The sequence below is a fragment of the Theropithecus gelada genome, chromosome 19 (genome assembly GCF_003255815.1).
Source record: "Theropithecus gelada isolate Dixy chromosome 19, Tgel_1.0, whole genome shotgun sequence".
In the NCBI taxonomy this organism is placed as follows: Eukaryota; Metazoa; Chordata; class Mammalia; order Primates; family Cercopithecidae; genus Theropithecus; species Theropithecus gelada.
Window position 1 is genome coordinate 33,526,808 of NC_037687.1, and position 71,868 is coordinate 33,598,675.

Below are 71,868 nucleotides of genomic sequence, written 5' to 3' on the forward strand. Positions count from 1 at the left end.
AGCCAAGTATCTTCTGTAGAACAACAGATATGAAGGTAAATAAATTTAATTCCTGGAAAGGGGATGTTTTTCTATGTAGTCTTTAGCGTGTGGGAGATGGGTGGGTAAGATTTTTATTATTATAGCTAGGAATTGAGGAAGGCTTATGGTTTGTTGTTGCTGTATTATCGTAAGTTCACCAAAGGTTTCAGATATGAATAGTGATTCCTTATCTTTAGGGTCAGAACTGATTTTCCCAAGGATCTACATGTCAGGGTGACCTTAAGGTTTAGGTCCCATTGGATTATGCTTCAGAAACCCCATCTATACTATTTTCATTCATTCAAATATTTATTGAGTGCTTACCATTGAACTATGTGTCATTGTCCTAAATGTTGGAGCTTGTAACTCCCCAAATACTCTATTACTATTTGCTATTATTTTATGCATCTGTAATTTTCTCTTTGCCTTCAGTAGCTTTCCAACTTTTGTGTGCCTAGTAAATTCATGTTCTTCCTTTAATACTATCTGCAAAAACAATCCCTGTCCCCATACCTCCATCACCATGAAGTTTATCATCCTCTTCTCTGTACTACCTATGCACCTTATACAGAATTCCGTATTACCTGAATTCCCTGGTAAACTGTAAGTGTCTGTTGCAAGGACAGTGTCTTATTCGTTTACATATCCCCAGGATTTAGCAGTGATTGGTCCAGGGTATCTACATGCACAACAAATATGCAGCTAAAATGTTTGCTAATGAAAACTGGAAATCTATAGGTGTCTATTAAAAGCAAAATACTGTAATAATGGGCTCTCCTACAACAGTCTAGGAATAAAGCAAAACATTTTTCTTGCCAGTTTTTTCAGGACTTTAAAAAAAAACACAAAGTTTATTTCCTTCTTATTTTGGATATATTTTTAAAATTCATGTAATGCAAAATAATTTAAATAATAAATGATTCAGCCTATTGGGATATAACTGAGTTCCAAGCATTTGCAGGACACATAAACCCAAAGTTATCTTACCTTTATGGCACTTTCACTAATGCCTTTAAAAGTTTAAGAAAAGGAGAGGATAGACAAAACTAGATGAAATGAGGATTTTTGACTAGGCCAGAAATAAATCAGTGAAGATATGCAATTCTCACAAGTAATTCCAAGTTAACTTTATCATGTATTGCCATTCTAATGCTCTCTTGAAATCCCCAGGAGGAACAAGAAATGCAATAGGCAATGAGATAAGCCTGAGGAAATTAGGTTACCGTGGGCAGGGCATCCTCTTGCTTCTCCCCAGTCTTCAGGTGTGTCACAATTCATTCAGGACTGACGTGTATTTGTATGGCAGATTGGCAGAGGAATTAACAAGCTAGAGGGTGTGTGTAGAAAAGAGGGGGAAAAAAGGACATGCCTCTGCATGAGTAACCTCTGTGCTGTTTGCTCACCCATTTGCTCCAAGGGTTGGATTTTTATACTTGCTTTACAAATATGAAAGAACAAGTTTAACTGGGAAGTTAGTTGTACTATCCTGTATGCATGCTCACCCCTCACAATTTGGATTGTTGTTTTATCAATTGTGGTCAAAGTTAGGATGACCTAACCCATGTACATTCCACAAAGTCATCTTAAACTTTAGGTATTCTCAAAAATAGCTTTTACAGAAGGAAAACTTACACAGAAGAGCCCAACTGTATATGATCCAATTGCAAAAAAGTTCTCTGATTTTATTTCTTATATATTTGGCACAAACAGCAGAGACTGAAAGTTACTACACATGTTGAACTGCTGACAGGAAAAGAACCCAGTATATAAATCTAGGGTTTCCACTCCATATATAAGTTTGGGCTGCCATTACAAAACATCATAGACTGGGTGGCTTAAACAACAATTTACTGCTCACAGTTCTGAAGCCTGGAAGTCTGAGAACAGGTGGCCAGCATGGTTAGGTTCTGGTGAGGGCTCTCTTCCTGTTTTGTAGACAGCTGGCTTCTTGCTGCATCCTCACATGGTGCAGAGAGGAAGCAGGCTTTCTGATGTCTTTTTTGTTTTTGAGACATAGTCTCGCTCTGTCACCCAGGCTGGAGTGCAGTGGCGTGATCTTGGCTCACTGCAACTTCTGCCTCCTGGGTTCAAGCGATTCTTCTCCCTCCACCTCCCGAGTAGCTGGGACTACAGGCAAATGCCACCATGCCCGGCTGATTTTTGTATTTTTAGTAGAGATGGGGTTTCACCATATTGGCCAGGCTGGTCTCGAAATCCTGACCTCGTGATCCGCCCACCTTGGCCTCCCAAAGTGCTGGGATTACAGGCATGAGCCACTGCGCCCAGCCCAATGTCTCTTCTTATAAAGGCACTAATCCCATCATGAGGGCTCCACCCTCGTGACCTCATCTAATTCTAACTGCCTCTCAAATGCCTCATTTCCAAGTAACATCACATTGATGGTGAAGATTTTAACATAATGAATTTTGAGGGGGGGGGAAACACAAACATTCAGTCCATAACAACTCATATTTCATCACTTACTGCATACCAGTATTGTTACATGAAAATACCAACGTTTATTCATATAAATATAGATGATTTATTTCCAAATAAAACAATACTGATTTCTCCTGGCTTTGAAATCCTCATTCTTCACTGTATCTTGGTTCTTTTACTGATAGCTTGTCTCAGCCATGTTAGATGTTCACACCATGAAGATCATATATTCTCATATCCATGGAGATGGTACAATAAGGTTTCTACTGTTACACACCATTATGAGTGAATGATGCCTTTATCTACCTAAAGACTCACTTTTCTTTATTCTCACCCACAAGTTTGTCAGTTGAAAGTGGCACCCTGTTTTGCCAAGAAGTTCCTGATATTTGATAGTTCTAGATCTGAGAAACAGACTCAAATTCTTTCTTCTGTGACCTTAAACCAGGCTCAGAGCCCCATAATGGACTTCAGAATTATACTTTGTTGTATGTGACCAATGAATTATCTTTAAAACTATGCTGGAAGTAAAATATCAATCTTTTTTTTTGACACAGAATCTTGCTGTGTTGCCCAGTCTGGAGTGCAGTAGCACAATCTCTGCTCACTGCAACCTCCACCTACTGGGTTCAAGTGATTCTCCTACCTCAGCCTCTCCAGTAGCTGAGATTACAGGTGCTCACCACCACGCCCAGCTAATTTTGTATTTTTCAGTAGAGATGGGGTTTCACCATGTTGGCCAGACTGGTCTCAAACTCTTGACCTCATGATCCGCCCGTCTCAGGCTCCCAAAGTGCTGGGGTTCCAGGTGTGAGCCACTGTGCCCAGCCAGTCATTCTTATCAAATAAAAAATGATCTTCATTTCCAATGGCTGACCAAACTTCTGAGTTTCCTTCAGTTAATTTCAAATCCTGAGGTCAAAATCACCAATGACTTTTGCTCTTTGGCTTTCAAAGTGGGACATATCATCAAATGGTCCCATATACACAAAATTTACATTATAGACAAATAAATATTTGCCATATCTTTGATAGCCTCATTCGTTGATTTTATAGATTTAAAACCACCTTAGGCTTTTTCTTCAGAATGTGTATTCTGATGTCGAATCAGGGATGAGCTCCGACTATATGCCTTCCCACATTTACTACATTCATAGGGTTTCTCTGAAGAATGACTTCTCTGATGTCGAATAAGGTCGGAGCCACTGCTAAAGGCCTTTCCACATTCATTACATTCATAGGGTTTCTCTCCAGTATGACTTCTTTCATGTAGAATAAGAGATGTGCGCTGACTAAAGGCCTTACCACATGTTTTGCATGTATATGGCTTCTCTCCAGTGTGAATTCTTTCATGTTGGGCAAGGTGTGCGCTCTGGCTGAAGGCCTTCCCACACTGATCACATTCGTAGGGTCTATCTTCAGTATGAATTCTCTTATGTCGCGTGAGAGAGATTCGGTGGCTGAAGGCTTTTCCACATTCCTCGCACTGGTAGGGTTTTTCTCCAGTATGAATTCTTTGATGTTCAATAAGAAATGATTGGCGGCCGAAAACTTTACTACATTTATTGCATTTGAAAGGTTTCTCTTCAGAATGAATGTTCTGATGTATTTTAAGGTTTGCAGTTCCAGAAAACATCTTCCCACATTCCTTACACTCAAATAGTTTCTTTTTCTTTGTATGAACTTTCTGATGTTGAATAAGGGATGAATGCCGATTGCAGACCTTCTCACATTTATTGCATCTGTATAGATTTTCTCCATTATGAATTCTTAGATGCAGAATAAGGGTTGAAAGCCGCCTGAAGAGCTTGTCACATTTATCACATTTGTATGGTTTCTCTGAAGTGTGAATTCTCTGGTGAAGCATCAGGGGTGAAATCCTATTAAAGAATTTCCCACATTTTCTGCATTTATAAGGATTCTCTAAATGGTGATTTCTTTGCTGTAGACTCTGACTTAAGGCCTTCACATTTTCAGGGGTTTTCTCTCCAGCATGAATTCTTTTATTTATAACAAGGGCTGATTTCTTTTTGAAGCCTCTCCCACATTTATTATATTTATGTGTTTTCTTTCCATTGTGAATTCTTTTATGAAGTAAAAGGGATGACATCTGACTGAAGGCTTTCCCACACTTTTTGCACTGGCAGACATTCCCAACGTGAATTTTCTGATGTATATTGAAAGACTGACATTGACTCAAGGCCTTCTCACAGTCAAGAATTTCCTTTCCATCATGAATTCTCCTATGTAGAATAAGGGTTGTTCTTTGATTGAAGCTTTCCCCACATTTATCACATTCATGGCTTTTCTTTCCACTGTGAATTCTCTGATGAAGTACGAGGGATGAGATCTGTCTGAAAGCTTTTCTACAATTACTGCATTCAAAAGGCTTCTCTCCAGTATGAATGTTCTGATGAAGTTTAAGAGAGAAGCTTCGACTAAAGGTTTTACCACAGTCATTACATTTTAAAGGTTTCTTCCCGGAATGCCCTTTCTTAGCCTTTATTAGGACTGAATTTTTGTTGCAGCCACTCTTTCGTGTAGGAGCTTTTGGTTGTGCAGAAACTAGTTTCTGGCAGATGCTTTGCCCAGATTTGCTGCATTGATTTGGAGGTAACTTCTTGGTCTCACACTTAGGCCCCGAGTCTGAAAGACATAAATGAATTAAATGTTTCTCCTTTCCTGTGCTGAAAAAAATGAAGATTCTACAATATAAATGCAATTATCATTATTAATCATAACAATTTTGATTACCAAAACAGTAACTTTTTAGTGTTTTATTATGGTTTTAATGACCATACTAAAGGCTTTACAGAGATATTTAATAACCAGAATTCAGAAGAGTCTATAATTGGAAAATGAGTAAGTTAAGATTTTATTTATAGGATAACTTTTATGCCATATACTGCACATTGAACTCCACAGGTTGTTCACTGGATAAACATATGTTTATTGGAGAATGTGTCCAGAAAAGGCAAATCTACAGAAACAGAAGATAAGTGGTTGCCTGGGACTCAAGGTAGGAATGAGGATTAACTGTAAATGGGCATGAGGAATCTTACAGGGGTGATAAAAATGTTCTAAAACTGGATTATGTTGATGGTTACACACTCTGTAAGTTTATCCAAAATCATTTAATTATATTCTAGATATAGTGACTTTTATGATGTTTACCTTAATAAAGTTGTAGATTTAAAAAAATGTATTCTTAAGATCAAATTGAAAAAGAACTAGTAACAATTAGAACTGAGTACAGTCACGTGTTGCTTAACAATGGGGATATGTTGTAAGACATGCATTGTTAGGCAATTTCATCAATGTGCAAACATCTTATAGTAGATTTATATAAACCTAGATAGTATAGCCTATACACCAATGTTATATTGTATAGCCTGTTCCTAGGCTACAAACCTGTACGTGATGTTACTGTATTGAATCCTGTAGGCAATTTTAACACTATGATAAGTATTTGTGTATCTAAATATACATACATGTAGAAAAGGTACAGTACAGATACAGTTTTATGATCTTATAGAACCGTGGCCGTTTATGTAGTCTGTTGTTGACTGAAACATCATTATGCAGCATTTGACTGTATGTAGATATTTACAAAGGTGAGGACTTTAACAAGAAGCAGGAAAAACTCAGAAAAATAGGTAAGAGATTAGGCTAAAAGAAGAAATCTATTATTTAGTAAAATAGACCAATATGGCTGGCACAGGGTGTTAAAGTCCAAGATGATATAAAATAACTACTTGTGTAGCAAACTGACTATAAACCTGAGTGAATGTGGAATGATAAACATAGGTTTAGAACTATGCTATCCAATGTAGTAGCCATTAGTCACCTGTAGCTACTGAGGAACTGAAATGTGGCTGGTTTTGAGGTATATTACAAGTATAAAACATATGCCAGATTGCGAAGATTTACTACAAAAAAGTGTAAAGTATCTCATATTGTGAAAAGACTGGTTATATGATATAATATGTTGGATCTATTAGGTTAAATAAATATATTACTAAAATTAATTTTACCTGTTTGTGTTAGGAAGTTCTTATACTGCTATAAATAAATACTTGAGTGGGTAACTTATAAACAAAATAGGTTCAATTGGCTCATGTTCTGCAGGCTGTACAAGCATGGTGCTGGCACCTCCTTGGCTTCTGGGGAGGCCTCAGTGAGCTCTTACTCATGGTGAAAGTCCAAGTAGGAGAAGGCACATCACATGGTGAAACAAGGATAAAGACAGAGTGTGGAGGTGGTGCCACATATTACAACAATCAGATTTTGTAAGAACTCACTCCCTATTGCTGAGACATCACCAAGGGAATGGTGCTAAACCATTCATGAGAAATCCACCCCCATGATCCAGTCACCTCCCACCAGACCCCACCTCCAACACAGGAGATTAAATTTCAACATGAGATTTGGTGGGGACACAGATCCAAACCATATCACTGTTTTTAAATTTTTATTTGAATGTGGATACTAAAGATTTTGTCAGTACATATGTGGCTCACATTATATTTCTATTTCCTAGCTGTGCTTTAAACACAGACATTACTGAATTAACTGAGGTGTATTTCATTTAACTACATAAGCTTGTGACTCACTTGTTAACTCTATTACCATAAGCATATTATCTTGAAAATATAATCACCTACCTCACAAGATTTTCATGAGAATTGGAAATAATGTGCAAAATTTCTGGCACACGCTGTGACCTCTAATCTGCCATTCCAGTATTCAAAAAGCTGAGAACCAAAGTCTTTCCTTTTTTCTTTTCCTTTTTGAATGTTTGGACGTTTGGAGTGAAACCCCGTCTGAAATGCAGTAAGACTGTTCATAGCCTCCATTTATTGCTCTTGGGAAGTCTAGTCTTCGTAGCTATCTCAGTGTGTTTGATTTTGGGGTGCTGCTCCAGCCTCTGCTGGGTATGTTATGCCACATATAGTATATGACCTGTTTTCCTTTCTAAAATCTGCACAATTCTGAATTGTGAAACACATATTGCTCCAAGGGTTCTAGAGAAAGCTTTGTCGACCTGCAGTTGCTTAATAACTGGTAGTAGCTACCATTATAATTATTAATAGTAGAAGTTCCAGAAAACAACCAGACAAAATAAGGAATTAACACAGGAAGACAATGGAAATGTTTACAGTGAAGTTAGCAGCATCAGCAAAACAAGAAACCCAGGATTCCTCCTGTAGTCCTTCCCACCCCACATCCCATTAAGTCACATCAGTTAAGCTGCTTCTCCCTCTCACATTCTCCTAAAACTCTTAGCTTCCCTTCCTTTTCCTTGGTACCTTCCTTTGTTCCTTCTTGTGTGGAATACTAACATATCCTCTTAGCCCATCTCCCCATCTTCAATGTGGAAATCCTTAAACCACACCATACACCAAAATTAATCCCAGGTAAATTAGTTCAATATGAAGTACAAAATCACTACAAACTAAAATAATAGGAAATATACCCCAAATTCTAGAAACCAGATGAATTTCTAACTAAGGAAATAAAAAAAAGAAAAATTACATTGTGAATGCCAACACTTCCAATCACACAAAAATGAAAAAAACTTTCATATAACCAAACAGAAAAATAAGAGGTAAATAAAATAAGTCTTAGGAAAGAATGTGGAAATATTTGAAGTAAAATGTAATGTCATATGGTTAATGCATTTTCTATATGAAAGCTTACTATACAAGCAGAAAATAAAAAACAAAGTCACTGTTAGATAAAAGAAGAAGGATCATGAAAAAACAATTCACGAGAATAATTACAAACAGAAAACAAATGCTAGCAAATCTACAAGAAAGATTTATGGCCTATCCAGTACGGGTAAACTCATGTGGATATCCAGTCTATTCACAAGGGCTCAAGAAACAAACTGGTACTTCGGAGACTGAGGCAGGAGGACTGCTTGAGCCCAGGAGTTTAAGGCTGCAGTGAGCCATGACTTCTCCACTACACTCCAGCCTGGGTAACAGAAGACCCTGTCCCTATCTCCTTAAAACAAACAAACAAACGTGGCGACTCACACCTTTAATCCCAGCACTTTGGGAGGCAAAGGTGGGTGGATCACGAGGTTAGGAGTTCGAGACTAGCCTGACCAACATGATGAAACCCCATTTCTACTAAAAACACAAAAATTAGCTGGGTGTGGTGGTATGTGCCTGTCATCCCAGCTACTCAGGAAGCTGGGGCAGGAGAATTGCATGAACCCAGGAGGCGGAGGTTGCAGTGAGCTGAGATCGCGCCACTGTACTGCAGCCTGGGCGACAGAGCAAGACTCCATCTCAAAAAACAAAACAAGAAAAAAGGAGAAAGTGGAGGAGCCAGATGGCCAGAGCCCTCCAGCGATTGTCCCCTCTGCAGTAACACCAAACTGAACAACTATCCACATAAGAAAACACCTTCATAGGAACCAAAAATTAGGTGAGCAATCAAAGTATCAGGTTTTAATATTGTATTCAAAGAAAGAGGCACTGAGGAGGGTAGAAAAGACAGTCATCATTTGCCTGCACCACCCCTCCCCCAATGCCTGGCAGTGCAGCATGGCAACAAGAGAGAATCTATGTGTTTGGAGGAGGAAGAATAGAGTGATGGTGGGACTTTGCATTGGAACTCAGCGCTGCCCTGTCACAGCAGAAAGCAACGTGGGGCAGAATTTGGCCAGCACCCCCAGAAGAAGCATTTAAATCAACTCTAGCCTGAGAATTGTCCACCACAGTGGTGGAAACTTGAGTTCCAGCAAGTACCCCCACTACAGACTAAAACACTCTGGTGTCCTAAGTAAATCTGAAAGGCAGTCTAGGCCACAAGGACTGCAATTCCTGGGCACGTCCTAGTGCTGTGCTTGGCTCAGAACCAGTGGACTTAGGGTACATGCTACCCAGTGACACACCAGCTGGAGTGGCCACAAGAGTGTTTGTATCAACTCTCTCCCACCTCCTGGCAGCACAGCTGGCAGCTCCAGCAGGAGAGGGAAGAGTAAAGAGGACATTGTCTTGCAACTTGGATATGAGCTCAACCACAGTAATAAAGTACCAAGCAGTGTCCTGAAGGCCTCATTCTAGGCCATAGCTCCTGGACAAGATTTGTAGACCTACCCTGGGCCAGAAAGGAACTCGCTGCCCTGAAGGGAAAAACAGGCCTGGAAGAATTTACCACCTGATGAATTAAGACCTCTTGGGCTTCAAATAAACATCTGTGGTAGCCAGGCAGTGGTAACCACAGCCCTTGGGCAAGAATGAGTACTATGCTGGCTTCAGGTCAGACCCAGCACAGTCCAGTGGTGGTGGCCATGGGAGTGTTTCTATCACCCCTTCCCCAACTCTAGGCAGCTCAGCACAGACAGAGAGACTCCATTCATTCAGGGAAAGTAAGGGAGAAGAATGACTTCCTGGTAATCTAGGGAATTCTCCTGGATCTTACCAAAAACCACCAAGGCAGTACCTCTGTGAGTCTACAAGAGTCCCAGAGTTACTGGCTATGGGGTGATCCCTAATGCAAACATGGCTGCAGTGAACAAAGACACACCCTAGCCCCTTTGAATACATGGCAAGTCTTCTCTGGAAGGACCAGTACAAACAAGCCCAGACTACAAAGATAAGAATAAATACCTAACTCATCAATGACCAGGTACTGACAAACATCCATAAGCATCAAGACCATCCAGGAAAACATGACCTCACCGAATGAACTAAATAAGGCAACAGTGACCAGTTCTGGAGTGACAGAGATAATGTGACCGTTCAGTCAGAAAATTCAAAATAGCTATCTTGGCCAGGGGTGGTGGAGCATGCCTGTAATCCCAGCACTTTGGGAGGCCGAGGCAGGTGGATCACCTGAGTTCAGGAGTTCAAGACCAGCCTGACCAACATGGTGAAACCGTCTCTACTAAAAATAATAAAAAAAAAAATTAGCTGGGCAGAGTGGGACACACCTGTAATCCGAGCTGCTTGGGAGGCTGAGGCACGAGAATCACTTGAACCCAGGAGGCGGAGGTTGCAGTGAGCCGAGATCATGCCATCATTGTAGTCCAGCCTTGGGGACAGAGGGAAACTCTGTCTCAAAAAAAAAAAAAAAAAAAAAAAAAAAAAAAAAAAAATATTTTGAGGAAGCTCAACAAAATCCAAGATAACACAGAGCAGGAATTCAGAATCCTATCAGATAAATTTTAAAAAGACATTTAAATAATTAAAAAGAATCAAGCAGAAATTCTGGAGCTGAAAAATTCAACTGACAAATAATGCATCAGAGTCTCAACAGCAGAATTGATCAAGCAGAAGAAATAATAAGTGAGACTGAAGACAGGCTATTTGAAAATATAGTTGGAGGAGTCAAAAGGAAGAATACTAAAGCATGCCTACAGGATCTAGTAAAGAGTCTCAAAAGGGCATATCTAAGAGTTAGTGGCTTTAAAGAGAAGGTAGAGAGACTGAGGTAGAAAGTGTATTCAGAGATAGTAACAGAGAACTTTCCAAACCGGGAGAAAGATGTCAAAATTCAAGTACAAGGATATTACAGAACACCAAGCAGCTTTAATCCAGAGAAGGCTATCTAAGACAATTTAATAAACTCCCAAATGTCAGGGATAAAGACATGATCCTAAAAGCAGCAAGAGAAAATAAACAAATAACATATAAAGGAACTCTAATACGTCTGGCAGCAGACTGCTCAGTGGAAACCTTATAGGCCAGGAGAAATAATTATGGTATATTTAAAGTGCTAAAGAAAACAAAAACCTTTATCCTGGAATAGTACGTCCAGTGAAAATGCCCTTCAAACATGAAGGAGAAATAAAGACTTCCCTAGACAAACAAAAACTGAGAGATTTTGTCAACACCAGACCTATCCTACAATAAATCCTATAGGGAGTTCCTCAATCTGAAAGAAAAGGATGTTAATGGCCAATAAAAAACCACCTGAACATACAACACTCACTAGCAATAGTAAGTGCGCAGATAAATACAAAATATTATAATACGGTAATTGTGATGTGTAAACTACTCATATCTTAAGTAGGAATACTAAAAGATGGACTGATCAAAAATGGCAACTACAACTTAAGACACACACAGTACTAAAATATAAACAACAAAAAGTTAAAAAGCAGGGGAGATGAATTTAAAGTATAGACTTTTTATTAGTTTCTCTTTGCATGTTTGTTGGTTTGTTTTTGCACAAACTGTCATCAGTTTAAATTAATGGGTTATAAGATGTTATTTACAAGCCTCATGGTGACATCAAATAAAAAAATACATTAAGAGATACACAAAAAAATATAATTCAAGAAATTAAAACATACCATCAGAGGAAATCACTTTCACAAAAAGGAAGACAAGAAGGAAAAAGAAAAGGCCACAAAACAACCAAAACAAATAACAAAATGTCAGTAGTAGGTCCTTACTTATAAATATTAAATGTACATGGACTAAATCTCCAATCAAAAGCCACAGACTGGCTGGATGAATTTTCAAAAAGACCCAATGAACTGTTCCCCACAAGAAACATGCGTTCCCTATAAAGACACACATAGACTAAAAATAAAGGGAGGGAAAAAAATATCCCATGCAAATGAAAACCAAAATAGATCAGGAGCAGCTATACTTAGATAAAATAGAGCTTAAGACAAAAAGTATGGAAAGATACAAAGAAAGTTATATAATGCTAAAAGGATCAATTCAGCAAAAGGATATAACAGTTATAAATATATACACACCCAACAATGGAGCACCCAGATATATAAAGCAAACATATTCAGAGCTAAAGAGAAAGACAGACCACAAGACAATAATTGTTGGAGACTTAACCACTTCGTTTTCAGCATTGCACAAATCATCCAGACAGAAAATCAACAAAGAAACGTCAGACCTAATGGACCTAGTAGATATTTAGACAATTTCATCCAATGACTACAGGTTACACATTCTCCTCAGCACATGGATCATTCTCAAGTATAGACTATGAAATATTAGGACACAAGACAAGTCTTAAAAATCCAAAAAAAGCTGGGTGCATTGGCTCACACTTGTAATCCCAGCACTTTGGGAGGCTGAGGCAGGTGGATTGCTTGAGCTCAATGCCTGGGCACCATGATGAAATCCCATCTTAAAAAAAAACACAAAAATTAGCCAGGCGTGGTGGCACATGCCTGTAGTCCCAGCTACTCAGTAGGCCAAGATGGGAGTATTGCTTGAGCCTAGAAGGTTGAGGCTGCAGTAAGTCGTGATCACACCACCGTACTTCAGCCTGGGTGACAGAGCAAGACCCTGTCTCAAAAAAAAAAAAAAAAAAGTCTTTCAAATTGAATCGTATCAAGTATCTTCTCTGATCACAATAGAACAAAACTAGAAATCAATAATGAGAAGAACTTTGGAAAGTTACAAACACATTGAAATTTAAAAATATAATACTGAATGACCAGTGGATCAATGAAGAAATTTCTTTTTTTTTTTTTTTTGAGACAGAGTTTCGCTGTTCTTGCCCAGGCTAGAGTGCAATGGCGCAATCTCGGCTCACTGCAACCTCCACCTCCCGGGTTCAAGCAATTCTCCTGCCTCAGCCTCCTGAGTAGCTGGGATTACAGGCATCCACCACTATGCCCAGATAGCTTTTTTGTATTTTTAGGAGAGACAGCGTTTCACCATGGTGGCCAGGCTGGTCTCGAACTCCCAACCTTGGGTGATCTGCCCACTTCTGCCTCCCAAAGTGCTGGGATTATAGGCATGAGCCACCACCCCCGGCCTGAAGAAATTTCTTAATTAAAATTTAAAAATTCCCTGAAACAAATGATAATGAAAACACAACATACGAAAACATGCTGTAACCTATGGGATACAGTAAAAGCAGTATGAAGAGAGTTTGTAACAATAAACACATACACCAAAAATGTAGAAAAACTTCAGATAACCTAATGATGCATCTTAATGAACTAGAAACGCAAGAGCAAACCAAATCGCAAGTTAGCAGTAAAAAGAAATAGTAAGGATCAGAGCAGAAAGAAATGAAATTTAAAAAACCACAAAAGAGGTCGGGCATGGTCGCTCACACCTGTAATCCCAGCACTTTAGGAGGCCAAGGTGGGCAGATCACCTGAGGTCAGGAGTTCAAGACCAGCCTGACCAACATGGTGAAACCCCGTCTCTACTAAAAATACAAAAATTAGCTGGGTGTGGTGGCAGACGCCTGTAATCCCAGCTACTTGGTAGGCTGAGGCAGGAGAATTGCATGAACACAGGTAGTGGAGGTTGCAGTGAGCCGAGATCGTGCCAGTGCACTCCAGCCTGGGTGACAGAGTGAGACTCTGTCTCAAAACAACAACAACAATAACAACAACAACAAAACCCACAAAAGATCAACAAAATGAAATTTCTTCAAAAAGATAAAACAGAATTGACAAAGTTTTAATCAGATTAAGAAAAAAAGACATAAGACCAGAGATGCAAAAGGAATGATTACAGCTAATACTCAAAGGATCAACAGAGACTACTATGAGCAACCTAGGCCAATATATTAGAAAACCTAGAATAGATACATTCCTAGACACATACAACCTACCAAGACTGAATCATGAAGACATCCAAAACCTGAACAGAGAAATAACAAACAATGAGATTGAAGCTGTAATAAAGTTTCCCAGCAAAGAAAAGCCCAGGACTTGATAGCTTCACTGCTGAGTTTTACCAAATACTTAAAAAAAAAAAAAAAACCCTAATACCAATCCTACTCAAACTATTCCAAAAAATAGAGGAGGAGAGAATACTTCCAAACTCATTCTACAAGGCCAGTATTACCCTGATACCAAAACCAAGGACACATCAAAAAAAGAGCTACAGACCAATATCTTTCATTAATATTAACTCAAGAATCCTCAACAAAATACTAGCAAACTGAATTAAACACATTAAAGAGATCATTCATCATGAACAAGAGCGATTCATCCCAGGAATGCATGGATGCTTTGACATACGCAAATCAATGACATATATAAACAGAATGAAGGACAAAAAACATATGATCACTTCAGTTGATGTTGAAAAGCATTTGATAAAATTTAACATCCCTTCATGACATGATCCCTCAAAAAACTGGGTATAAAGGAACATTCCTCAACACAATAAAAGCTGTATATGACAGACCCATGGCTAGTATCATACTGAATGGGAAAAAACCCTGAAAGCCTTTCCTGTAAGATCAGGAACATAAAAAGAATGCCCACTTTCACAACTATTATTCTACATTCAACATAGCACTGGAAGTCCTAGCCAGAGCACTCAGAGAAGAGAAAGAAATAAAAGGCATCCAAGTTGGAAAAGAAGACGTCAAATTATTCTTCTTTGCAGATGATATGATCTTTTGGTTGGAAAATTGTAAAAAATCCACCCTAGAAACTATTACAACTGATAAATTTAGTAAAGTTGCAGGATACAAAATCAACATATAAAAATCCAGCAGCATTTCTATATGCCAACAGTGAACAATCTGAAAAAGAAATCAAGTAATCCCATTTACAATAGCTACAAATAAAATAAAATGCCTAGGAATAAACTTAACAAAAGCAGTGAAAGAACTCTACAATGAAAACTACAAAACCTTGATGCAAGAAATTGATGAGGACACAAAAACATAAAAAGATAGTCCATGCTATGGATTTGAAGAATAATTATTAGTAAAATGCCCACACTACCCAAATTAATCTATGGATTCAATGCAATCCCTATCAAAATACCAGAGACATTCCTCACAGAAATAGAAAAAATAATCCTAAAATTTATATGGAACCACAAAAGACCCAGAATAGCCAAAGCCATCCTGAGCAAAAAGAATAAAACTGTAGGAATCATATTGCCTAAGTTCAAATTATACTACAGAGCTATAGTAACCAAAACAGCATGGTACTGAGATAAAAACAGACACACAGACCAATGGAACAGAACAGAGAACCCAGAAATAAATCCATACATCTACAGTGAATTCATTTTCAACAAAGATGTTACAAATATATATTGGGGAAGGGACAGTCTCTTCAATAAATAGTGCTGGAAAAACTGAATATCCACATGCAAAAGACACTAGACCCCTATCTCTTGCCATATGCAAAAATCAAATCAAAATGGATTAAAGACAAATCTAAGACCTAAAACAATCAAACTACTAAAACAAAACACTGGCAAAAGTCTCCAGGACATTGGTCTGGGCAAAGATTTCTTGAGTAATACCCCACAAACACAGGCAATGAAACTAAAAATGGACTAACAGAATCATATCAAGTTAAAAAGCTTGGGCACAGCAAAGGAAACAATCAACAAAGTGAAGAGACAATCTACAGAATGGGAGAAAATATAAACTACCTATCTGACAAGGGATTAATAACCATAGAATACACAAGGAGCTCAAACAACTCTATAGAAAAAAATGCAATAATCCAATTAAAAAATAGGCAAAAGATCTGATAGACATTTCTCAAAAGAAGACATACATACACACGGCAAAGAGGCATATGAGAAAGTGCTCAACATCACTGATCATCGAAAAATGCAAATCAAAACTACACGGTATCATCTCACCCTAGTTAAAATGACTTTTATCCCAAAGCAGGCAAAACAAATGCTGGTGAGGATATGGAGAAAGGGGAACCCTTGTACACTGTGGGAATGTAAATTAGTACAGCCACTACTGAGAACAGTATGGAGAGGTTCTTTTATGAAGTAAAAGGGGTGACAGCTGACTGAAGGCTTTCCCACACTTTTTGCACTTTTTAGAACTAATATATGCTGAAATCTTAGTATCTAAGGTAATGGTATTAGGAGGTAGGGCCTTTGGGAGGTGTTTAAATCACTAAGGTGGAACCCTCATGAATGAGATTAATATCATCTATAATCACCTATAATCTCTCTCCCAGAGAGCTCCCTCACTCCTTCCTCCATGTGCAGACACAGCAAGAAGGTGCCACCTATGAACCAGGAAGTGGTCCTCACCAGACACCGAATCTGCTCAGGCATTGATCTTGGACTTCTCAGCCTCCAGAACTGTGAGAAGTAGATTTCTGTTGTTTGTAAGTCACCTAGTGTATGGCATTCTGTTATAGCAGCCCCAGTAGACTGAGACATATGCCGTGGTTCTCTGTCACTCACCAGGAGCCCGGCGTCTTCTTACTGGCTCTACCATCCAGGGCGCTTTCCCTTTCTCCAATAAGGTGATCACATTTGGTCTCCGAAAGGAAAGACCTGTACATGGCACAAACATGGGAAATGATCATAAATATGGGCACCACAGAAGTCACAGCCACGTTCTGCATCAACAGGAATGCAGGTGTAGTAACATGAAGGGAGCACGCAGGATGTGAAGGGCAGCTGGAGAATGGGGAGTGTGAAATTGTGATTTCTAATAAGAAACATGTATTTGCTTTTCACCCGTTTCCTGGCACACAGCTCCTTAAACCCTTGGAATCTCCTGCATATGTGCCTTTTGTATGCTAATGAGAAGACTGTGGTTGGGGGCTCCTGGACAGCCTTCAGATGGGGGCCGGTTGCCAACCATGTGATTAGAGGGTTGGAACTTTCAGTCCCACCTCCTGGCCTCTGGGGAGGGGTCAGGGGCTGGAAGTTGAGCCGATCACTAATGGCCAATGATTTAATCAACCTTGCCTACCTGAAGCCTCCTTAAAAGCCCCCAGTGGACTGGGTTTGGAGAGCCTCAGGGTTGTTGACCACGTGGAAGGTGGTGCAGTAGAAGGTGCATGCTCTGTGCCCCTCCCCTATAACCTGTCCTCTGCATCTCTTGCATCTGGCTGTTCAACTGCATCCTCTGTAATATCTTTTACACTAAACTGGTAAGCATAAATAAAGCGCCTCCCTGAGTTCTGAAAGCTACTCTAGCAAATGACTGAACTTGAGGAGAGGGTCATGGGAATCCCTGAATTTAGAGCTGGTCAGTCGGAAGGCCTCTGAAGTAGGGGACAGTCTTGTGGGACTGGGCCCTTACCCTGTGGGATCTGACACTATCTCCAGGTAGACACTGTCAGAATTGAATTGGAGGACACCCAGCTGGAGTCTGCTGGAGAACTGTTTGTTGTGTGTGGGAAAATCCCCAAACATCTGGTGTTAGAGTGTGCGGTGTTGAGTTTGGTTGTTTAAATCTCACACGTGGAGGCAGAAATCTAAATTATAGCCAGTAGAGTTGTTAAACTTTAATTCTACAAAGCAAACTATTTTCCTGAGAATTAGGTCAGAAGCTCCTGAGACTGGTTATGAACTTACTGTCTTTCTGCTCCAGACCCCCACCCTTTTATTGTCTGTTTTGTGTGCCAGGGCTGGGGCTTTGCTATCTTCACTTCTGCTTCACCAGCTGCTTCCTGTCAACATCCACCAATAACGGGCTTTGCTGGTTTCAATGTTTGGTTTTTTTTTAGTTCTGTATTCCCAGAACCAGTTTCATCTGGCCCCTCAGAAGTATAAACAAATCAGGCAGCACACTGCCCCCTCCTTCAGAAGTCTGAGTCCCAGATCCAAGGAGACCTTCCTTGAAGCCCTAAAAACCCTAAACTCTTCCCTTTGTCCCTCCAACCCCAGGGATGGTGGCAGCATCCTGCAGTTACATCAATGTCCACAGTTCACCGTTCAACAACACCTCTTAAATCAATTCCTTAAATTCTATCAAAAGAGGGCCGGGCACAGTGGCTCACACCTGTAATCCCAGTATTTTGGGAAGCTGAGGTGGGAAGATCACGAGGTCAGGAAATCGAAACCATCCTGGCCAACATGGTGAAACCCCGTCTCTACTAAAATACAAAAAATTAGCCAGCTGTGGTGGAGCACGCCTGTAATCCCAGCTACCTGGGAGGCTGAGGCAGGGGAATTGCTTGAACCTGGGAGGCGGAGGTTGCAGTGAGCAGAGATCGCGCCACTGCACTCCAGCCCGGAGATGGAGATAGAGCAACACTCTGTCTCCAAAAAAAAAAAAAAAAAAAAAAAAAGTCTATCAAAAGAACTCAAAAGTTACCTACAGAGTTTCCATATGACCCAGCAATTCTACCCCTAAGTCTATACCTCAGAGAAATGAAACCATACATCCACACAAAAAACTTGTACATGTTCATAGCAGCATATCAAAATAATGAGAGTGGAAACAACCCAAATGCCCATCAATTAACTGATGACTGGATAAACAAATGTGGTCTATCCATACAATACATATTATTTGACAATGAAAAGAAATGAGGTATTGGCACATGCTACAACGTGATGAACCTCAAAAACATCGTAAATGAAAGAAGCCACATATTTATGATTTCACACGTATGAAAGGACCAGAACAGGCATATCCATAGAGATGGAAAATGGACTAGTAGTTGCCCAATCCGGCCGGGCGCGGTGGCTCACGCCTGTAATCCCAGCACTTTGGGAGGCCGAGGCGGGCGGATCACAAGGTCAGGAGATCGAGACCACGGTGAAACCCCGTCTCTACTAAAAATACAAAAAATGAGCCGGGCGCGGTGGCGGGCGCCTGTAGTCCCAGCTACTCGGGAGGCTGAGGCAGGAGAATGGCGTGAACCCAGGAGGCGGAGCTTGCAGTGAGCCAGGATCGCGCCACTGCACTCCAGCTTGGGCGACAGAGCGAGACTCCGTCTCAAAAAAAAAAAAAAAAAAAAAAAGTAGTTGCCCAATCCAGGGGGTATGAGTGGTTGGGGGAGACGAAGAGTGACTGCTTATGGGTACTGGGTTTTGGGGTGGGAATAATGAAAATATAATCGATTGTGGTGATGGATGCATAACTCTGAATATACTATTATAAAAACCATTTAATTGTGCACTTTTTATGGGTGAATTGTATAGTATGTGAATTATATCTCAATAAAGCTCTTTAAAAACAGAAATTGCAGTGGTTTCCATTTTCCAGACCAGACCCAGAGTGAGATGCATGTCCCTCAGTAGGCTGGTTCTGGATTGTTGGGGAAGAAGAGCCTTACCAAGCGAGACCAGGTTCCGGTAATTCTCCAACATGACATCTTCATACAAATCCTTCTGAATGGGGCTCAGCCATTCCCACTCCTCCTGGGAGAAGTAGATGGCTAAGTCCCCAAATGTTATAGGTGCCTGAAATGAAAAATCAAATGTCTATTCACCATGGACTTGTGCTTCCACGTGGCTGGAGGAAACGGTGCACACATCTTAAACATGGGAGACACGAGGTACCAAGAATCATTCAGGAAGCATTCAGGGTTCTGAGGCCAAAAGGGGCAGGTGTGTTAAATAAATTAAATAAAATACAATAGAAGACATAGCTGTTATTAAAATTATGTTGCATTAAGAACACGCGGCAGCCTGGATTGACCAGGCATTTACAAAGTCAAGGCATTCTTCTAAGCACCTGACTGTGCTGGTTCACTTAGTGCTCATGTGAATCAGTGACAGAGGCACTGTCAGCAGAATCACAGGATGTTACAGATGAGGAAACGGAGGCCCAGAGACAGAAGAAAACTTCCTGCAGGTCTCACAGCTAGTAAATGGAGAAGCTAGGGTTCAGCCCAGATAGTGTAGCTCCCGATTTAATCTCCTAACCACATGCTCTCCAAGAAACCTGTGAATATATTACACATGACAAAAGGTTCTTTGAGGGTACTATCAAGGTTACTGACCACTTGACCTTGGCAGATTATCTCGGACTTGACCTGGCCAGTTGGTTATTGGTTCTTGCTGTCTTGAAGATGAAAAATGAGGATCAGGTGGAAAGTGTGAGAAGGAACTGAATCTGGCCAATAATCAGCAAGCTTGGAAGAGGACCTCAGCCCCAAATGAGAACACAGCCGACCGACACCTTGATTTCAGCCCTGTGAACTCCAAAGCAGATGACCCAGCTAAACCATGTTGTGCCTGGATGCCAACCACAAAACTGCATGATAATAAACACGTGTTGTTTTGAGCTGCCAAGTTTGCAGCTGATCTGTTATGGCAGCAAGGGGGAACTAATACACGTAACTGAAAGCAAACACGCTTGTTATGGGAAACTGCATTTGAAATGCCTGTTGTAAAAACCACTTGATGATTGACAGCGGTGGAGCATGCTGACCACAGGAGGCTGCCCATACCACCTCAGTGCCTGCGCCAATGCACTCAATGGACTAGCAGGGCATGTGGTGCCTCTGAGTCTTGGGACCTTAGCTGGAGAGATTTCCTCCATGTAAATATGGGTTTTACAAGGAGAAACAAAACCACACAACAAGACTAACTCCAGAGCACATGTCAAATCCCTTCTGCTACTGCAGGCCCCACCTGGGCATTTATCTCCATGCTGAGAAATCACAGTGGCTCTCATCTTCCTCCAGAGAGGATGACATTTCTCCCGGCACTAGCAAAGCCCCTAGAAATGTTGAACCAACAGGCAAGTGGCCATGTGCACACTGGGGAATGGAGAGAGGCCCGCTGGGCAGTTTCCTGGCTGCTGGGCCCTTCTCAGGCTCTCATCCCCCATGGCAATGGAAGAAAACCAAGGGCTAGGTGTTGGATGGATCTCCAATAGGCAACAAGTCTCCGTGGAAGGAAAGCAAATGGCCCACATCTCACAGGACACGATGGGATGTTCCTGAAGAAACAGGAATTGCCACTTACCTTGGATTTGGATTTCCCCCGTGCAGCTGGCATCCCTTCTCCCCCTTTAGGGTCCACACTCAGAGAGGGGCAGAGAGCTGGTAAGGCAGGGCTGTGGGGAGAAGACAGGTCATGAGGCCAACTGGGTCTTTTGGGCAGTGCCAGAGTGCACAGGCCCCTAACCTGGAGGCACACACACACACCCAGATGCACACACAGATGTCAGAACACCTGGCACATTTCTGTCCCCCCTCACCCTCTCACGGTCAGGGAGGGGCACGGCCAACACTTTTTGTGCCTAAGATTGCAGCAGGTTCTTCATCAGGAGGCAAATAAGGACTGTACAGACCTCTGGCCATCCATTTGACAAGTATTTACTGAGCACCTACTAGGTGTCCAGCTGTCTCAGGTAGTGGGGAGACAGCAGTGAGTTACAGTGGAAGAGTGCCGGCTCCCGGGCACCTTACATTCCAGTAGGGAAAGCAAGTCCATATAAAGAACAATGATAGGCTGGGTGCTCAGGCCTGTAATCCCAGCACTTTGGGAGGCCGAGGCGGGTGGATCACAGGGTCAGGGGATTGAGACCATCCTGGCTAACAAGGTGAAACCCTGTCTCTACTAAAAATACAGCGACTTGGGAGGCTGAGATAGGAGGATTGCTCGAGCCTGGGAGGCAGAGGTTGCAGTGGGCAAAGATCATGCCACTGCAGTCCAGCCTGGGTAGCAGAGTGAGACCCTGTCTCAAAAACAAAGCAAAACAAAACAAAATTAACTCTAATGATAAATCTGTTGCTTTTTACCCTTTCCAATGTAGCTACTGGCAAATGTAAAATTATATGCCTCACATTATGTTTCTGCGAGGCAGTGCTGCCCCATGCTCTAGTATTGTATTGCCCCATTTTCCACACAACACTTACCACTTTCCGAAAACAGCTTGTTTATGTGGGTGTTTATGTGGGTAGTACCTCCCACCTCCCTACACACACACAGTGATCTGGGATGGAAAGCGGAGACTTCGTTTTGTTCGCCGCTCTCCTCCCAGGGCTGAGAACCAACCTAGCATAGAGCAGGTGCTCAAGAAACACTTGTTGACTAACTCAACCAAATCCTCAGTGTGCTGAAACCCCATCCCAGAGACACAGTTCTGCCGTGGCCATTCCCTGGCCCAAGGTGTGAGCATGACTACTGGCTGGGTCCTGGGAGGCTCTCGAGAATGCTGGAACCTGGGAGGTGGCCCTGCAGACTCCGAAACATAAGCCAGTAAGAGGTAACCCCCACCTCTTGTTAGAGCTCTTGTGAGAGGGATCCCTGGTTACCAGGCCTCTGGTTTAATAAAACATGACCAGGGTGACTCTGTCTTAAAGTGAGTAGCTAGACGTTCACAAGGCCCCCGCTATAAGGTTCATGCTTACAGTCTGAAAATAGCTACATCCTGAGTTGACCACCTATTATAATTACAGAAAGTTTATGGACACACAGAACATCTCCCACCAAGCCTGCAGAATGTCCAGGTGTCCTAAGAGTGCAAGCCCACTTTACTCAGAGATAACATCAATGACCAGGCTTCGGTTGAAGGATGAATGGTCATTGATAGCACAAATAGCCCCTACCTTTAGTGAGCTCATCTGCACATTCCAGGTTTAATGATAGCTGTTTACAGTTTCTCATTCCTTCTCCTGCTTTCTGAGAACACCCTACTCTGTAACAGAGTAGTTCCCAATAAACTTGCTTCTTTCACCATGCTGAGTCACCTTGAATTCCTTCCTGTGCAAGATCCAAGAAACCTCTCTTATGGTCTGGATTGGGACCCTCTTTTCCAGCAACACTCACCAGGCAAGAAGGGGTGGGGTCCCATGCGGGTGAGCCATGGTCCAGGAGGGGCCTCTAATTAGCACTGTGTGCCACGCCGGCCACGTCAGGCTAAGGGGGATACCTGACTTCATCTGCCTGGGAATGGGGTGGGGGGACGAGGGCACTGGGGCATTAGTGACTATGGCAGACCAGAGTTATGGCCCCCAAAAAGAAGATATGGACATCCTGATCTTCAGAATCCATGAATATGGCACCTTACATAGCAAAAGGAACTCTGCAGATGTGATGAAGTTAAGGATCTTGGGGGCGGGGGACATTATCCTAAAAATGGAAAAAACACAAACCGTTTTTCCTCTGCTCTCACATCACAGCAATCAATACAGAAGACTTCCATGACCACATGTGTGAGGAATTTTCCCCACACCCCCAGCTGGGTGTCCTCCAACTCAATTCTGACGCTATGTTCCTGGGGATACAATCAGATCCTAGAGCTTGAGGGCTCAGCCCCCAAGACTGCCCCACGTTCAGATGCAAGTCCGGACTTCAGGAACATGGCGACTGACTGGCTTTAAGCTGGGGTTCCCACAGTCCCCTTTTGGGTTCAATTATTAATAATTTGCTAAAGTGGCTCACAGAACTCAGGCAAATACTGACATTTACTGGTTGATGATAAAGGCTATTCTGAATAATACAGAGGAAGAAACGTGTAGAAATACAAGGTATGTGTGAGGTGGTGTGGCGCTTCCATGCCTTCCTTGGGAACCCTCCAGGAACCTTCAGGTGTTCAGCTATCCAGAAGCTCTTCAAACCCTGTCCTTCGGAGTATTTATGGTGGCTTCATGACACAGGCAAGATTAAATTACTGGCCCTTGGTGATCAACTTAACCTTCAGTCTTTCTCCCCTCCCCGGAGGTTGGAGGGTGGAGCTGAAAGTCCCAACCGTGTAGTCCTGCCTCGGTCTTTCTGGTGACCAACCCCATCCTGAAGCTACCCAGGGGCTACCAGCCACCAGCCATCTCATTAGCATACAAGAGACATGTAAAAGAAAAGGGCATGGTGGCTCACGCCTGTAATCCCAGCACTTCGGGAGGCTGAGGTGGGCAGATCACTTGAGGTCAGTAGTTCAAGACCACCTTGGCCAAAATGGGGAAACCCCGTCTCTACTAAAAGTACAAAAATTAGCACATGCCTATAATCTCAGCTACTTGGGAGCCTGAGGTAGGAGAATTGCTTGAACCTGGGAGGCAAAGGTTGCAGTGAGCCAAGATCACGCCACTGCACTGCAGCCTGGGTGACAGAGCCTGGGTGATTCTGTCTCAAAAACAACAACAAAAACTCTGGACCCCAAAATCACTAAGCCAAAGGGAAGTCAAGATGGGAACTGCTTCAGGCAAACTGCTTCAGGCAAACCATTTTATTACTAACCACATACCTCCCTCACAGTTTGCCCACAAGGAAATCCTTTATGGACAAAGGACACACAGAATTCATGAGACAAACACGTATCTGATTGCTTCCTCTGCCCTATTTCACTAAGCCAGACTAAGGCATACGTGACTACTCCTCTACCCTCCTCTCACATGTAAACTGTGTATTCAGTGAAAGGCTAATCAGAGACTCAAGGAATGCAACTGTTTGTCTCTTATCTACCTATGACCTGGAAGGCCCCTCCCTCACTTTGAGTTGTTCCACCTTTCCGGACCAAACCAATGTACATCTCACATATACTGGCTGATGTCTCACGTCTCCCAAAACCGTATAGAACCTAGCTGTGCCCCGACCACCTTGGGCACGTGTCAGGACCTCCTGAAGCTGTGTCACGGGTGTGTCCTTAGCCTTGGTAAAATAAACTTTCTAAATTGAGACTTGTCTCCGATATTTTGGGTTCACAGACATCACTTCGGAAATTCTAACATTTCAGGAGTTGTATGCCAGGGAAGAGGTTAAAGGCTAAATAGATAGTTTTCAATAGCATAATCTTGGATTGCCCAAGTGGGCTCAACATAATTACAAGGGTCCTCTTTATAAAAGGGAGGCAGGAGGATGAGAGTCAGAGAGGAAAAGAAATTGCAAGATGGAAGCTATGCTGCTGGCCTTGGAGACGAAGGAACACCTGCTGACGCGGCTTCATAGCTCTGCCTTTCAGAACCGTTAAGAGAATACATGAGTGTAGCTTGAAGCCATTAAGTTTGTGGTAATTTGTCACAGCAGCAAGAGGAAATGAACACAGTGACCCTTCCACCATTTCCTTCCAGTCCTCATGCCCAATAAATGGGCTTCTTTGGCTTTGTCAGTGACCAGGTGCTGAAAACATCGGTAATTCAGGGGAATCACAGGGCTATGGTGAGATGAAGAGGTAGGCTGGTGATCGCTGAGGTCGGCCTGTGAGGCCACTCCAAGAGGCAGAAAGGAGCCCCGAAACACCAGCCCTGCCTGCCTCCCTCTTGCACGCACGCGTGCGCACGCACGCGCATCCAGAGTTCCCTCATGCTGAGGAAGCTCAGGGTCCTGCCTTGTTTTAGCCAGAGGAAAGGGCCAGGCGGCCCCCAGTGGTGGTAAACACATCACTCTGGGGTCAGATCACCTGAGCGTGGCAAGTGTTCCTTCAGCTGTGTTACCCTGGGCAAGCCACTGGACCTCTCTGTGCCGCAGGTTCCTCACCTCTCAACTGGGGACAATTCAGAACCTACTTCTGGAGGGAGTTGTAAGAATCAAGAATCACATTCGGGTCCCACACCCCCACCCCCATGCCGGTGCTTCCCTGCTAGTCCCTGAAGGGGCTGCCACAGCCCCACCTCACTTCCTTCAGTCTGCTCAAACCTCACCTTCTCAGCAAGCCTCACTAACCATTCTATTTAATAACGCAAGCTGCCCCCACGTACCCTTCACAGCTGGTTCAGATATTTCTTTTTTCAGTAGCTCTTATCATGGTGTAACTCGCTGCACAATTTGCTTATTATGTCTAGTGCTTACCGTCAACCGTCCCGAGGACGGGTGTCTCTATTCCAAGTGCCTTAGACCAGCATCCAGCACACGGAAAGGGCTTAAGTGTTTGCTAACTGAATGACTGAACGGCTCTGTAATAAATATTAACTTTCTTTACCAGCACTTTTTCAAGGAGCCTTTCCTCATCCACTAAACCGGGGTAGGGCTATCCTTCGCATCTATCAGGTGCCACTTCTTCACAGGGGAAACACGTTCCATTGTGAGCACATCTGCCTTCTGGCTTCACCTCTTGTCCTTCACCGGACAATGAGTTGACCAATGTTCTCATGTGTGTAGCTGTGTGATCCTGAGCAAGTTACTGAACCTTGATGGGTCTTTATCTCCCCCCTTTACATCTGCAAAGGGAGGACAAAGGGCTGTTGGAGGATGAGATGAGATCGTATCAGTCAATGCTCCATTAAGGTAAACTGTATTTACCATCATTGCTGTTGAGGTTACAAGTGCCAGGTGGGGCCAGTTCTGTGGGATGTGAGTTTGGTAAAAAGTCACATTGACCGTCCTTTGCCCACGTGCTCTTTGCACGTGCTCAGGTGTGTGTGTTGAATGTACCCCATGCCTGGGCAGTGACATCACCTCTGCAGTTAACAACGATGAGTATAAAAGCTGTGCTGGATCCTTTATATGCATTACACCATCTCCTTTAACCTTTAATGGCAAACCAACCACCCAGGGTTCCCATTTTCCATCGCGAGGATGAGAGAGGGATGATGACCCACCTGTTGTCATAGAGCTTTAGCTGATGGAGCCTGGATTTGAGGCCCTATCCACAAGCTGCACACACTGCACTCCTCACACGGGGCAGAAGTCCACTATCCACCCTGGCAGGGTACAGGAGGCGTCACTGTGGTGAAATGCTTACTGAAAACATCCCCACGTTTCTGTCATAGTAGAGTGGCCACAGGAGTTGGGGAAAATTTGAGCATATCATGTTAAGACTGAGGAGCGAGGGCTCGGTGACGAACTGAGCAGACTGGCCTTCGATTCTGACTTTTCTGAGCGAGGCTTCCTTCGTACAGAGATGGGGACCAAGGGGCCTGCCCTGAATCCTGGACACCTGAATTCTGGGCTGTGTTAGACCCTAGGATAGTGGTGTGCTGGGGAATGTTTAACAAGCAGCTTGCTGCAGGGGTGATTTATAGTGTTTACTAACTTCCACGGAGTAAATCCTCTGATATCATTTGGATCTGTGTCCCCACCCAAATCTCATGTTCAATTGTAATCCCCAGTGTTGGAGGTGGGGCCTGGTGGGAGGTGACTGGATCATGGGGGTGGATCCTTCGTGAATGGTTGAGCACCATCCCTTTGGTGCTGGTCTCATGAGTGAGTTCTCACGAGATCTAGTTGTTTAGAAGTGTGTCGCAACCCCCGCCTCTTTCTCCTGCTGCCACCATGTAAGACACCTCCTCCCACTTTGCCTTCTGCCATGAGTAAAAGTTTCCTGACGCCTCCCTGGAAGCTGCTGCTTCCTGAACAACTTGCAGAACCGTGGGCCAATTAAACTTTTCTTTTCTTTTTTTTTTTTTTTTTGAGACGGAGTCTCGCTCTGTCGCCCAGGCTGGAGTGCAGTGGCCGGATCTCAGCTCACTGCAAGCTCCGCCTCCCAGGTTTACCCCATTCTCCTGCCTCAGCCTCCCAAGTAGCTGGGACTACAGGCGCCCGCCACCTCGCCCAGCTATTTTTTAGTAGAGATGGGGTTTCACCGTGTTCGCCAGGATGGTTTCGATCTCCTGACCTCGTGATCCACCTGTCTCGGCCTCCCAAAGTGCTGGGATTACAGGCTTGAGCCACCGCGCCCGGCCTAAACTTTTCTTTATAAATTACCAGTCTCAGGGATTTCTTTATTAGCAGTGTGAGAACGGACTAATACACGCTCCCACCACAGCAGGCTGTAAGCTACTGAACTGCCGTCACTTGGCATGGGGCTGAATGGCTTGGGTGAGCCAGCTCCAGCACACCACTGCTGCAGGGCCTTCGAGAACAAAGCCCTATTCTTTGCCTGGGAATTCTCAAACTTTGGGCAGATATCCCTGAAGAGTACAGGAGGGCTGATGCCTATTTCTATGGTTTGCGGTAAATCCCAAAGCAGCTGCCCATAACAGAAAACCCTTTTGACTTCTTGTTTTGAAACATGTCCATTTGTGCATACTACTTCAGAATAAATCTGGGTTTGTGTTAATGTAAAAATCATGTTTTAAATGATTTACCAGATAAGCAGATCACTTGGCTTTCCCTGTCCAATTACTCAGGTAAAATGACTTGTTCCAGAAAGTTGTAATGCATTCATCCTGCAGTTTTCACAGGTGTTTGTACTCAGCCACGCACCCCAAATTTGAGAAGCATGATTCTTGTCTGATATGGTCTGGCTGGGTGCCCACTCAAATCTCATCTTGAATTATGGCTCCCATAATTCCCACGTATTGTGGGAGGGACCCGGTGGGAGATAATTGAATCATGGGGGCAGTTTCCCCCATGCTGTTGTCAGGGCAGTGAGTAAGTCTCATGTGATCTGATGGATCTGGGTTCTGTACAGGAAACCCTTTCCGCTTGGCTCTTCTCATGGCAGTAAGTCTCATGTGATCTGAGGGATCTGGGTTCTGTAAGGGAAACCCTTCTCGCTTGGCTCTCCTTCTCTCATTCTCCCTGCGGCCACGTAAGACATGCCTTTCACCTTCCGTCAGGATTGTGAGGCCTCCCCAGCCACGTAGAACTGAGAGTCCGGTATGTCTTTATCAGCAGCGTGAAAACAGACTCATACACTGTCCATAAAACAATTTTCTTCAAGGAACTCGGCACTACTGGGGAAGAAAGAACAGCAGTTTGATATTAGATAATCCTGGATTCAAAGCTTGCGTCTGCCAATTACTGGCTGTGAAAAACTTACACAAAGCCTGTTTGCTCATCTATACAATGGGGTAAAGAAAACCTACCTCACCTCTGCTGTTAGGATATTTACATGTGATGTCTTTGGTAACTGGAACATGGTCATTGCTTGCCTTCCTTTTCCTCTTCAACTTACAATACAGTGGACCCTTGAGCCACGTTAGTTTGAATTGTGAGGGTCCACCTATATGCAGATGTTTTTCAATGGAAGTTACACTGAGTGTGCCTACCTCTCCTGCCTCCCCTTCCAGCTCCTCCACCTCTTCCACCTGTGAGACAGTAAGACCAGCCCCTCCTCTTCCTCCTCAGCCTACTCAACTTGAAGGCCATGACTATGAAAACTACTCCTACTTAATGAACAGTAAATATATTTTCCTTATGATTTTCTTAATAACATTTTCTTCTATCTTATTGTAAGAATAGGGTATGTAATACATGTAACACACAAAATATGTGTTAACAGATTGTTTAGGTTATTGCTTAGGTGCCAGTAAAGTGACCATTAGACTATCAGTACTTAACTCTTTGGGGAGTCAAAACTATATGTGGATTTTCTACAGTACAGGGGGTTGGTACCACTAACCCCTGCACTGTTCAAGGGTCAACCACATACCACGCATCCAAGAGACCAACAAAGACTAAGACCCACTAAAAAGGCTGAGATTAGAATTCTTATCTAGTGCTGGAGGAGAGAAATTGGTGTAACCTCAATGGAGGGCAATTTGGCAATGTCTTTAAGACTGAAGATACACATTCTTCACCCCTGTTATACTCTTTAATCCAGCAATCTTATTTCCTGTACATGTCTTCAGACGTCTTTGCACATGTGCACAATGAGAGACACACAAGGGTATTCACCATGGCAGAGTTTATAGAAAGAGGCAGTACATTTCCTTGGGTAAGGGTGTGGGCCTGCAGCAGGCTGTCTAGGTTCAGTATTTAACTCTGCCATCTGCTATCTGTGTGGACTTAGACACTCTACGTGTCCTTTCCGGGGCTAAGCTTCCTCATCTGCAAGATGAGACAAAACACAGTAATGACTTCACAGGGTTGTGGTGAAGATTAAATGAGTCAAAATATGCAACACATTTAGAGGAGTGCCAGGAAGCAGGGTCAATGCTAAGAATTTTATTATTACTACCACCATCAGGAGACTGGAAACAACCTAAGGGCCCATCAATAGGAAAATGGTTCAGTGAATATTACATGCATATAATGAGATACCACGTATTAAAAGGAACAAAGTAGAACCATAGTAGTGATTCCTAATTGGGGGTAATTTTGCCCCCCATGAGAAAATTGCAATGTCTGAGGCTGTTTTTGGTTGTCACATCTGGGAGGTGAGGTGCCCCTGGCATCCAGTGAGTGGTGGCCAAGGATGCTGCTCACCATCCTGCAATGCACAGGACGGCCCTCCAGAGCAGAGAAGGATCTGGCTCAAAACATCAACTGTGCTAAGGCTGAAAAACCTCCAAGATAAAATGGTATAAGGGGAAAAATATAGAAGAGCCATTTAGAAAAACCAAAATATAGTATACAAATACATGACTTTGAAAAGGCGCTGGAAAGATAAACAAGAAGTTTGTAGCAGTTACTGTCCCTGAAGAAAGGAACCAGGTTATATGTGTGGGAATCCACATATATAACATATTTTGGGTTTGGAAAAATCCAAAACCCGCTTTTTGCTCTCTATGCTTTGTTTTTGTGTCATGAACGTATAATTACATCTTCAAAACAACAAACGAAATAAAAGAAGGCTGGGTCGCACATACCACATCAAGGCAGGGCTGTAAACCTGGCTCATCTTCTGAGTCCCTGATGATAGATGAGAAAGGGCTTTGAAAGGCACAAAGCTGCGTCTTCCTGAGGTGAGGGCGGCTGGAACGTGCTTCAAAGAGCTACTGAACAGTGGTTGTGCCTCCCCTCTGAGGCAAATAACTGAGGGGCCTTCCCCTCCTGCCCTGGCACCCCTTTGAGCCTGGGGGGCTGTGCTGGGTATTGAACTGGGGAGGGTTCTGATATACTGAAAACCAGCCATTAAATGCACTGCCACAGCCTCACTGCCTCCTTTGGGCCAGTCAGCTTTTGCTGTACCAGCTGTCAAATATTCAAAGATCTCTCCTGGCCTGAACCTGCCAGTCCCAGAGGCCAGGAACGTATGTAGGCAATTTCACCAAAGACCGCAGCACAGCTGTTACAGGAAGAACACAGGCTATGCATATGCATGTCTAGCCTGCCATTTCCCCACTTTGTGTGGGAACAGATTAGGTTTCCTCACTTGCAGGATGGGGCTAGGAATATCCCTACTGCAGGAAAGTGCAGCTCTGAGGACTGTTTTTGATAAGATATCCAAGCAGAGGTCACTTGCATCCTCACCCTGACTCCTCCAAATCAAATCATTCCCAGAGGCCCCAAAGGAGCCTGGGTTGCAGGCACTCAGAGCTGTAGCTCTCAACTCTGTGCGTATATTAGTCTCTTGGGAGCTTTCTAATAGTGACAGCTGATGGCAGTTCACTATGCCAGACCAAGTAAATCAGAATCTCTGGGGATTGAGTCTGACCTGCCTTTTTATTTTATTTTATTTTTTTAATAAAGCATTCCAAGGTGACAGTAACGTGAAGCCATCATTTAGAATAACGTTTGAGTCTCAGAGTCTCAAGGACAGAGCTAGAGATCTGACCTGTTTCTGTTGAAGTCCAGACCTCAGTGAAGAGAAAAGTCTTTGGTAAGATCAAAGTCAAACTCTTAGATTCCCTAATCAAGGGATTCCAGAGGGTCACTGCTGGTGGCCATTCCTGGCTCTGGAGTTGACCAAGATGCCCATGGGAGACCTGGATGTTGACTCTGAAAAAAAACACCTAACAACGCCTGGTAATCCTTTTACCCTGCTTTCCTTTTCAAAATACCTATCGGCACCTATTATAGACTTTATTTTTGTCTCTCCCACTAAATGCAAGCTCCAGCTGAGTAAAATCCTTGCCTGTTTTGTTTAGAGACTAGCACAGTGCCCAGTCCATGGTAGGCACTCACTGGCTGAACGAATGAATGCATCTCGGAGCTTACCCAGGCTGCAGGCCATGAACACCTTTCTTCTCATCTCAGAACACTATCCCTTTATCATCTCTTCCCTCCCTGCCTTCCCCAGCTCCCTTACTCTTCTCCCTCTCATCGTGCCCTGGGTCTGTCCATGCTTTTGCATCACCGTCCTCTCAATCAGAGTGATTTTGCCCCTGCAGAGGACACTTGACAGTGTCTGGAGACATTTTTTTTTTTTTCGCTTGTCACAATCTGAAGGGAGGTGCGGTGTGCTACTGGCCTGGTAAATAGAGCCCAGGGTTGCTGCACAGCATCCTATAATACATAGAATAGCACCCCCTCCCATCTCCCAACAAAAAACTATCTGGCCCCAAATGTCACAGTGACAAGGCTGTGAAACACTGGTCTGGACAGAAACATTTCCAGATCCATGTGTTATATGAGAACATCCCTTAGTCCCTGTCACTTCAAAGTTCTGTTCTTGACCCCATGGGTTCCCCATGGGCTCCCTAGGGACATTTCCATCAGGAAGATCCTTTGTTCCTGATCCCACCTCCTCCACCCTACTACTGCCCTCCCAGGACCCTGACTACACAATTCTGAACCTAAGCCCTGATCTAGACGTCCAAGTTATTTTACCTCTGAACCTGAAACCTTTACTCTAGGCCTCATCTTTTTGCTTTTCTACCTATGGATTTTATTCTCCAGGTGTGGGATGCCCGCGATTATGCTACTAATAAAACGATGACCATTTATGTGGCACTTCCTTGTGCCAAGTTCTACTTATGCTCACCATAAGCCTGAGGTTGGTTCTGTTATGACTACTGTTTTACAGGAGAAACCGAGGGGTGGTGGACTTAACTAAGCTCTCCCAGTCACAAAGCTAGCCAGTGGTGAAACCAGGAGTCAACACCAGACAGTGGGGCGCCACAGTCCATATCCTTGTTTCCAAGCTACGCTGGTAGGAAGGGGACACAACCATACGCAGCGTCAGTGGAGGGCTCTGTCCTCCACTCAAATGCACACATGCAGAAAACAGACGACACAGGTGGTTGGCGGGGACAGTGCACCACTGCTCAAATGGAGGTGGTCAGATGCCCTGGTATGTGGACAAAGATCGCCCAGTCCCAAGTTCAGAGATGCAAACTCCTCCAGCATTCACCACTATCTCTGCCTCTGTCTAGGGTCAAAGAAAAACGACCACCAGCACCAAAACCAACACCTAAACACGGTGATTAGTATGTGACAAGGTCTGTCACATGTCAGGGTGTTTCAGCTACATCATCCCATTTAATCTTCCCAATAACACCCAGGCAGATGCTATTAATATACTATTGTACCAAGGAGGACTGTCATGCACAATTAAACAGTTCCACAGATTTCCAGGGCAGCCCATCACACCTTAGAGCTGCTCAGAATTCTCCCCCTGCGGACCTCCATTTCCATGGTTACAGTGCAATATACACCAGAAGGGCACAGTCACACACTCACAACCGCAAAGCCACTGACGCTAAGTGGCAGACAGACGCCCAGGCAAATCACACAGTAACCCAAGGCTACAATAAACGCCCACATCAGCTTGACACTGACACACACGCACACACTCCAGCAACACAAATCTTCACAGCCAGCGTCACACACCCACTCCCGGCTTCCCACTGTCTCCATTGTTTCCTTCGCGTGGGTCACGCAGCGATACACATCCGCGGTCCCGACATAGCTCCCTCACACACAGGCACACATGGCGCGCCTCACACGCGGGCGCACAAACCCCGAGAGCCACAGCAGCGAAAAGGCGCAAACCCCATGCAGTTGCGGGCCCAGACCCCACGCAGGCTCGAGCCCACGGCCCCCGCAAGCACCCGCGCAGACGCCCACGCGCGCCCGGGCAGGAACGTCCACGCAGTGGCGGGCGCGCCGCCCACGCCCTCAAAGAGACACACCCACACTCTCGCCAGCCCCCTCACCTCGGTCTTCCCAGGCTCCGACCCCAGCGGCGACCACCGTCACAGCCGCGCGGGGACCCAGCGCCTGCGCAATCCCCTCCGGGACCCCGGGACCGCGCGCCGCACCCCCCTTCACACACGCACCACGCAGGCAGGCGCGTGGCCCCGCCCCCAAACAAGGCCACGCGGCGCGCGCTCACCCGCCTCTCGGGGAGGGAGCCACCAGCCCCGGCCTGAGGCCCCGCCCCCTCAACGCCATACGCTCAAGCGCGTTCGCACAATCGGTGCAGTCCTGGGGGCGGACGCTCGAGGCCCCGCGCCTGCGCACACTCCCGGGGCTGGCACGCGCACCGGGCTCCTAGGGGACGGGCGCTCGGCCCTGCTTTTCATCATCTCAGGAGATCACGTGTGGACACTGAGGCCCTTCCTCGAGCTCTTTAAGTAAACGCAACCTCCCCAGTTCGCCGCCTTCCCGGCTCCCACACCCACACGTTCCAGTGTGAGGGCTTATTGCCCCCCACCCGCCACCATCCTTCGCCCCCACATTCACGAGGTTTGGAGCCGGCCTCACCCGCGGACGCGGATGCCCCCATCCGCGCGTGCGCACTACGCAGTCATCCTGCAACTTCCAGAAGCCACCGGGGTGCACCGAGGCTGTGGAAGGTCCCACCCACAACGTAAGGTGAAGAAAGCTTGGGCTGCGCTGGTTCTGCTCTGTCCGGGTCGGAGATGAACTGACCCGGGAGAGTAGCACAGGGATGTTTGTTTCGGCCGACGGTGAGGACTCACCTGCACGTTTTGCGAAGAGGCCCACAGTCCTTTGCGTGGCGCCCGGACTACATTTCCCAAAGGCCCCTGCGCGGCCTGCGGCTCTTCCTTGCGGTGTTGCGCCTGCGCAGCCGGCGGGCTGGTGGTGAGACTGACTGCGTCGGGGATGAGACGGGGTCGGTGAGGCGACCCGGGCTGGGAGAAGCAGCGAGGAGGGGCGGGCAGCGGAAGGTCCGGGAGTGTCCGCCATAAAGTCGTGTGAGGTGACCGTTGCGTAATTGTGAGTCTGTGAGAGAAGATGTGAAGTATGGCCTCGTCCCGGTCATCTGGGCGTGGGTGTCCCGGGTTTTGATCGCACGTTTGTGTAGGTGAGACCCACATTGTGTCACCCTGAACATGTGTGAGGACGAACCTTTGTGTTTCCTTAGACGTGTGTCTCCGAGCCGATTTTTGTGGTTTTGTACGTGGCGGGGGGGGCATTGATTTTGAATATGTGTGTATGTTCTGGATATCTGTTTAGCTTCTGCATCCACCTTTACGGAAGCGCAGAGTTGAGTAGGTGGCAACAGGTACTGTGTGACCCCACAAAGCCTGAACTGTTTACTATTGACTCTAGAGCCCAGTTTTTGCGGTGTGTACATCTCTGTGGGGAACCACTGATTTTTGAATATGTATACTTGTGTATATTTACGTCTATTCTATGACTGCTTTTGCACAATGGCAGGGTTCAGTACTTGCAGCAGAAATCTTGTGACCTAAAAGCCTAAAATACTATCCTGCTAAGGTTTCTAGCACTAGCCAGTTTTTGTGATTGAGTGGTGTGTGTGTATGTGTGTGTGTGAGAGAGAAACCAGTGTTTTATTTATTTATTTATCTATTTTTATTATTATTATTTTTTGTGACGGAGTCTCGCTCTGTCGCCCATGCTGGAGTGCAGTGGCGCGATCTTGGCTCACTGCAACCTTTGCCTCCCGGGTTCACGCCATTCTCCTACCTCAGCCTCCCAAGTAGCTGGGACTACAGGCTCCCGCCACCACGCCCAGCTAATTTTTTTGCATTTTCAGTAGAGACAGGGTTTCGTCATGTTGGCCAGGATGGTCTCGATCTCTTGACCTCGTGATCTGCCCGCCTCGGCCTCCCAAAGTGCTGGGATTACAAGCCTGAGCCACCATTCCCGTCCCCAAGTATCTGGAGTCTTATTATGACAACGTGTTTGTGTTTGGAACATGAGGGAAAGGAGGAGAGCAGGGGAAGGGAGGGTTTCTGAGCTGATCTTGGGAACTGCAGGACAGACTTGGCATCTTACAACTCCTTTCTTTCTCCCTAACTTTGCCTTCCCAGGACAATTGCTCTTCAAAAAGAGGGATCAGGAGGAAAAAATGAGCAATCAGCTCACTGCAGCACTACTCCTGCCTCAGTCTCCCAATTAGCATGGGACTACACGTGGCTAATTTTTTGTAAAGACAAGTTCTCACTGTGTGGCCCAGGCTGATCTCAAACTCCTAGGCTCAAGCAATCCTCTCACCTTGATCTTCCAAAGTGTTGGGAGTACAGGCATGAGACATGGCACCTTGACAAAAATCACTTTTAAATTTTAAAGTCATGTCCCAAGTAAGTTGGCATTTCCTTCTCCTGTGATTTTCAGTCTTTTCCTTCAGCACCTTGCTGTCTCATAAAGACCTTGTTAGGGTCTTAGTCCTTATTTCTCCCTTTCTGGCAAATGAAAGACCAAAAGGGATGGCTAAAGTAGCCCAGTGCCCTCTGTCGACGTTCTTCTCCGCTTAACCATCATGTATGTATTCACTATAAGCATTGTGCCTACGATTCTGTGAATAACTGGTGGCTGAGAAATGTACCGTCTGTAGAGAAAAAGGGAGCTATCCTTGAGAAGCACGTAAGATGATGAGGGATTGATGCCTTGTTATGAGGTACCATGCCCCAGATAGCTCTGGCCTACTCTGAATATCTGTGAGCTCTGGCTTGCAGTATATTCTAGAAGATGATTTTGTTCTTAAAGGATGAGGTCTGGTCAATGGGGACAGGAAATTTGCTATGAGGAATTAAGATTCCATGGAGTAATGAGGTCCTATTTCAAGATGATATTGTGGCCACATCTGTGGAATGCTGGGGTCTTTTCCTATATACAGAGAACAAAAAAAGGCATATTGTTAGGCAGGATAGAATCAATTTGAGAAAAAAATAACCAGGAAAGTTTTAGGAAAAAAGTGGTATTTAGGAGAGTTGAAGCCATTAGATGAAGAAAATATGCTCTTTTAAATAGAATATATCTATACTGTGGATAAAAAAAAAAAAAAAACTTTCAGAAGAGTAAATGGTAAGAAGTACTGCCACCTTGACCCAATTCCCTCCCTAAGGCTAATTAACTTTTCATTGCGAGATCATTGTAAACTCACAGGAAGTTGCAAAAATAGTACCTTTCACCCAGCTTTCCCCAGTGGTAACATTCTACATGACAGTAATATAATATCAAACCAAGAGATTGATATTGGTACAGTACACAGACCTTATTCAGATTTTACCACTTTGAATATGTACTTGTTCATTTTATTAGGGTTTTGCCATTATTATACTCATGATATTGAATCCCTTATCTAAGAATACGATGTGTGTTTCCATTCATTCAGGTCTTTTAACTCCATTGGTAGAGTTTTCAAAGTTTTCATAAAGGTCCTGTTGAGTATATTACCAGATATTTTCATCCCTATTATTGTAAATGGTGTCATTTTACTCTGCCTATTTTCTATGTATTTTGTATGGTGTATTAGTCTGTTCTTACATTGCTACAAAGAAATACCTGAGACTGGGGAATTTATAAAGAAAAGAGGTTTAATTGGCTCATAGTTTTACAGGCTGTATAGGAAGCATAGTGGCTTCTGCTTTTGGGGAGACCTCAGGAAATTTCCGATGGGGGGGAAGGCAGAGGGGGAGCAAGGAGTCTCACATGGCAGGAGCAGGAGCAAGAGAAAGGTAGGGGTAGGGGAGGTGCCACATGCTTTTAAACGACTAGATCCCACAAAAACAAACTCACTATCCTAAAGACAGTACCAAGGGGATGGCGCTAAACCATTCGTGAGAAACCACCGCCATGATCCTGTCACCTTCCTCCAGGTCCCACCTCCAACATTGGCAACTACCATTCCACATGAGATTTGGTGAGGACACAGATAAACCATATCAGTGTATTATTTATTTTTTGGATCATATATCTTATTGTAAACATAACACAACTTATTTAACTCTTACTATCACGTAGGTTTTTTTTGCCTTAATTCTGGCTATCATAACCAATGCTATCCCGATCCATTTTTCAGCTGATTTTGACCCTCATCTGTAATTATTTCCTTAGGATCCATTTCTATATATTTTTCTTTCCAATTACATTGGAGCATTTTAAACTTAGTTGATCTCCCACTATTTAAAAACTTAATACTATTTGGATGGAACACCAGCAGGGATTTATATATTGTAATTTGAGTTTAGGTCTAAGTAGCCTGTAACATTTGCCTACTGAACAATCTAAGTACTGTAGGAAATAATCACTTCAAATTCATATGCTTCAATTCATGTCTTTTGCAGGGACATGGATGAAGCTGGAAACCATCATTGTCAGCAAACTGTCACAAGATCAGAAAACCAAACACCACATGTTCTCACTTACAAGTGGGAGTTGAACAGTGAGAACACGTAGACACAAGGAGGGGAACATCACACACCGGGGCTTGTGGGGGTGGGGGGCTAGGGGAGGGATAACATTAGGGGAAATACCTAATGTAGGTGGCGGGTTGATGGGTGCGGCAAACCACCATGGCACATGTATACTTGTGCAACAAAACCACATTCTGCACATGTAACCCAGAACTTAAAATATAATAAAATAAATAAATTCATATGCTTTTAAAAACACACCTAACAAAAAATGATACACTTGAAAATGAACTTTTTTAGTTGTAATTGTACATTCTAACAAGATAAAGTTAGTTACATAAAGCTTTTTCCTTTTTTTGGCTGTAAAATATGACTCAAACTTGGTAACTTTTTTGCCCTATGATGTATAGGTTTGCTACAGCTGCTATAATAAAGTACCACAGACTGGTGGCTTAAATAGCAGAAGTTTGTGGTCTCTTCATGTCATTTTCCCCCATGCATGCGTCTGTGTGCAAATTTCACCTTTAAAATTTTTCCTTTTAATTTTTACAATTTTCTTATTTTTAATTTTTGTGGCTACATAGTAGGTATATATATTTAGGGGGTACATGAAATATTTTGAGAAGTTTCCCCTTTTTTTTTTTTTTTTTTTTTTTTTTGAGACGGAGTCTCGCTCTGTAGCCCAGGCTGGAGTGCAGTGGCCGGATCTCAGCTCACTGCAAGCTCCGCCTCCCGGGTTCATGCCATTCTCCGGCCTCAGCCTCCCGAGTAGCTGGGACTACAGGCGCCCGCCATCTCGCCCGGCTATTTTTTGTATTTCTTAGTAGAGACGGGGTTTCACTGTGTTCGCCAGGATGGTCTCGATCTCCTGACCTCGTGATCCGCCCATCTCGGCCTCCCAAAGTGCTGGGATTACAGGCTTGAGCCACCGCGCCCGGCCAGTTTCCCCTTTTTATAAGGATACCAGTTAGATTAGATTAGAGTCTACCCTAATGACCTCATTTTGATATAACTAATTGTATCTGAAACAACCAAATAAGGTCACATTCTGAGGTGCAGTGTGTTAGGCTTTCAGCATAAGAATTTGTGGGGACACAGTTTATAACACATGAGAAAAGCTTTTCTAAATGTCTCCATTTTACATCTTAATATAGTGTTGCTAAAGCATAATCCTATTTTATGTAGCATCAAATGTTAAGCTTAGGTTTTTTGGTTTATTTTTGGCTAAGACAGGTTCCATGTGAGGAGAGGCATTTTAAAACGTACCCTGGATTTTTAAAAATCAGGTATGGTAAGGTGACAGACATGGAGACAACTGCCTTTGCATGAAGAGTTTATTACTTCCATTTCCCAGCAGAAGGGAGCATGCCACACCATACAGAGCCACATGGGGATGTCTCAAGATTTGGTCAGGAGGCAGAATGAGTGCCTAGGCAGAAGGGAAAAAGCCTAGACCCAGAGCCTTTATCATGTTTTCTTTAGAAAAGGCAGAACCAGGCAGGGGCAACAATTTAGGATTGTCTAGTTTGAATAATGTCGCCAGGCTCTGGGCTATGGGGGTAGTCTCTAGTTGTCTGGTCCTCAGGTTGGTTTAGGGCAGGGGAAATAATGGTTGGTGTATGAGAGTTAGATGAAGATGGTAATTGGGGTTATGGGCTTTGGGTTGGTTGCTTGCATATAAAGGGTATGTTTATGGGCAAGTAGTTTACTGCCTTTAAGAATTAGCTAGCTGTAGGAGGGGCTCTCCCCAGCCAACTACAGCTAGCTCCCCTACCCTAATACGTTGGAGCATAAGAAAATATAGAAAATAAAAACATATCTCTAGAATAAGCAGGCCCATAAATACAGAAAGTAGATTACTATCCTCTTTGTGTTGGAGGAATGGGAGGTGAGGAAGGGGATAGCTAAAGGTTATGGGGTTTCTTCTTGATGTGATAAAAATGTCTAAAATTGACCATGGCGGTGGTTATATGTCTATGAATATACTAAAAGTTACTGATTTTTACATTTTATGTAGGTGAATTATATAGCTTATGACTATATTTCAATAGAACTCTCATTTTTTTAAAGATACAGTGGTGGGGTCAGAAGTCAAATTGAAGTAGATGACATTCTTCCTCCCTATTCAGGAATCAGTTGAATGATGAAGATCGTTAGTCTGATCTACTCCAAGAGAGATTTCAGCTGGGTCCCATCTGTTGCCATTTGGAATATTAAATAGTTTGCCAAGGATAGAAACTAAGTCTGTGCAAGAACGTATAGAGAGTCAGAATGGTCACGCTTCTATACCTCCTCCTCCCCACCCACTTCTTCCCCAAGTCATTCTTCGATTCCAAGGGCAAGGTGAGCTACCTGTGGAATGTAAGTATGGCCTATTTTTTTGTCTGTCCTGAATGCCAGCACTTTAGGAGCAGTGAAAAGTAGATTCAGTAACATGAGAATATTAGAAAACCTGGTTGTAGGCTACAGTGTCATATACTAGATAATCTCCTTGGTGTTACCCTAGAGAATACTCAGTCTTCATTAGTTAAATACATCTCTGCTGCACCCACTGTGAAATACTGGACGTTGAGTTGCCCATGTGGGAAGCAGCTGAATTATAATCACTTACAATTCAGAGGGAATATGGATTTGATGCTTACTTTTTTTTTCCTTTTTTTTGGTGAAATTTTGGTCATGATGGCCCATGAACAAAAATGTGGTATACATAAGGTAAAAATTAGATAAAGAAAACATTATATATGTAATGTAATGATAATTTAATACATAGTATGATAATGGAAATATCCCTTACCTCCTTGGTGGGATGAATGAGGACAGAAGAATCAAAATAACCTCTTGTTACTGGTTGAATTTTGGCTGCCCCAAGTTTTGCATGTTGAAGTCCTAACTCCCAGTATCTCAGAATGTGACTGTATTTGGAGATAGGATTTTTACAGAGTTAATTAAGTTAAAACGAGTTCGTTAGGGTGGGTGCTAATGCACTCTGACTAGTCTCCCCATGTCTCCATGGGTTTTCTCTGGGTACTCCAGATTCCTCCCACATCCCACAGATGTGCACAAGAAGTTAACTGGTAGGTCTAGGTTGTCCCAGTCTGAGTGAGTGTGGGTGTGTAGTAGGCTACACCATCTAGGTTTGTGTAAGTACACTCTATGATGTTTGCACAACAAGCTTCTTAGGAAATTGCCTAAGAACCCATTTCTCAGAATGGATCTCCATCCTTTAGCGATGTAGACTGTATTTTCATACTGTAAATAGTCCCCTTGTGGTAGATTTCAATCTACGAGTATGACATCACTGAATGTGGAGTTAGAAAGAAAGGTACAGTTCATGGCTCACAGTTCTTACAGCCCTTTTAATCTCCTAAATGACTACAGCAATAAAGTATCTTTTGTTAAAATATCTGGCCTTTTGTTCTTGGTTCCTGAAAAAGCTCCAGAACAGCTCCAGAGCCATAAACGTGAAAGACAGTATTTCAACCACACATGAGTTTATGTTAATGAGGTGATTTTTGGAAACTCACAAGATAATCCCAATATTTGGGGGCAGTGGTGGCTAGTTGCCAGAGGAACCAGCCATGTACTCAGAGGATTGGAACTCACAGCTCCACCCTCTACTTCCGGGAAAAGAGAGGCTGAAAATTGAGTTGATCGCCAGTGGTCAGTGATTTAATCAATCACATCTACATAATGAAACCTCCATAAAAACCAAAAAGACCTGAGTTCAAGCGGCTTCCAAGAAGGTAGACAAAAACACATCCTCGCCGGGCGCGGTGGCTCAAGCCTGTAATCCCAGCACTTTGGGAGGCCGAGACGGGCGGATCACGAGGTCAGGAGATCAAGACCATCCTGGCTAACACGGTGAAACCCCGTCTCTACTAAAAATACAAAAAACTAGCCGGGCGAGGTGGCGGGCGCTTGTAGTCCCAGCTACTCGGGAGGCTGAGGCAGGAGAATGGCGTAAACCCAGGAGGCGGAGCTTGCAGTGAGCTGAGATCTGGCCACTGCACTCCAGCCTGGGCGACAGAGCGAGACTCCGCCTCAAAAAAAAAAAAAAAAACACATCCTCATGCTGGGAGGGTGGTGCACCCCAACTCCACGGGCACAGAAGCTCCTGCACTAAGGATTCTTTTGGACCTTGCCCTACATGTCTCTTCATCTGGCTATTTATTTGTATCCTTTAAAATATCTTTTATAATAAACCAGTAAACATAAATGTTTCCCTGAGTTCTGTGAGCCGCTCTACCAAATTAATGGAACCCAAGGAGCCGGTTGTGGGAGCCCCAAGTTATAGCACATCTCTCTGAAACACAGGTACAACAATCTGGAGTTTGGAATTGGCATGGGAAGTGGGGGACAGTCTTGTGGGACTGAGCTGTCTAACCTGTAGGATCTGATGCTCTCCAGGTAGCGTCAGAATTGAATTGGAGTGGAGGTCACCTGGCTGGTGTCTGCTGCAGAAAGGTTGTTTTGAGATATTAAGATATTATAAGAGACAATAGAAAAAATGTATACGATACAACTTTCTCTGTGTTATATTTCTCCATAGCCCTTTTTACTATTCATCAGACTATTTATCTAACTCATGAATTTGTGGCTTGTCTCTCTCCACCTCAAAGTAAATTATATAATAGGAGGGCAGGGATTTTTTTTTCTCTGCTGTATCCCCCTGAATTGCTTTACCTTATTTGTCTCACCTTCCCATACTAATTCTACAGTTTTCCTAGTAAGGGCTAGTCCCCTAAAACAGGGACCATTTCCATTCTGTTAAGGGGCGGAACGCGGTTCAATCCTAGTGGACTGGTTCCAAAAACTTCGTGTTATTCACTGCCTCTGAGCAGTGATATTCCCATTTTGCAGCTGAGAGAGGTATTAATTTGCTAGAGTCACAACACGGTAGGGGTTCCGAGTCGCTGTTCTTATTCCAAAATAAGCTTAGCACAGAAAGATAATCACATTCCCACGGACAGGCACAGAAGGCCGCGCTCCGAATGACATCGCGATCATAGAGGCACAGACAGCGTCACAAAGCCGCACACATGCTCACACCGAAGGCTCAGCCATCGCACTCTTCACTCCCAGTCCCCAGAAACCGGTAACTAGGGACTCTTCTGGTCTCTAGGCGAAGGCGGGGGGGTGGGGAGAGCGCAATCTTTACGCCTGCGCACACTCCCGCTCTTACCCGCCGGAAACCCTGGGCCACGCCCACCTGGCATAATCACGTACTGCGCAGGCACCGCCCGCTCTGCCTCTAAGTTCCCTCCCACTCCCACAGCAGCCCGAGGACAAGCCCCTCAATGCTAGGCCACGCCTCGTCTCCGCCCGTCACGTCCGACCCCTGAAGAGAGGCTGGCGCCTGCGCGATGGAGGTTCCGGCGTCGACTCAAGAAGTCCTTCGGATGAGAGCTTCTGGGTGCCAGACGAGGCCGGGGGTTTGTTTTGCGTGGTCTGGGAGTCCGAGCCCGAGGGCTGGGCCAGGAAGGGCAGGCGAGGCGGGCGGCTCAGACCCGGGTCGCGAAGGCCCAGCCGCGTCTTCTGTCCCCAAGACGACTACATTTCCCAGAGGCCAGCGCGGCGCGCGTACTCTAGTCTGCGGGGCGGAGGCCGCGGCTCGGGGCTGCTGGGCGTTCGGGGCGGCTTGGGGCGGCGGGACCACGGGAGTGAGCTGTGGGAGAGATGGGGGTGTGCCTGTGTGTAAAAGATCGGTCAGCGTGTGAGGCTTCGTGAGAGGGTGCGGTTTCTGTGTGTGTGTGTGTGTGTGTGTGTGAAGACCGAGAGTCCAGAGTGTGAGACCAGGGTGTGTTCGTGTGTGACAGAGCGAGACGGGTCAGTGCGAGAGACCAGTGAGTGTGAGAGAGATGGGGGTGTGCCTGCATTTGAAAGAGAGCGTGTGAAGCTCTGTGAGAAGATGCGGGATGTGTGGGTGTGTAAGTGTGTAACAGACCGGGTGTCCAGAGCGTGAGACCAGGATGTATTCGTGTGAGAGAGGGAGACGGGCTGGCGTGTGAGAGACCAGTGTGAGAGAGATGGGCGTGGGCCTGTGTGTGAAAGGCCAGTCGGTCGGTGTGTGAGGCTCAGTGAGAGGCCGATGTGTGTGTCAGAGAGAATCACCACGTATGCGAGACTAGATGGTGCGAGGCCAGAGTGTAAGACTGTGGTGTGTTAATGTGTGAAAGGGAGACCAGTGAGTGTGAGAGAGATGGGCGTGGGCCTGTGTGTGAAAGGCCGGTTGGTCGGTGTGTGAGGCTCAATGACAGGCCGGTGTGTGTGTGTGTTTGAGAGAGAAGAATCACCATGTATGTGAGACTAGACCGTGTGAGGCCAGAGTGTGAGACTGGTGTGTTAATGTGTGAAAGGGAGACCAGTGAGTTGAGAAATGCATGTTTTGGGTGAAAGACCTGTCAGTGTGTGAGGCTGTGGTTTATATGTGTCTGACAGACTGAGACCAGAGTGTGAGACCAGGGTGTGTTCGTGTGTGTGAGTCTCTTTCTCACAACCTGAGTGTTCTCTACACAGCATGACACCAGTGAGTGTGAGAGAGATGAACATGTGGCTGTGTGTGAAAGACCACTCATGTGAGGCTCCTTGAGAGGCTGGCATGTGTGAGAGAGAGAAAGACTAAACTGTGAGAGTCTGAAGAGTGAGATTACGGTATGTTGGTATTAGTTTGTGAGAGAGAGGGAGGCGACCAAAGTAGAGTGAGACTATGGTATGTTGGGATTAGTTTGTGAGAGAGAGGGAGGTGATCAAAGTATGGGACAAAGTTATGTTTCCTGGCATACAACTTCCAAGATCCTTGCAATCTCCAAAGTATTAAGTGTCTTTTTGCATGCTAATGATTGGTGGGCCGGCAGCCTGTAGGTAGATCATGGTAAGGGCTGGTCATCAGAACAACCTAGGCAGGATTAGAGGGTTGGGATTATCAGTCCCATCCTCAATCTCCAGGGAGAGGAAAGGAAGCCACAGGTTAAATGGATCATCAGTGGTCAGTGATTTAACCAGCCATGCCTAAGTAATGAAGCTTTCGTAAAAACCCAGAGGGACTGAGTTCATCAAACTTCCAGATAGCTGAACACTGGAGTCTCCTGTAGGATGAGCGCCTTCCTACATAACCTTTTCCTATGCATTTCTTCACCTGTATCTTTTGTAATAATTCTTTATGATTATAAACGTGTTTCCCTAGGTTCTGTGAGCTGCCCTAGCAAATTAATGCAAGGAGGGGGTCATAGGAACCCCGATTTTATAGCCAATGAGAAGCACACATAAAACAACCTGGGGCTTGCAATTGGCATTGGAAGTAGGGAGCAATTTTGTAGGACTGAGCCCTCAATGTATGGGATCTTACGCTATCTCCAGGTAAATAGTGTCAGAATTGGGTTGCCCTAGAGGTCACCCACCTGGTATTCATTGAAGAATTTATTGCTTGCCTGGTGTGTGTGTGTGTGTGTGTGTGTGTGTGTGTGTGTGTGTGTGTGTGTGAAGACCCCACACATCTGGTCTTAGAACTGTTTTGTGTTGTGAGAGTAGAGTAAGAGAAACAGTTTGTTTCTCCTCTTTGTCAGCTGAGTGTGTTATCAGGGACTGGACTGTGAGAATCCAGAGTGCGAGCCAGGGTATATCAATGTGTGAGAGAAATAGATGTGCCTGTGTGAAAGATTAACAAGTATGAGGCTCCCTGGAGTCTGAGAAAGATCATGTGTGTGTCTGAGTAAAAGCAAGAGACTAGACTGAGAGTTCAGTGATTGGGAGAGAATAGGGTATGTTGGTGTGAGTGTGTGAGAGACCAATGGGTATGTGAGAGACTAGAGTATGTCTCTGTCTGGCCTGGTAGGTAGTGAGATGGTGTATCACAGTATGAAAAAGATTGGAGTGAGAGCGACCAGTATGTATTTTGTGTGCATGAGATAAAGCAGTTGGAATGTGAGAGATCAGAGTGTGTTTGTGTATCTGTGTGAGATACTGGTGTATTTGAGTAATTGAGGCCTCTTTGAAAGATACCATTGAATGTGTATGTATAACATACACATGTTTGTATGTGTGAAAGAGGGAGAGAAAGACTAGTGATGTGATTGGGTAAGAAAGAAACTGTGTGAACCATGGTGTGTTATCCAAAAGGCTTTACAAATATAACCTCTCTGAGGTTGTGAAGCATGAATGTGTGAGACAGAGATAGGGGACAGTGAGCTGTGTGTGAGAGAAGTAAGATTAGGGGTATGTGTGAAGGTGTTGGTGAGTCACTGTGTGTGCTTATATTCATGTCCTTAGACAATGGAAATGTGACTGTATATGTGCTTGTTTTGGGGTGCTTGTGATTGTGTCCTCTGTGTGACCAGGAAACTTGTTAGTGTTTGTATGTCACCCTGTATACCTGTAATTGTGGCCCTGTATGACTGCTGTGTGTGGGGAGACTACTTGGAAGATGGATAGGATTGGATTGTTTATGAGTGTAGCTGTTTGGAATTGTGTGTTGCCGGGATCGGAAACATGGAATAGAATTCCTGTCCACAGTCCAGGAGTTTCAGTAAGAAGCAAAAGCTGGGGTGACTGAAACTCCTAACTGAAGCAGGAGACACCCTCAGTTCTGTGTGACAGGAGGGTAATCAAGGGGCTGGGACAGAGGTGAGAGTGAAAGTGGCAGAATTGAGTGCTAAAGGTTCCATCGTTTCAGGGTGAGGAAAGTGAAACATTGCCAGGGAGCAGGGCAGGGGTGCAGTGGTGGGGGTTGAGTGAAGGAGGAGGATAACCCTGGCCTCTAGTGGCATTTGGGAGTCAGATTTTCCTTTTTCTTTTTTTTTTTCCCAAAAACCCCATCCATCTGACCCAAAAAGGAGCCAGATTTTCAAAGAGTAGACTTTCAAAGCATGAAGCAGAGACCCAAGAAGAGAATGACTCCACCTTTACCTGTAAAAATAGAGGAAATGACTATTTTGTAGGATTATTTCAAAAATAAAGCGAGATAATCTAATCTATGCAGAGTACCTAATACATCTGAATGGGAAGGTAAGTCTTTGAAAAAGATTAAATTTAGGACCTCAAGCATGAAAAAAAACAAAAACAAAAAAAAACCAGTTACGAGTTACAGCCCTTCAGTGGCCATAGGTTGCTCATACCCAGTTATGGGATCAACCAAAGCTGGGAAGAAGAAGACAGTTTTAGGCTAGTGATTCTGGGAGTGCAGCAAAGGCCTCATCTCTCACTAACCTTTCCCTTCCTTCAGCCTTGCCTTCCCAAGACACTGCTCTTCAAGAGAAAGACCAGAAGAGAAGGCAAAAATGAATGTTGAAGTAGTAAAAGTCATGCCCCGGGTTAGTTGATATTTTCTTTCTCTTCATGAAAGGCAGTCTTGCTGTTTAGTACTTTGCAATGCTTCTTTTCTTTTGAAAATTCCCTGATTAACAGTCCAAGAGCCTAGTTCCCACTTCTCTCCGAGGCCACTGTCTTTAACTCTAATTACCTAATGAGTGAGTAATAGCTTAGTATAAAAAGTCATGGAGGCCTCTGTGAGATTCCTCTTCCCACCTTGTGTACATTTTAAATTTAGTGCTGACTCTTGTGAAAAGACTTGATTTATATTGTATGGAATATATCTGTGGATATCTTATTACTAGTGAGTCGGGTTCCAGGTTAAATGCGCATCCAGTGCCTCTCCTGTATAGAGAATGCATCTACCTGAATTTTTGTCCAAATCTCTGAGTATGTCCTTAAGATAAATTCCTTAAAAGATTTTCTTTACATTTTAAGTATGAATTACCAGCCTCATTTGTTCACCTGAAAAAATCTTATTCTACTTAATTTTTGCAAATTTTATAAATTTAAATAGGTGAGATGTTCACATGGTACAAAATTTAAAAACAAATTTCACCATTACCTCCCAGTTCTTTTAAGAAGTTATTCTCAGCTTGTATCTCATTCACAGCTATGTTATGCCTTTGTGTGTATACATAAATACTTTCTTCCCTTCAAAGTTAATGGTGTTTTGTGTCCTGTTGATGAAATTTTTGTCTACCTTTAGGTCCTATTTTTCTTCTAAGATTTGTTTTATCCTTCACAGTTAAGTTTCTGGTAAGCTTACACTTGATTTTTGTGGTTTTCTATCATGGTAGAGCTGAAATTACATTCACTTTTTATGTTTAATTTACATTAAATTTTTATATTAAATGTATAATTTATAATAAGTGAGGCAGAGATTTATTTTTTCAAGTTGGCGCAATGGCATTAATTGAATTATTCATCTCATTCTCACTAATTTGAAATGCCACCAATACCATGCACTAAACTCCTGTGTATATTTGGTTCTGTTGCTGTACTACACTCAGTTTTACTTGAATTTCTGCTTTTAATTTTTTAATTTTTAAATATTATATTGCACATGTATAAAGAACCATGTATACAAAAGGAACCCTTAATTCTCCCACTGTGAAATTCCCCTTCACATTTTTTCTAAGTGGAAAATGTGTTTTCATGACATACATGAGTGTCAGATGTCCATAATTAGTGCTTAATTAAATTATATGCTTCATATCAAAAGTTATGTTAAATTAATTTTGAAACACTGCTTTTTTTTCTCGCACTGTCAGAGTTCATGAGATACTAAAAAATATTTACATGGATTCTGGGCATCTGTGTCTTCCTCAGCATTAAACCATTTTGTGAATTATCTAACATAATTTTTCAAAGATACAGACCTTTTATGGTTTGTGTGCCTGATGTTGTCATTAAAATTCTACCTGAAGTCACAGGCACCATTTAATACAACAGAATTATTCCCCTGCCATTTGCCCTCTAGAAGTAAGTTGTTATCTCCACAATACTACTTACTGTCTTTAGTTTTGATATTTAACCTCATACTCCTGAATAATGTTCCATACACTGTTCCATACACTATTTCTTGATTATTTTAGTTTTAGAAATTATCTAGTAACCTACTACTATAGATGATAAAGATGCAGTCCATTAACCCCATCACCTGAAATGCACACACACATGCTTATTTGATAGACGGTGAACATTATTCACTATTTTTGTTTTAAGTCAGTATTCAGGGTAGCTTGGTGTCTTTCATCAATTTGGAAATTTTTCAACCACTGTCTTTTTAAATATTCTGAAACTTTCCTGTTTCTAAGATTACAATTATATACATGTTAATTATTTTTCACACTGTTTTACATGTCACTTATGCTTTAATTCTCTCTTTAACTCTGTAATCTCCTGTTAAGCCCATAATGGAATTCTTAACTTCTGTTATAGAATACTTAGTTCTAGAATTTCTATTTAATTGTTTAATGTAATTTTCTATTTTCTTCCTGAATTCACTACCTTTCCTTTTAACTCCTTAAAAATATTATCATAATATTTTGATAGTCTTGTTGGATAATTCCATTATCTGAATCTCTTATGTGTTTCTATTTTCTGATTCTTTGAAAATTATCTTGATTTTTGTCTTAAATGCCTCATTTTGGGTTTAGTGCTAGACTTTATATATTTTTAAAAGATAATTTGAAGTTTTGATGTCCTCCGCTTGAGAAGGTTTACTTAAAATATAAATTTTATTTTTTAGAATAGTTTTATATTTGTAGAAAAATTGCGGAGATAGTATAGAGAAATCTTATACCACACCAATCTTCCCCTATTAACGTTTTACATTAGTGTGGTACTGTTGTTAAAATTAATGAACCAATATTGATATGTTATTAGTAACTAAAGTGCTTAGTTTAGATTTTCTTTCATTGTTTCAACTTTTTAATTTTTTTTTTTTTTTTTTTTTTTTTTGAGACACAGTTTTACTCTGTTACCCAGGCTGGAGTGCAGTGGCAGGATCATAGCTCACTATAACCTACCTCTCCAGTTCAAGCAATTCTCATGCCTCAGCCACTTGAGTAGCTGGGATTATAGGCATGCAGCACTGTGCACAGCCAATTTTTGTATTTTTGGTAGGGGTGGGGTTTTGCCATATTGTCCTTGCCATGCTATGTAGGCTGGTCTTGAGCTCTTCGCCTCAACTGATCCACCAGCCTTGGCCTCCCAAAGTGCTGGGACCATAAGTGTGAGCCACTGCACCTGGCCAGGTTTTATCTAATGTCTTTTTTCTGTTCCAGGATACTATCTAGGAAATTATATTACATTTAGTAGCCATATTTCCTAAGACTCCTCTTAGCTGTGATAGTTTTTCATACTTTGCTTATTGATGACCTTGTCAACTTTGAGGAATACTCGATTATTTTGTAGAATGTCTCAAATGTGATGTTTTTTCATGATTAGAATAGGGTACTGTGTTTTGGGGAGGAAGATTGCAGAAGTAAATTTCCTTTTTCATCACATCAAATCGGGGTGCACACTGTCAACATGAGTTATTACTGTTGATGTTAATCGATGTTAATTAACTTTGAGGTAGTGTTTGTCAGATTTCTCCATAATAAGGTGACTCTTTTTTCCCTCACTTTTCCATACTGTACTGTTTGTAAGGAAGTCACTATGCACAATCTACACTCCAAGAGTGGGAAATTATGTTCAACCTCCTTAAGGGCAAACATAAATCATTTGAAAATCTTCTGAATGAGATGTTTGCCTATTTTTCTCATTTATTTTATTTAGTCTTAATTAATTTAGTCACTTATTCAGTCTTAATCCTCCTGGAAATTTCATAAAGTATCTGATACCTTGCAATAAATGGTTTTTTCCTTAAAAAGAAAAAAAGAATTACAAGCTCTTCAGATGCTATCCATTGGGATTTACCTCATTGGTTATAGCATTATCAGTTAAAAACATCACTACATATACATCTGTATATATATATATAAAGTTATTTCATTGATATTGGTAAAATTCTGGTAGTATATATACCAGATTATTAACCATGAGTACCAGGATCAAAAGCAATCAGTTTTTTTTTTCCTGTGGGAACAGCCAAAGCTACTCTGTCCTTAATAGTCACCAAAATTATCCTAAATATTGGAAAGAATGTGAGCACCTTTTGCTTGCATTGAGGAATTCATCTCATTTTATAAGAATATGTGAAATGGTGGTTCTTAGTTCTCAACTTACTAGAAGGTGAAAACTAGAATTCAGGAAAACTGAGAGTTCACAGAGAAACAAACAATTTTGTAATTCTTTTATATGAAAAATATATTAAACATTTTTCTAAAGGTATGTATATCTTCTGAAGTCCCCTACATTGAATATCTGCTTAAAATTTGCTTTTAAACACTAATCTTTAGAACAAAGACATGATACAGAGATTACTGTTTAAAGCAAATTAAAATGTTGTGCTCCTAACCTTGTCTTTATTTAGTTATATTTTTGATAACTTTGCAAATCAGGCACTAAGATTAAGAAGATATTCATTTTCAATGGAAATAAATCTGAAGGTGAAAAATGCCCACAATAACTTTTAAAATTTCTTACAACCTGCTGGTGATTATAACTGGTCATTAATTTTTCTCTAAGAACATGTAAAAGTTATAACTTCAATTTCATTTTGTTCTGCAACTGTGGGTTCTACCAACCATTGGTGGAAAACACAGTATTCACTAATGCAGACATAAGAAAATTGCATTCTTAAACATGTTTTTATTATTTAAGAAAAAAAAAATCAGCCACATTAGTTCAATGCCTTTCTCCTATCCCTGCCAATAAAACTTGGATCCCATGGAGAATCATTTAAAAAATATCAATTTAGATATTCCTTTTATGCTTTTGAAGATTCAACACAGGTATGTGTTCTTCCTTGAAGCCCTCTTCACTGCCTTGTAGTTATGCACGCACATTTCCCTATGTTCGGAATTGGTTGGCACCATTGTACCCAATGCAGTTAAACACTTCCATAAGTACTATTTTGACTTGGATCTTCATATTTATGTTTTTTCTCTTCTATGAGTTATTTCTCACATAAAGTAGAGACATCTTGGATCAACTCAAGAGTTATCTTTGGACATGAGTATTGGTCGGTTAAGAATATATTTATCACTTCAGGACTTAGTGACATTCAAGGATGTGGCAATAGATTTTTCCCAGGAAGAATGGCAATGGATGAACCCTGCTCAGAAGCATTTATACAGGAGTATGATGTTGGAGAACTATCAGAGCCTGGTATCACTTGGTGAGGATCTTTTCCCTCCTGCATAATCAACCTTTAAGGAACTTTTATGTTTTTATATATTATGAAATTTGTTTTTGTTATATGTAGGTCAGAATGGAATCTGGGAATGGAATCTGAGAAACAGAGGATATTGAGGGACTGAAGAAAACTTGAGATTTAGAGTTAGTGAATTTGGTGAATATCAGATATTCCATGCGTACACCCTTAAGGCAATTGGGAACACAGGACACAATGTGAATCTCACCAGTCTCCTGGGTTTCCTTGTTCTCTCTCTCCTACAGAATTATTATCACCACTAGACAACAAGGTTCACAAAGAATATATAGCTAGATTACTATAAATTCAGAATATCACTTTTAAAATCTGTATATTTATATTAACTTGTGATAAGTAACAAACTGAAGACACAAACTGAAAATGGCTTCAGATCGCTTACAGTTAGGGAAATTCATATGGCCTTTTCTTCTAAGCACTGGGGCCACCTCATTGGCTAAATTAGCTTTCTGTTCTCTAGAAGCCCTTTTGATTATGCTTGTGGTTCATTGAGCTTCTTGAAACTAAATTTATATCTTAAACCAAATTTGGGAAATTTTTAGCCATTATTTCTTCAAATCTTTTTTTCTGTTCTTTTATGTTTTGGGACTTCAGTTGCACCTATGTTAGATTGTTTGATATTGTGCCCTAGGTAACTAAGGATTGTTTCACTTTTAAAAATCTTTGTTCTCTGTTTTAATTTCTTTCTCTCTCTCTCTCTCTTTTTTTTTTTTTTTTTTTTTAAAGACAGTCTTGCTCTGTTGCCCAGGCTGGAGTGCAGTGGCGCAATCTTGGCCCACCACCTCCCAGGTTCAAGCAATTCTCCTGCCTTAGCCTCCCAGGTAGCTGGGATTACAGGCACCCACCACCACACCCAGCTCATTTTTTTTTTTCTTTTATTTTTTTGAGACAGAGTCTCACTCTGTCGCCCAGGCTGGAGTGCAGTGGCTCCATCTCAGCTCACTGCAACCTCTGCCTGCCGGGTTCACACCATTCTTCTGCCTCAGCCTCCCGAGTAGCTGGGACTACAGGTGGCTGCCACCATGCCCGGCTAATTGTTTTGTATTTTTTTAGTAGAGATGGGGTTTCACTGTGTTAACCAGGATGGTCTTGATCTCCTGACCTCGTGATCCACCCGCCTCAGCCTTCCAAAGTGCTGGGATTGTAAGTGTGAGCCACTGTGCCTGGCCTAATTTTTTTATTTTTAACAGAGACAGGGTTTCACCATGTTGCCCAGGTTGGTCTCGAACTCCTGACCTCAGGTGATCTGCCCACCTCTGCCTCCCAAAGTGCTGGGATTACAGGCATGAGCCACTGTGCCCAGCTCAGATTGGATAATTTCTGTTGATTCATAGTCAAATTCCCTGACTCTATCCTTACCCTCAGTGTTTGGTTAGGTGCATCTAGTGAATTTTTAAGTTTCAGATGTTCTATTTTTTAAATTATATAATATTTATTTGGTTCTTCTTATAGTTTCTTTTCTGAGATTTTCTGTGTGTGCATTCATTACAAGTATATTTGCCTTTATATTCTTAAGTATTGATATAATAATAGCTGTTTTAAGATCATATGCTATTTCTTCTTTGTTATTGCAGTATGAGCGTCTGTTGCTTGCTTTTTCTAATGGGCATGATTCACTTTTTCCTTATGTCAAGTAATTTTGAATTTTTTCATGTGTACTGTAAATAAAACATTGTAGAGCCTCTGGATTCTGTCATAGTCCCCTAAAGAGTATTTATTTTTTTCTAAAGCAGGCAATTATCTCAAAACTTCAAACTCTTTCTAGGGACCTTTTAAAATACCTCATTTACTACTGTGTGATAATATTCAGAAAATGTTGGACTAAATTTCTGCCCTCAAGCCCCTTATAAAATAGTTCTCAGAGTTAACTGTTAGCAGTCTTACTAGGCTATTCCAGAGTTTTATGTAGTCTGTCCTTCAGATGTGCTTTATCTCTTATCTAGTATTCCTACTATATCATTCCACCAGAATTAAGGAACTGGTTTATAGTTCTGAAATAACCCAAAACATGACCAATTTTCATGTCTTTTTTTTATATGTAGGTCTTTGCATTTCTAAGCCATGTGTGATCTCCTTATTGGAGCAAGGGAGAGAGCCTTGGGAGATGACAAGTGAGATGACAAGAAGCCCCTTCTCAGGTGAGTGTGGAAGAACCAGAGAGAGGAATCTTTTTGACATCATGGCTCAGCCATTTTTAGAGGTGATACCTTCTCACTTATGCATCTCAGAAACTCTACATCAGCCTTACAGGCCTGGGGGAGAAAACGGAAACTTTATGCTTAACATGGGCACCTCAAATATCTTCTCTTCTACTTGACTGTCTTCTCTCTAAGAACTAAGATTCTCTAGAGATTAGAGAATCTTAAATCTCTTAAGATTTTTGTCTTGCAAAAATCTTTATCCAGCTCCTTACCATCCCCTTTTGCTTTGCCATACAGACTTATATAAACTTTTGTGTTTCTTAAATCTTTTCTTAACTCTTGCATTAGGTTCTGCTTACAAATTATAATGTACCCTTCTGTTCTTTCATTCCTTTCCTGTAGCAGATAGGAAAAATCTAAACCCTGTTAGCCTCTTCCTGACCAGCTCCCTCCTACTTCTATAAACTCATTCTTTATTACTTTTTAGCTTTTTCATTATACTTTAGTCCAGAGTTTGCTAAATTATGTGAGATACCGAGGGTATGTTTCAAGTGAGTTACAGGTATACCAAGCTACTGAGTCTGTCAAGAGCCTTGGAAGACTAGATGGGTCCAGAGGTAATTCCAAATCTGATCGCCTCTGAGTCACAGGCAGTATCATTCTTTTGCCTGCTCCACCTGTGTTTTACAGATGTCATATTGAATAAGTATTCATGTAGCCCATGGGTCAACTTTTCTGAACTCACCAAGCTTTTTACTGACTCAGGCATTTGCATTTCCTGTTTCCTCTACCCAGAATGTTCCTCTCTTGGGTCTGTCTACCCTGAATATCAAGTCAGAGCTAAAAAATCATCTCATCAGAGGCCTTCCCTAACCACCTTATGTAATGAACATTTCTCCATCCCAACCCATAACTGCCCAACGAGCCACTGTTTATTTTCTTCCTAATACTCAGGAAAGCCTACAGTTAACTTGTTTATTGCTCAGTGCTTATATTCTGCCTCTCCCATTGAAATTAAAGTTCCAAAAGACAAGGGCATATCAATATGTACCGTTACAATTATACCTTAAAACATTCTCCTTTCCCTTATGTAACAGTGTTTGATCTTTACATTTTGGGATAATTTGGATCCTAAACTGTCTGTGTCCTCCAAATACAATAGTCCCCCTATTAAAGGTTTTGCCTTCTGCAGTTTGTTACCCACAGTCCACCACTGTCCAAAAATATTAAATGGAAAATTCCAGAAATAAATAATTTATATGTTTTAAATCGTGCACCATTCTGAGTTGTATGACGAAGTCTTGGACCTTTCTATTCTGTCCTGCTCAGATCATGAATCATCCCTTTGTCTAGCACATCCATGCTGTATGCCCTACCTGCCTGTTAGTCTCTTAGTCTCATCTAGCTTTTCAGATCTGTTGCGTGTGGTGAATATAGCGTTCAGTATTATTCCAGGTTTCAGACATCCACTGGGTCTTGAAATGTATCCACTGTGGATAAGGAGGGATGACTATACCCACACATCAGAAGGGAAATAGACTCTGCTTAGATGCACTTTATACTTTGGTTTTGTATGAAGATGCCATCTGCCTTAAATAGAGAAACAGAAAAGAACTTTCCTAATAATTGGCCCTGTGAAGAACAAGTAGAAGAAGGGAAAAGGAAGAAGCTATAAGTCTGGTGGGATGCTGAGTCAATGTGTAGATATAAGTATTATTGTGTGCATAAGATATCTTAGTGTCTGTTTAAAAAGGCCAGAAAATTAGGAACAACCATGGCTCTCTGTAGGAAATTGAAGTTGAAGACAATCTTCATGTGACAAAAAAGTAAAATGTGAGAAAACAGTAGATGATGGACTCAGCTTTCTGTGTCTTTTTCTAGTATTGTTATCTTCAGTCTGTCTATGTAGGAAAAATTATAGGTGATTAGTTCATTAACCCCACATTGCCTCAGTTCTTGAAGCATGGGTACCCTTGTCTGAATGTTTGTGTGCCCCTGAAATTCATGTGGAAATTATCTTCTCTAGAGTGATAGTGGTAGGTGGGGACCTTGGGAGGTGATTAGGTCATGATGGCTCATGAATAGGATTATTACCTTTATCAAAGGCCCAAAGGAGCTTCCTTGCCCCTTCCACTGTGTGGGGAAACAGGAAGAAGGCACCATCTGTGAGAAAGCCAGCCCATGCCAAATGTGCCTGGGCCTTGATCTTGGATTTCCCAGTCTGCAGATCTGTGAGAAATAAATTAGCCATGCCCAGCTAATTTTTTATAAGTATATTAGTCTGTTTAGTTATAAGTGTTGTTTGTAAGTGTATTAGTCTGTTCTCAAGCTGCTAATAAAGACATACCTGAGACTGGGTAGTTTATAAAGGAAAGAGGCTTAATTGACTTATAGTGCCACATGGCTGGGGAGCTCTGACAGTCACAACAGAAAGCAAAGGAGGAGCAAAGTCACTTCTTATGTGGTGGCAGTCAGGAGAGAGTTTGTGCAGGCGAACTCCCATTTACAAAACCATCAGATCTTGTGAGACTTACTCACTACTACGAGAATAGTACGGGGGAACTGCCCCCATGATTGAATTATCTCCACCTGGCTCTACCCTTGACATGTGGGTATTACTACAATTCAAGGTGAGATTTGTGTGGGGACACAGCCAAACCACATCAATAAGCTACCCAGTATATGGTATAGTCATGGGCCACATAAACAATATATCTATCCATTATGGACTGCATATTAAGACAGTCATAGAAGATTATGATGGAGCTGCCCTGTACAGGTGTAACTTTAAAAAAATCTCTTCTGGCTGGGTGCAGTGGCTCACACCCATAATCCCAGCACTTTGGGAGGCCGAGACGGGCGGATCACGAGGTCAGGAGATCGAGACCATCCTGGCTAACATGGTGAAACCCCGTCTCTACTAAAAAAAAACAAAAAACTAGCCAGGCGAGGTGGTGGGCACCTGTAGTCCCAGCTACTCGGGAGGCTGAGGCAGGAGAATGGCATAAACCCGGGAGGCGGAGCTTGCAGTGAGCTGAGATCTGGCCACTGCACTCCAGCCTGGACTACAGAGCGAGACTCCATCTCAAAAAAAAAAAAAAATCTCTTCTATTGCTTGGCATGGTGGCTCATGCCTATAATCGCAGTACTTTGAGAGGCTGAGGTGGGAGAATTGCCTCAACAGGAGTTCTAGACCAGCCTGGGCAACAGCAAGACCTTGTCTCTACTAAAAATAAAAAATTAGCTGGGCATGGTGGCATGCACTTGGTACTCCCAGCTACTCAGGAAGCTAGGCAGGAGGATCACTTTAGCCCAGGAGTCTGAGGATTCAGTGAGCCATGATCATACCATTGTACTCCAGCCTGGTGACAGAGGGGACCCTGTCTCAAAATATATATATATAAAATGTCCTCATATCATACTTTACCTTCTTTATGTTTGTGTATGTTTAGATACAAACATATCTAAACATTTAAATACCATTGCGCTTCAATTGCCTGTAGTATTCAGTATGGTAACATGTTGCACAGGCTTGTAGACCAGGAGCGGTAGGCCATATAGGCGAAGTGTGCAGTATGCTATACCATCAAGATTTGTGTAAGTATGCTCTGTAATTGCCCATCCGTAATGATGCATTTCTCAGAGCATGTCCCCATCATTAAGCGACACAATATTATTTTGTTATAGCAACCCAAGTTATTCAAGACACTGGATATTCCTGATACCATGAAGACCTGAACTACAAAGCTTGTTAATACCTCAAAACCTTTCTTAACTGCTCTAGTGGATTTGATCTCTCCCATCTCTGAACTTTTATAACAATTTAATCTTTATCACATGGGCTCACACTTGATTATGTTTTATATTATCTTCTCAAATTACTTTTTTGTTGTTGGTCTTGTCTTCCTAATTACTTTCTAAACTTTTCAAGAACAATTCCTTCATTACTTTGATATCACAAATGCTTAGTGCATAATGTATAATTGCTTAGCAAATATTGGATTAGTCAATGATTTCCTACGGATGACATAGAAAAGGAAAGTACTTCCTTTGCCTTTTCTTGAACCACCTTTTCCCTCAGGTTTTCTCTCAGTATCACCTCTTCAATATAAATTTCTTTATATTTTACTGATAACTTTTTATATATGCCCAGATTTCTTCTATCTATGGTAAGTGATGTAGCAATATTTTTTTCTTTTTTCTTTTTTCTTTTTTTTTTTGAGATGAGTTTCATTCTTGTTGCCCAGGCTGGAGAGCAATGGCGCAGTCTCGGCTCACTGCAACCTGTGCCTCCTGGGTTCAAGCGATTCTCCTGCTTTAGCCTTCCAGGTAGCTGGGATTATAGGCAGGTGACACCATGTCCCGCTAATTTTGTGATTTTACTAGAGATGGGGTTACACTACATTGGCCAGGCTGGTCTTTAAACTTCTGATCTCAGGTAATATGCCCGCCTCCCAAAGTTCTGGGATTATAGGCATGAGCCATTGCGCCTGGCCGATGTTGCAATAATTTTTAAAGGACATTTATTCTTTCTCTAAACTTATGTTCTAGGTCAGCAGTTAAGAAAGTTACTCGTGGTAGTAAATAAGAATGTGATTAATAGTGATATCAACCTACATATCATTACAAAATTCATTTCTTCAAAAGGGGAAATGGTAAAACCCTGTTAAGCAGTGGCTTAAGGTGCTGGGTACAGTGGCTAACACCTGTAATCCTAGCTACTCAAAAGAAGGTGGGAAGATTGCTTAAGCCCAGGAATTAGTGAGCTATGGTCATGCCACTGCATTCCAGCCCGGACAACTAAGTGAAACCCTCTCTCTCTCTCTTTTTTTTTTTTTTTTTTAATAAAAAGGTGGTCTAAGAAGTGATAATTTTACCAGGCTGTTGAAAGTAAGGTGAATGGAAAAAATCTCTTAATATGCAGATTAAAGTTCAGGGAACTCAGAATTGAAAAGTTCACTTTATCAAAACATGTAGATGATTTCATTGGAACACCATTTTCTGATTATGAAAAGATAACCATAGGATTTCACCTAAATCCTAAGATAATCACAAACCATAGAATATGTGGTTACTGGAGATCTCTAGAGAGTTTTCAGCAGCAGTAGTGATACGATATTGGTATTTAAACAAAGTTAACATAACTATATATGAAAACCAATTACAAGTGGAAGAGAGTAGATGAAGAGAGCTTAATTTATAGTCTGTTAGGTCAATACAGGCATGAAATATTACCATAGCAGACTACTTCTCTAGAATTTCATCCTACATTGAGGTTTTTGTTTTTTGTTTTTGTTTTGAGACAGGGTCTCGCTCTGCCTAGGCTGGAGTGCAGTAGGGCAATCGTGACTCACTGCAGCCTCAACTTCCTGGGCTCAAGTGATCCTTTGACCTCAGCCTCCTGAGTAACTGGGACTACAGGCATGTACCACCATGCTTGACTAATTTTTGTATTTTTTGCAGAGATGGTGTTTTGCCGTGTTGCCCAGGCTGGTCTTGAACTCCTGGCCTCAAGCAGTCCACTTCAGCCTCCCAAAGTGGTGGGGATTATAGGCCTGAACCACTACACCTAGCCCATTTAGTTTTCTTAATCATCTTTTCCATGTTCCTTCATGAGCTGTCTTTCTTGGGGTCTCCCTGCATATTTTTCAGTTGACATGCCTGTACATAACAGGTTTTGTGAGATTTATTAAATATTTTTAAATTACCTTTTTCACAATGTCTCCTTTGATGTAGCCATGATAAAGGAAACATTCACTTTTTTTATATCTTTCAGATTGGGAATCTATATATGAGACACAGGAATTACCTCTGAAGCAGTTCATGTATGATGATGCATGCATGGAGGGAATTACAAGCTATGGACTTGAGTGTTCCACTTTTGAAGAAAACTGGAAATGGGAAGACCTTTTTGAGAAGCAGATGGGAAGTCACAATATTTTTAGCAAGAAAGAAACAATCACTCATAAAGAAACCCTCACTAAGGAAACAGAATTCAAATATACTAAATTTGGGAAATGTATCCATCTGGAAAACATAGAAGAGAATATTTATAATCACACATCAGATAAAAAAAGCTTCTCCAAAAATTCTATGGTAATAAAACACAAGAAAGTCTATGTAGGAAAGAAGCTTTTTAAATGTAATGAATGTGACAAAACCTTCACCCATAGCTCATCCCTTACTGTTCATTTTAGAATTCATACTGGTGAAAAACCATATGAATGTGAGGAATGTGGAAAAGCCTTCAAGCAAAGGCAACACCTTGCTCAACATCACAGAACACATACTGGAGAGAAACTCTTTGAATGTAAAGAATGTAGGAAAGCCTTCAAACAAAGTGAACACCTTATTCAACATCAAAGAATTCATACTGGAGAAAAGCCATATAAATGTAAGGAATGTAGAAAAGCCTTCAGACAGCCTGCACACCTTGCTCAGCATCAGAGAATTCATACTGGAGAGAAACCCTATGAATGTAAAGAATGTGGCAAAGCCTTCAGTGATGGCTCATCTTTTGCTCGCCATCAGAGATGTCACACTGGGAAAAGACCCTATGAATGTATTGAGTGTGGGAAGGCTTTTAGGTATAACACATCTTTTATTCGTCACTGGAGGAGTTATCATACTGGAGAGAAGCCTTTTAATTGCATTGATTGTGGGAAAGCTTTCAGTGTTCACATAGGACTTATTCTGCATAGGCGAATTCATACAGGAGAGAAACCTTACAAATGTGATGTGTGTGGAAAAACCTTCAGCTCTGGTTCATCCCGTACTGTACATCAGAGAATTCACACAGGAGAGAAACCTTATGAATGTGATATATGTGGGAAAGATTTTAGCCATCATGCATCACTCACTCAGCATCAAAGAGTACATTCTGGAGAGAAACCTTATGAATGCAAGGAATGTGGGAAAGCCTTTAGGCAGAATGTACACCTTGTTAGTCATTTGAGAATTCATACTGGTGAAAAACCCTATGAATGTAAAGAATGTGGAAAAGCTTTTAGAATCAGTTCGCAGCTGGCTACTCATCAGAGAATTCATACTGGAGAGAAGCCTTATGAATGTATTGAATGTGGAAATGCTTTCAAACAGAGATCACACCTTGCCCAACATCAGAAAACTCATACAGGAGAGAAACCTTATGAGTGTAATGAATGCGGGAAAGCCTTCAGCCAAACTTCCAATCTTACTCAACATCAAAGAATTCATACTGGAGAGAAACCCTATAAATGTACTGAATGTGGAAAGGCTTTTAGTGATAGCTCATCCTGTGCTCAACATCAAAGACTCCACACTGGCCAAAGGCCCTATCAGTGTTTTGAATGTGGGAAGGCATTCAGAAGAAAGTTATCCTTAATTTATCATCAAAGAGGTCATACTGGAGAAGAACCTTAAGAATGTAGTGCATGTGGCCAAGCCTTTAGTTATCATCAATCCCTTACTGTTAATCAGCGATGTCCCACTGGTTGAAAAACATAAACGTAAGAAATGTAGAAAAACCTTCAGCCAGAGGCTGGCAAGATGGCTGAATAGGAACAGCTCTGGTCTGCAGTTCCCAATGAGAGCAACACAGAAGGTGGGTGATTTCTGTATTTCCAACTGAGGTACCCGGCTCATTTCATTGGGACTGGTTAGACAGTGGGTGCAGCCCATGGAGGGCGAGCCGAAGCAGGGTGGGGCGTAACCTCATCTGGGAAGTGCAAGGAGTCGGGGATCTCCCATGAGGGACTGTGCCATGAGGAATGGTGCACTCTGGTGCAGATACTAAGCTTTTCACATGGTCTTTGCAACCCATAGACCAGGAGATTCCCTTGGGTGCCTATGCCACCAAGGTCCTGGGTTTAAGCACAAAACTGGGCGGCCATTTGGGTAGACACCAAGCTAGCTGCAGGAGTTTTCTTTGATACCCCAGTGGCACCCGGAACGCCAGTGAAACAGAACCACTTACTCCCTTGTTAAGGGGGCCGAAGCCAGGGAGCCAAGTAATTGAGCTAAGTGGGCTCATGCCCACTGAGCCCAGCAAGCTAAGATCCACTGGCTTGAAATTCTTACTGCCAGCACAGCAGTCTGAAGTCGACCTGGGATGCTCAAGCTTGGTGGGGGAAGGGGCATCTGCCATTACTGAAGCTTGAATAGGTGGTTTTCCCCTCACAGCATAAACAAAGCCACGGGGAAGTTCCAGCTGGGCAGAGCCCTCCACAGCTCAGCAAAGCCTCTGTAGCCAGACTGCCTCTCTAGATTCCTCCTCTCTGTGCAGGGCATCTCTGAAAAAAGTTCAGATAAAACCCCCATCTCCCTGGGACAGAGCACATGGGGGAAAGGGGTGGGTGTGGGCACAGCTTCAACAGACTTAAATGTTCCTGCCTGCCAGCTCTGAAGAGAGCAGCAGTTCGCTCAGCACAGCGCTCGAGCTCTGCTAAGGGACAGACTGCCTCAAGTGGGTCCCTGACCCCCATGCCTCCTGATGGGAAGACACCTCCCAGCAGGGGTCCACAGACACCTCATACAAGAGAGCTCCAGTTTGCATCTGGTGGGTGCCCCTGTGGGACAAAGCTTCCAGAGGAAGGAACAGGCAGCAATCTTTGCTGTTCTGCAGCCTCCACTGGTGATACCCAGGCAAACAGGGTCTCGAGTGGACCTCCAGCAAACTCCAGCAGACCTGCAGCAGAGGGGCCTGACTGTTAGAAGGAAAACTAACAAAAAGGAATATCATCAACATCAACAAAAGGACATCCACACAGAAACCCCATCTGAAGGTCACCAGCATCAAAGACCAAGGGTAGATAAATGCATGAAGATGGGGAGAAACCAGTGCAAAAAGGCTGAAAATTCCAAAAACCAGAATGCCTCTTCTCCTCCAAAGGATCACAATTCCTCGCCAGCAAGGGAACAAAACTGGATAGATAATGAGTTTGACAAATTGACAGAAGTAGGCTTCAGAAGGTGGGTAATAAACTCCTGTGAGCTAAAGGAGCATGTTCTAGCCCAATGCAAGGAAGCTAAGAACCTTGAAAAAAGGTTCGAGGAATTGCTAACTAGAATAACCAGTTTAGAGAAGAACATATGACCTGATGGAACTGAAAAACACATCATGAGAACTTCGCGAAGCATACACAAGAAAAACCTGCAGCCAGATTGAATGCTTTACATGGAAGAATTCATACTGCAAAGAGGTCTTAACAATGTAAAGAACGTACAAATGTCTTCAGACGAAATGCACACCTTGCTCATCAGTGAGTTCATTTCAGGCATCCAGCTCTCCCTCACCCACTACATCACCAAGTCCTGTGGATATATCTGCTAAATACTTTTGGAATTTATCCACTTCTTTTCGTTCCCCAGTTCAAAACACAGTCATTTCACCTTGACTATTTCAGTCATTACACAGGTGTCCAACCTTTTGTCTTCCCTGGGCCACATTGGAAGAAGAAAAATTGTCCTGTGCCACACATACAATACAGTAACATTAACAATAGCTGATGAGCTAAGAAAAAAAAAGTCTATGCATAATTTTAGTGATACACCACCTCAAATAAGCATAAAAGTCCTCACATTCAATGGGTTGGATACCCGTGAATTCTAAAACTTCATCCTCTTTTGTCCCTTTCGAGTTAACATTACAGCCACAGTGACCCTTGAAAAATGCAAATTAAATTACTCTCCTAAAACTCTAGTTAAAATACTTGATGTACATAGGGTGCTTAGCAAAATGATCAGCTCATACTAAGTGCTTGGTAAATGTTAGATAAGTATTCTTCAGAGTTGATGTAAGTTAATTTTAAACAGTGTATTCTTGAAAGCAGTTTGGCAATCGTAAAAATTTTGGAACTGAAACAGTATCTTTTTTTAAACTAAAAAAAGTTTTAAATGGGGTCTTACTATGTTGCCCAGGGTGATCTCAAATGCCTGTGCTCAAGTGATCCTCCCACCTCATTCTCAAGTGGCGGGAATTACAGGCAACCAGCCTGACTTAAAACAGTATCTTAAGGTAGACGGTGATTAGCACATGTAGTATGCTTAACATTTAATATTATAATAAAACATCAGAGTGGCTCTCTCATGATTAAGGCTGTGTTCCCTTGTTGGTGAGGAAATTGATTATGACTTGATGCACAGAACATGTTTTAAGAAGTGGCTATATAGCTCTGGATAAAATGAACAAAAGAATTAGAATTCCTGGGGAGAATACATAAAAGACTGTATTTAGTCAAGCAAAAACAAAACAAAACAAAAACCTAATGTTTAACTGAAGAAAGAGAAATTGAGTAATATAGTTGTATTTCAACATGTGGGTTCACAGATTTAGTCTAACCTTTCAAGGATCCACTAGTAAAGTTGTTCTGGAGTGTATTTTAAAAAAACACACACACACTTAAAATGTTCCACTTCTTTCATGAGGCTAAGTCAACTCTGATATCAAACCAAGGGGGAAAAAATGAAAGTATAGGTGAGTTTACTTAGTTATATACAAAAGGAAATTATTAGCCTCTACTGATGGAGAACAGAGGCTCTGAACAAATGGAGATCCATAACATGATCCTAGATGAATATTTCAATATTGTAATCCTGTAGGTTACTTTTACATTGACAGTTCTGAAATTCATGTTGAGTGTTAATTAGGGAGCTATCAGAAGGGAGATTTTGTAGAAGGTCATATCCCATGGGTTTTTTATATTGCAGAAGTGTTTTCGATGTATCATTGGGGGAGATTAAATGTCTTTGACAGTTATCCAACTGGAAATAAAGTCAGCATCCCATTTTATTCCTTACACAGAAGTTCATTCTATACTGGTTACAGATGTAAGAGGAAATACTGTTACAATGGTAGAGGAGAATGTAGAGTATTTCTGTGCCTTTAGGTTCAGGAAGTCTTTGGGAAGCAGGACATGGTCCAGAAGTCATGGAGAATGACAGGACTGTGTAGAAGATTTAAACCTTTTTCACGGCATAAGATACTGTATGCAAAGTTAAAAGGCATATGACAGGCTGAGAGATATCTTAAACATACATTAGAAAGGATATAGCCCTTGAAAAAGGGCTGTTGGAAAGCAGCAAGGATAAGGTACACAGTCTTGCAGAGCACGTCAACAAAATTTATTGGATGAAGAAATTAAAATGGTTAAATAGAAGAAGTTCTCAACCTCACTAATGATCAGATAAATGCAGACTGTAAAAGTCCTCATCACCACCAACACAAACCAGCAGAAATTTTATGTGAATGTAAAGTTTGGATAATATCCAGTATTGTTACAGATGTACGAGAGACCATATTTTCATATATTGACAGGGTAAATTAGAGGAAAGCCATTTTAGAGGGCAATGTGGTGTCACCTGTCAGCATTTTGGATGTAATTACCCTTTGCCACAATTCTACACCTAGTCATTTATGTTCTCAAAAAGCACAAGTGCAGAAATATATATGCATAAGCAAATACGTTGTAGAATTGTGAAAAATTTGGAAAAAATGTTTAGAACTAGTAAAGTTGTGGGTTACTTACGTTACAGATAATCAGTTTAGTAGATCAGTATGTCGTTACAGAAAATGAGATGGATCTCTATGTACTCAAAGTTGTCTTGCAGTTTATGAACAAATGTAATTTCATAACTAACACGAAGACATCATTATTAACTACATAAACTTCATAAAGCTTAAAAAATGCATTCATAGTATCTGTTATTTGTAGTTTTTGTTTACAATACAAATAGAAACCATGCACACACAGATACAAGAACTCCTTCCCTGTTTTTGCTTTTGTTTTGTTTTTGGTAGTGGGCGGGGTGAACTGCTGTCATGTTATTCCATGAGGTTTTTTTGTGTGTTGCTGGTTGTGCATGGTTCATGTTTTATTTTTATTTTTTGAGATGAAGTCTTGCTCTGTCGTCAGGCTGGAGTGCAGTGGTGCGATCTTGGCTCACTGCAACCTCCACCTCCTGGGTTCAAGTGATTCTCCTGTCTCAGCCTCCCGAGTAGCTAGGACTACAGGATAGTCTCGATCTCTTGACTCATGATCTGCCCACCTTGGCCTCCCAAAGTGCTGGGATTACAGGCATAAACCACCGCATCCCGCCTGTACACAGTTCATTTAAATCAAATTAGATATTCCTTGAGACATGGGTGAAGTTGAACATGAGTTATCCTTTGGCCATGACTTAAAGATAGTATATGAGTTTCTGCTACTCTGCTCCCTAGACCTGACCCGATTCATGCTTCTGCCAGGTTGTAAACATGTTTTGTCCTGCTGAATTGGCAGAGTAGCCCCAAAAGAACTGTGACTAAGGTATGCACATACTGAAGAAAGGAATATAACCAGTATTTCTGGGAGAGCTCTAAGGAAGGTAGACTTCTGTTGCAGTCATTCAGAAGAATTATGGGTGGTGATTCTTGCACAAGCCCAGCTCATACATCTAGGCTAGAAGTTGCTTAGATATCTTTATTAGTGCCTGGGGATGTTTTAAGGCCTTTGGTTGGGTTTAAGCCTGCTGGGAAAAACCTTGGCTCAAAACGACTGAAAAGCTTTTCCTGAACCTGTGCTCAAGAGCAGCATTTTACCTCTAGGGAGTGCTTTACTCACCACCCATAGGATGCTAGGCACATTTCAAAGAAGGACTGTTTTAGGAAAGTGGTTTCTTATCTCTTAAATTTATTGAGGCTCATTTTCTGGCCTATAATATGGTCTATCTTGGAGAAAGTCCCATGCGCTGTTGAATAGAATGTGTATTCTGTGGTTGTTGGATGAAATGTTCTGTATATATCTGTTAAGTCCATTTTTTCCAAGGTATAGCTTAATTCCATTGTTTCTTTATCGACTTTCTTTTTTAAAAAATTTGAGACGGAGTTTCACCCTTGTCACCCCAGCTGGAGTACAATGGCATGATCTCAGCTCACTGCAACCTCTGCCTCCCAGGTTCAAGTGATTCTTCTGCTTCACCCTCCCGAGTAGCTGGGATTACAGGTGCCTGCCACCACACCCAGCTAAGTTTTGTGTTTTTAGTAGAGACAAGGTTTCACCATGTTGGCCAGGCTGGTCTTGAACTCCTCACCTCAGGTGATCTACCCGCCACGGCCTTCTCAAGTGCTGGGATTACAGGTATGAGCCACTGTGCCAGACCTCTTTATTGACTTTGTGTCTTGATGACCTGTCTAGTGCTGTCAATGGAGTATTGAAGTCCCCCACTATTATTGTGTTGATCTCTATCTCATTTCTTAGGTCTATTAGTAATTGTTTTGCAAATTTGGGAGCTCCAGTGTTAGGTCATATATGTTTAGGATTGTGATATTTTCCTGTTGAAGAAGGCCTTTTACCATTATATAATGTCCCTCTGTCTCTTTTAACTGCTGTTGCTTTAAAGTTTGGTTTGTTTGATATAAGAATAGCTACCCCTGCTTCTTTTTGGTGTCAATTCATATGAAATGCCTTTTTCCACCCCCTTTACTTTAAGTTTATGTGAAGTCCTTATGGGTTAGGTGAGTCTCATGAAGGCAGCAAATACCTGGTTAGTGAGTTCTTATCCTTTCCACAGTTCTGTGTCTTTTAAGTAGATCATTTAAGCCATTTACATTCAATGGTAGTATTGAGATGTGAGGTACTGTTGCATTCATCATGCTCTTTGTTGCCTGTGTACCTTGGTTTCTTTACTTTTGCTTTTTATTTTATTTTTATTTTTTGTATTATAGGTCCCGTGTGATTTATGCTTTAAAGAGGTTCTGTTTTGATATGTTTCCAGGATTTGTTTCAGGATTTAGAGCTCCTTTCAGCAGTTCTTTTAGTGGGTGGCTTGGTAGTGGTGAATTCTCTCAGCATTTGTTTGTCTGAAAAAGACTGTATCTTTCCTTCATATATATATGGCCACCCAGCAAGTCTCCCTGGCTCTGGGCTGGTACTGGTGTTTGCACAGAGTCCTGAGATGTGAACCACCTATGGGTCGCTCAGCTGTCGATACCAACACCTGTTCTGGTGGAGGTGGCAGTGGGGTGGAATGAACTCTGTGATGGTTCTTAGCTTTGGTGGTTTAATGCTCTTTTTTTGTGCTGGTTGGCCTCCTGCTGGGAGGTGGCACTTTCCAAAGAGCATCAGCTGTGGCATTTGGAGAGGAACCATTGGTGGGTGGGGGCCTAGAACTCCCAAGATTATAAGCCCTTTGTCTTCAGCTACCAGGGTGGGTAGGGAAGGAACATCAGGTTGGGGCAGGACTAGGTATGTCTGAGCTCACACTCTCCTTGAGCAGGTCTTGCTAGGGCTGCTGTGGGGGATGGGGGTGAGATTCCCAGATGAATGGAGTTGTGTACCTAGGAGCATTATGGCTGCTTCTGCTGAGTCATACTGGTTGTCAGGGAAGTGGGGGAAAGCTGGCAGTCACAGGCCTCACCCAGCTCCCACATGAACCAAAGAGCTGGTCTCACTCCCACTGTGACCCCCCAACAGACCTGAGTCTGTTTCCAGCCAGTGGATGCACCAGGCTTGAGAACTTGCCCCAGGCTACCCGCCTCCCAACTGCAAAAGAAAAGGGCTTGGTTCTTTCCCCACCTGGGGAGTCTGCACACCTGATCTATGCCCTTCCCCAAGTTCTGACCAGGAGGCTTCTCACCCAGTTCAAAGTGCTACAAAGTGCAGCTGGAGATTTCCTTCTCCCTTTGGTGTTTTCCCCCTCTCCCCGGGTGCCTTCCCAATGGATCCCTGTGGTGTCAGGCAGGAATGGCCTGCCTAGGGCCCAGTGAGCTCCCAGGGTCTTTCCAACTGCTTCTCTACCCCTGTATTTTGCTCAGCTCTCTAAATTGACTCAGCTCCAGGAAACGTCAGCAACTTCTCCCACAAACAGACCTTCAGTTTCTCCAGCTGGGGTGGGGTATATTTGGGAGAGGAGGATCTCCCTTTCCCATTTCCGAAGTTGGGGCACTCACAGTATTTGGGGTGTCTCCCCCTTCCTTCACAGGGTCTGTGGGTACTCTTGGGATTTCTGGTTTGTTCTTGCAGTTGATCTGGAGCTAAAATTCGTAATCGGAAATGGTATTGTATTTTGAATTTTAGTTACTGCCTGTTCATTGCTCTGAAGCAGTGTTTTTCCCCCCAACTTTTTTCCTCTGTGCTTCAGATTGGATAATTGCCATCAATCTCTCTTCAAGTTCACTTAGTCTTACTTCTTTTGTTTCCATTCTGCTTTTAAGCCCAGTGAATGTTTTATTTCACATGCTGTGTATCTCAGTTTGATGAAGGCCAATTTATCACTTTATTGCTTTTAAAGTAGGCTCATAAAATCTAACCTAAGTGAGATTTCACCTCTTGGTCTGAGGCTTTGTCTTCCATTTTCCAATTAATAGTAAGTTATGAGTAAATATTCTTTACAATAAAAGACAAAGTCTATGCCACTGCTTTCCATTTTCAGAACTACCTTTGGAAACCTTTTCTTTCCAGTCTGATGTTGACAGACCATTTTAACCAAAGCTGAATGAAAGAATTTGGGGCTTATAATAATTTTATTCCATCTTCTTATCAAGTAAGGAAGCTCTCCACCATACCTAGTTTGCTAAGCCTTTTTCTTTTTAAAATCACAGATGTGAGCTGCATTTTATCTCAATCATCTATTGAGATGATTCAAGAAACTGTTTCATCCTTATTTATTAATAGTGGTGAATGATATTAACAGGCTCCCCACCCTGGCACTCCTGTGATAAATTCTTGGCAGTATAAACTGTCGGTTACCTGCTTGGCATCCAGTCTCCTTTTTATCTTTTCTAACAAAACTCAACTTGTGCTCAGGTGTCTCTTCCACCCTCAGATGATTCATCGAAAGCTGACCGAATTCCCAGTGACAGGAGTAGACTGCCACTTCGTCTTAGCCAGATATCACAAGGCTTTTCCTGAGTGACTAAGGAAAGACTTATGTCCCATGATGTGGTAAGGCCCTATGGACATACAACATAAAATGCCTCTCCAGAGAAAAATATAAAATCAGAAATTATGATCTTACAGAAAATTCATATTTTTAATCAGTAGATTCCCTGGATAACTAAATTCATTGGACTAAGTATTATTTCCCAAATCAAGTGTCATTATGTTGTACATTCTGTTTGTTAAATATCTGACACTTAAGCATATGACATCCTTTCTTTGTGCTATAAATATTCTTTTTGCCTATTGTGAGTTCATATTATTCTTTATACTGGATTTTTAAAAAATTAATAAAAGAATTTATAAATATGGCAAATGTGAAGATAGGCAGTAGTTCATAAGTTGTATCAGCTTAATCTAAATGATTCAGCAGGGAGATTATTCATCTTTCTTGTTGGTTTTTGTTTTCAAAAAGTTATAGTTTTGGGTTTATAAAAAAGCACAGTTTAACTCCTGGTGGTTAAGGTGAGAAATTTTGTCATCTTCCTGCTGCATCAGAACTTAATAATGAAATGATTCTTGTAGCTCTCTAAAAATTTGGATATATTGAGAATTTTTTCTTCGTAATTCTTTAGTGTGTTTCTGTTGCTTCTCTGCTAAATATGAACAAGGACACATATAGCTCCATATAATAGGAAAACAGCATATAGCAGTCATATGAGAATAAGTGACTGCTACAATAAAAATATTGTCAACTCTGTCAATAAAGAAGATGTTATTGCCTTCTCAAGTAACAGCTTCCCATGTAGGTAGGTGGCAGGTCATGGCAAGAAGACAGCTGTGCTCCATGATGTCATCAAAGGACCTGGTTCCTTCTATGCCATTTCTCCATCAACTCAGGATGCTGTCTTTATCCACATAGGTGATGCCTTTATGTTCCAGAACATGAAAGTATTCTGACATATCTTCCTTGGATATGACATATTTTTCTAGGTATTGCTGGACTATGTTTATTGTCACTTTAGGTAGGATTTTAATGTGTATGTTGTCATTGAAGATTGGCAATTCTTTCCCTATTTAAATTCTTTCCCTACTGTCCTTGTCCAGTTTTGGTATCAAGGGTGTCTAGTTTTTAAATTCTCCAGTGTAGTTTTATAGGATAGGGATTATCTATTGCTTTGGTATTCACAGAAAAGCCTCAGAACTTATTTAATGATTTTCCATTTCTTCTTGAGTCAGTTTTGGTACTTATAATTTTCTCTCTGGTAAACCCTTGCATGTTTTAAATATATTGAGATAAGGCGATCATAGTATTTGTAAAATTCTAAAAATTTCTGTGATTATGTTCACTTTTTCATTTCTAATACTATTTATTTGGTTCTTTATTTCTCTTTTTTTTCCTGCTAAGCCATCTTTAGCATAACTGTCATCCTCATGATGTCAAGGTGGCTGTTTGTGGCGGACCCTATCCCTGTTGGACTGAAAAAAGGATGACAAACATAGGAATAAAGACAAAGACAAAAGAGTATATTTGGAAGAAGGGATATGGGGGCTCCTTGCTTCTAGTGAACAAGGGCC

The 71,868-nt window shown here is 42.4% G+C and overlaps 2 protein-coding genes and 1 pseudogene across 6 annotated transcripts; 2 read left to right on the forward strand and 1 right to left on the reverse strand.

The window, feature by feature from the left end:
* Positions 1 to 1,672: 1,672 nt before the first annotated feature.
* ZNF667 (zinc finger protein 667) lies at positions 1,673 to 34,549 on the reverse strand. Of its 3 annotated transcripts, XM_025367524.1 has the most exons (6): positions 33,755 to 33,883; positions 21,075 to 21,165; positions 19,436 to 19,562; positions 16,602 to 16,694; positions 10,409 to 10,509; positions 1,673 to 5,106 (listed from the first exon to the last, which is right to left on the reverse strand). In XM_025367524.1, exons 5-6 carry the CDS (start codon positions 10,488 to 10,490, stop codon positions 3,530 to 3,532), a joined length of 1,659 nt encoding a protein of 552 aa, XP_025223309.1. In that variant the 5' UTR covers positions 10,491 to 10,509; positions 16,602 to 16,694; positions 19,436 to 19,562; positions 21,075 to 21,165; positions 33,755 to 33,883; the 3' UTR covers positions 1,673 to 3,529. The 3 variants fall into 3 exon arrangements, with proteins under 3 accessions (XP_025223309.1, XP_025223308.1, XP_025223307.1); XM_025367523.1 differs by lacking the exons at positions 10,409 to 10,509; positions 33,755 to 33,883 and adding an exon at positions 34,523 to 34,549; XM_025367522.1 differs by lacking the exon at positions 10,409 to 10,509 and having other exon boundaries at positions 33,755 to 33,877.
* LOC112611952 lies at positions 33,529 to 35,909 on the forward strand (annotated as a pseudogene). The gene is made up of 2 exons (XR_003116794.1): positions 33,529 to 34,869; positions 35,843 to 35,909. The product of XR_003116794.1 is annotated as a translation initiation factor IF-2-like (transcript).
* A 7,613-nt stretch (positions 35,910 to 43,522) lies between these two features.
* Positions 43,523 to 66,120, forward strand: ZNF471 (zinc finger protein 471). 2 transcript variants are annotated; one of them, XM_025367607.1, is made up of 5 exons: positions 43,523 to 43,599; positions 47,385 to 47,472; positions 52,136 to 52,262; positions 54,359 to 54,454; positions 60,234 to 66,120. In XM_025367607.1, the coding sequence occupies exons 2-5, from the start codon at positions 47,440 to 47,442 to the stop codon at positions 61,856 to 61,858; spliced, it is 1,881 nt and encodes a 626-aa protein (XP_025223392.1). In that variant the 5' UTR covers positions 43,523 to 43,599; positions 47,385 to 47,439; the 3' UTR covers positions 61,859 to 66,120. The 2 variants fall into 2 exon arrangements, with proteins under 2 accessions (XP_025223392.1, XP_025223393.1); XM_025367608.1 differs by lacking the exon at positions 52,136 to 52,262.
* Positions 66,121 to 71,868: the final 5,748 nt, after the last annotated feature.

Coding starts and splice junctions, on each gene's coding strand:
- ZNF667 (XM_025367523.1), bottom strand. CDS start 21,107: ATGCCAGCTGCACGGGGGAAATCCAAATCCAAG. Junction 19,563..21,074: donor GGGGGAAATCCAAATCCAAG/GTAAGTGGCAAT, acceptor TTTTCATTTCAG/GCACCTATAACATTTGGGGA. Junction 5,107..16,601: donor AAGAAGACGCCGGGCTCCTG/GTGAGTGACAGA, acceptor TATGTCTTTCAG/ACTCGGGGCCTAAGTGTGAG.
- ZNF471 (XM_025367607.1), top strand. CDS start 47,440: ATGAATGTTGAAGTAGTAAAAGTCATGCCCCGG. Junction 52,263..54,358: donor TCAGAGCCTGGTATCACTTG/GTGAGGATCTTT, acceptor TTTTATATGTAG/GTCTTTGCATTTCTAAGCCA. Junction 54,455..60,233: donor GACAAGAAGCCCCTTCTCAG/GTGAGTGTGGAA, acceptor TATATCTTTCAG/ATTGGGAATCTATATATGAG.